This window comes from Ascidiella aspersa, chromosome 4 (assembly GCF_963924565.1).
Source record: "Ascidiella aspersa chromosome 4, kaAscAspe10.2, whole genome shotgun sequence".
Lineage (NCBI taxonomy): Eukaryota > Metazoa > Chordata > Ascidiacea > Phlebobranchia > Ascidiidae > Ascidiella > Ascidiella aspersa.
The window spans coordinates 19,650,950-19,723,038 of record NC_139450.1 but is presented as its reverse complement, the minus strand read 5'-3'; the positions used below and the strand labels follow the sequence as shown (position 1 = coordinate 19,723,038).

Genomic DNA, 72,089 nt, shown 5'->3' with positions numbered 1-72,089 from the left:
AGGGGCCTTTACTTGGGGGGCAAAAACCTGAAATATTGCATTTTAGCTCTTTGTAGCTAACGACTGCCATCTAGCAGCAGAAAAACTTTCATACAGAATTCGTTCATATTCACTTGCTTTGTCCAGTTTGTAAAGTGACGAAGCGACTCACCGCCTGCTGCGCTTTATTGTCCCGCGCGCGAGACTATCATTGTGCGAAGTGGCACGTCCAAAACTGGGCTAGTGCGGCTTGCATTTTAAAAAGAGGCTTCTCTTTAGTAAAATTACTTAATGGTCTTAAGAAACAACTTATTTTACCGCCGCAAATTTAAATGCGAAATCTGTTGGCAACTCCAATCCAACATATCAACACCAGGCCTACACAACTTAAAATTGTGTGTTGATATGTTGGATTGGAGTAACATACTATACAGGTGCAAATAGCAAATATTCTCCAAATACGATTTTTTCAAATATTCTTCAAATCGTATTTCATCGTATTGTCGCGGTAATACAAAAAGAGGTAAGGCCGTAAATAAACTTTCACTTACCGTACAATTAACGCAGGGAAGCATTTCGAGTAGGGATGTTCAAGGCAGAATATCGGCGACACATTTATAATGCTTGCTTTAAATGAGGCGTCAGCATTTTTTGGGGCGACCAATTACTTTGCGATAAGCTTCGCCTAATAATCAAGTGTCAATAGGTTGTATTTACCGCCGCAAATTTAAATGCGAAATCTTGAGGCAGTACACCCCTCTCTGTTAGCACATGTTGTGCATGTTGCTCCAAATAACATACCAACATCTGGCCTAAACAACTAGCAAATCTTACGATTTAATAGTTTGCGTATTAGGCACATAATAGTGTTTTTCATATTGTTTGAAACTACAGATTTAAAGCCTGTTTTAACAGTGATTGCTCGGACCTAGCAATGGTAAAAATTTACCGTAAAAGTTGCAAAAGTATAGCAAACCATAGGCGTTAAACCATTTTAAGTCTTTAAGAGAATGATAATATTTGCTTTTCAAACACGTAAGCTGGTCAAAATGTAATAACATGCTTGTTCGCATTTTCTACGTAAATTCTATTTATCAAATATATGTTTCATTTCCTAAAATCTACGCCATATTTGAACCCCTTTCGCATCAAAGGCATAAGTTAAGTGGTGAAGTTTTCGGCCCATATCTGTTTTTGCTTGCAGAAACAAGTTAAGGAAAAAGAAAAACAAAATATATAATATAAAATACACAATACAAAAAAATATAAAGTGAAAAGTAAAAAAAATGAAAAAATCAATAAAATATAAAAAAAAATAAAAAAATAAAAAAAATAAAAATAAAATCAATTGAAAAAATAATAAAAAATAAAAGTGAAAATAAACACTAAGCCCTGAAATATACAACAACCGCACCCCCGTCTAGTATTGATATATGCTTCACTATTACTTCAAGGTATTGTTGTAGTCTGATACAAATCCACACAGTTTTTGTTGGCTGGTGTTGAGCTAGCCAGCCAGAAGCCGGCAAGCAACACAACCGCTTACTGTATTAACTAGACAAGACTGGTTATATTGATATAAGCTTTCGCATATATAAGTTGAAAGTTTGCATAAAAGAGGAAAGGCAACACCAAAAAGCGGAAATGATTTATAACCCGGAGCCTTTTTGGCAGCCGGGAACTTTTACAATAACGCGTTCATACAGGTGAAATACTTTTATCTGTTACGGAAATATGTGTCACGATATAACATTTATCATGTGTGAAACAGCCGAATGCTCTGTTCTCAGAATAGCAGCGAGTGTTTGGTAAAAGGCGTGAAAATGTGACAAATCATAAATCGTAACATATTTGATAAATACACAATACAATAAATTCCAAACTATCCATTAATTATTACTTGTGACGCTACAAATGCATCCTATTGACACTTGATTATTAGGCGAAGCTTATCGCGATTAGTTGGTCGCCCGAAAAAACGCTGACGCCGCATTTAAAGCAAGCATTATAAATGAGTCGCCGATATTCTGCTTTGAACATCCCTACTCGCAATGCTTCCCTGCGTTAATTGTACGGTGGGTGAAAGTATATTCACGGCCTTACCTCTTTGTGTATTACGACAACAATACGATGAAATACGATTTGGAGAAAATATTTGAAAAAATCGTATTTGGAGAATATTTGCTATTTGCACCTGTTTCGTATGTTACTCCAATTCAACATATCAACACACAATTTTAAGTTGTGTAGGCCTCCAGATTCCGCATTTAAATTTGCGGCGGTAAAATATGTTTTTTCTTAAGAGCATTAAGTAATTTTACTAAAGAGAAGCCTCTTTAAAATGCAAGTCGCACGAGCCCAGTTTTGGACGAGTCACAATGAAAGTCTCACGCGCGGGACAATAAAGCGCAGCAGGCGGTAAGTCGCTTCGTCACTTCACAAGCTGGACAAAGCAAGCGTATATGAACGAAGCTGTATGAAAGTTTTTCTGCTGCTAGATGGCAGTCGTTAGCTACAGAGAGCTAAAACGCAATATTTCAGGTTTTTGCCCCCCAAGAACTTGGGTGTGCAGCCTCACAAACTTTTACAAAGCACCTGCATACCACTCTCCGCCATGTCTGGAAATTTGAAGGTTCTACGATGTATAATTTTTCTATAAAGCTTCGGACAAAAATCGGTCTGAAACATTTTCGGGCAAAAACAAGATATGTCCCGAAAGTAAATTTTCGGCCCATATAATTAAAATGCACTAAGTAGAAGCACAAGCGCGAGTGAAGGCGATACGAATAATGAAGTCTAACATCCCGAGGCACAGGCTCGCAAATACGTAACTGGAGGTCTGCGCTTCAAAGGACACTGGGTATAGCAAAGTGTGCTATGAGGCGTAATGTGACATAAAGCCCAAATCTCGATTAAGCCCAACATTGATGGCATCGAACTTTTTAATTATGCTTTTTTGAACTGTGAGCCTGTTGGGGGCTGTTCAATACTTTGGTGATGTATGGACACTTAAATTGCATTGAGGTGAACTCCACCTGGCAACAGAAAACCAGGAAGACCTAAAACGACATGGTGACGAACTGTCGCATCTGACCTGATCATGATGGTTCTAATATGGGTACAGCGCAAGATGCTGCTCAAAACCATGAATAATAGGAAATACTTGTTTGTACCTTGTGTCCTGTTCAGGGTAAAAAGTTTAATTGAATTGATTGGTTAACACATAAAATATATTCTGTTCCTGGTCAAAATAATTAGCATTCATATTTTGGTTTAACAGAAATTGAACTTATAGATATTAGGCCTATGACTGTAACAAGACCTATCGTAGGCACTGTGCATTTGGGCTTTAAACGAATAATCGGATATAAACTTAGCACAACTGACAAAACGCGGTTACATAGTAAAACTTATTCATCGTTTGTCCCAAGGGGTTCTCATCAAGACATGGCCCTAAAAATCACTCTTTTTACTAATTTAACCGCCTAAAGACTATTTAGAACTATCCAACTTATAGTTAGGGTAAACGCAAAGTTTGCCTTCCTGAGCTTCGAACAAACCTTTTACGTGATTTTGATGCAGATCGATCTGTTCAGATAAATAGTTCTAATAGTTTTATATGCCAATGCAGCGCTTCTCAACTGGTGTGCCGAGTCCGTCATGGAAGGCTGCCAGGTGCGCCGCGAGCAAAAGGAAAAAAAAACAACATATAAACATGTATTTTTTCGTTTCCTATTAAGCTTAGCTCATTGATTCCACAGTACTTTCAGGTAGAAAACACAATACGACCTACAAAGCAACAATATCTACATCAGATAATCTATAATACCATAGCACTAAGACCACCGACTTAATAACGCCAAATTCGCAGTAATGACCACGACAGACTAAGATCTAAAATAGTTTAGATAAGACCTAAACATGTCGAACTTAGCCCAAAATTCATCGGAATAAGACTTAAATGGACAAAATTACGCCCAAGACTGTAGGGAAAAGGGTATGAAAATTACGCCCAAGACTGTAGGGAAAAGGGTAAAGGGTATGGGATATGATTGGGCGACACCTGTTTGGCATTGGGGGTTTGCTGTCGACATTTGGGCGCCGCTGTTTCGTCCCTGGATTTTTTGCCGCTGTTTGTGCTTATGGGCGGGTAGTTGATGGTGTTAGTAACTGGGTTAGGGTTGAAAATATTTGGGGAGTTAGTGATAGTTATGGATGGTGTTTGGGGTTAAATAAAGGCATTTAGGTTTGATTCCGATTTCGTCATTATTACGACTATTAGGTAATAGTCCTATTTCCGCCTTATTCTTAACTGTATTTTATTCCGAAGTTAATGTTGTTCTTATTTTGGTCTCAAGGCTGGAGTCTTTTTAAAGATATGCAACATGAAGCCTATATAATAAAAAAATGCAAGCAATTTAAGAGAAATACAGGTAGACCTCAAAAATTTCGCGCTCACTTCGCTTGCAAAGTGCGCCGTCACGTTTTCAAATGCCTCTAGGTGCGCCCCCAAGTAAAAAAGGTTAACACACACTGTACCAATAATGTGTCATGTTTGTTTTTAAGGTTAAAGTTCCAACTAAAGGCAATAAATGCACCTTTTTCTCGCATCGCGCGTTTACCTTATATTATAGGTTTTATAGTTTCAACAGTTCGTTTGAGAACAACACGATTCCGAAGTTTACTGGAGATTTGACATCACTTGTGACGTGAAGTGACTAACAATAACCGACGTCGATAACGTTTACTTGCTTTAATCAACAAATTACAACATAGTCGCTGTAACAAAAAAAACGTTAAATAGATGATGAATATAAAATGTCCCAAATAGAGAACCGGAACCCAGTAAAGTCAGACCAAAACATAGATCAATGACACAAGTTCTATAGAAGGGAGGGAATGTCAGTAGGAGGAAGGACGCATAATGATACGTACGGAGAGACGCAATAATGAAAGGAGAAACGCATGAAACTAAATACCAATGAAATCAGGAATAAGATAGAAACATGAATCATTACAACTTCCCTTATAGATAAAAGAACCCTAATATTTTAGACAGTCCAGTCTCCGTAGCGCGCAGGGGACCGACGTTCACGACCAGATCGTCGGATGTCGGAGAGAGGAACTCCTGGTTCAGGAAGAGAGTGTGTGGATATTTTATTATTTGTTGCTATTATTACAATTAGGTTTTAAAACCAAAATATATGATGTAACCATAATACATTTGACTGTGTCTATAAAACAAGTGACACGTGTTATTACCCGTCAACACGCCTCTGCTAAATGATGCTATGGCCAGGCGATGTGTACAAAAGAATTGGCGATAAGCTAAAGGAACGAACATAATTTAATAGAAACTGGAACTGAACTGGAGAACCCATCCAACTAAAATTATGTAATGGACAGAAGTTGTTATGCTGGACTGTTATTATTGTACCATGGAGCTTAAGCTATTCCTGTCAATTGATTGCCGCTTTGATGTTAACAAAGTAAGGTTTAGTCCTGCAAGAGAAAGCGGGATCCAAGTTGGTTCTGCATCGGAAGGTGGAAAAGCATCATGAATCGACTCAGGAGAATCAGGACACAGAGCGAGGTCGGAAGAAGAAACGGTACTTTCGCGCCTATCAAAAACCAAACATGGACGTATGATGGATTCGCATCGAGCAGTGTGAGAGGGTCACACAGGGGGGCTCTATTTTGGTTCGAACAAACCTGCGTAAAAGAAACACTCCAAGATTAAGTAGCCACGAAATCATAGCAGTTCCGGTTAAAGCTTGTCGCAGGAAGCGGAGGAATCTTTCATGGGTGTTTCGTTTGTCACCGTGCAGAGAAGTGAACGAATAGCGTGAAAGAGCCTTTGGTAACACTTCCGACCAGCGGTTTTCGAACAGACCGCGACTGTGGAGGATGAGTTTAACAGTTCTCCGAACCGTTTGGTTTGTATTTTTACAATGACTATTATCGTCGATTTCCTGGTCGCAATGCCCCAAAACTTCCAAGTGTCCTTGCTGAGAAAGGAGGTGGTGTAACGCGAAATTTGGTCCGGGGCCAAAACTGATCCGGTCGGATCAATTTTGGCGTTGGAACAGCCGCTAAAACAGGTCCGGCTAGGCCAAAACTGGTCCGGCCTAACCCTAACCCTAACCCTAACCCTAACCCTAACGCTAACCCTAACCCTAGCCAGACCTGTTTTAGCGGCTGTTCCAACGGCAAAATCGATCCGACCGGACCAGTTTTGGCGCTTGATTACGATCAAAATCGATCCGGCCGGATCGATTTTGGCCGGACCAATTTTGGCGTGACAGTTCCACAATCGCTGTTAATATATTCAAAATAACTGAATAAACTAACCGAATAAATAAGAAGAGGACGGAGCGGGACGACATGTTTTCGCAAGGAAAAACTACCCGTAATAAAGCGTCGGGAAACACGAGTTGGACACCGGGGCGATAACGAATATCGTAAAAATATTCACCCAATTCGAGTCTCCGTGAAGTGATCTTGGCGTTTTTAATCGATTGATGCGGTCGAACATATATGACACAGATTTTTGATCGGTGACGAGAGTAAAACTCCGTCCCTTTAAGACAGTGGTTCCCAACCTGTGGGCCATGGCCCCCTAGAGCCTTTTTCAAGGGGGCCATGGAAAAATTTGAAAAATAATAGTTTTTTTAGTTTATTATCTCTAAGTCCACTCCACAATAACAAAAAAAAAATAAAATTTAATGAACTCTTAAAGCCGCAAGAAACGGCGGCAACCCAGTTCGCTTTGAGAAAGATGGTTTGACCACATTTTTTGCAAAACTAAACAATTTGTACCCTAAGTTTAATGAAATTGTCATGCCATTGCTGTTGCCTTTGCCATCAGTATATCGTTGTGGATGTGGGTTTTCAACAGTGGTGGGATTCAGCCGGTTCGCACCGGTTCTATAGAACCGTCCCACAAAATTTTATGAGATCAGCGAACCGGTTAGCAGCATTACTAGTTACTGTCAATGGATTTTTGCATCTCTTCTGATTTTTTTGAGATCCAAGTAGCTCACTGCTTACGTGTTTTTTCTTCATTATGTGCAACTGACAAGTTCTCACGTAACAGTCATCCATTGTGATGGTTTTAATAATTGTATAGTAATTTTATTTTTGTGAATTTTTTATGAAAATTGAATTGTTGTGCCATAAGTGCAACTAGTCATGAGAAGACGACTGCTGCTTTTTAGTGTGGCTGTTGGTAGTAATGGGATTCAGCCGGTTCGCAGTTCGCAACATTCGCTGGAACCTGGGGTTGCATCCTGTTCTTGCAAGTACTTTAATTATTTCCCGGAAAATATGACTTTTTGTCACAGAACCGGCTGAAAAAAGTTACTTTTGTGATAGAATCGGCTGACAAAAAATTTAAATACCACCGCTGGTTTTCAACAATGTTACTTTTGAAGACAAAGCAGCGCAGTGTCTAGGATATTCAATACGACATATAATCTTAATCTGAGATACAGTCCTGAGAAACGAAACTTCCTACTTATGCGAAGATCTAAAAACGTCAAGTGCTTCAACGTCGAACCACATCCACGAATCCCACATTGCGCCCTTTTCAGGGCGGACAATTGTCAAAGATGAGAGGATGTCGGTTCTTCAGTTGAATGTAGAGGGCCTCACCAACGCTAAGGTGGAAGTAATCGCAAAACTGGCCGAAGAACATGACGCAGCCTTGATTCTACTCCAAGAAACCCACTGCGACACAGACGCTAGGCTAAAGATCCACCAATATCGCCTCGCGGCTCATACCACTAGCCGGAAACATGGAATTGCCACATTCGTTAAAAATTGCTTTAACTACAACATCAAAGCAAGATGCCCTAAAGAAGGCGACATTGAATGGCATGCTGTTGAAATACAAGGAACCACTTACGTTAACGTCTACAAGCCGCCACCTGTAGCACTCGAGATAATTTCGCTGCCCATACTCCCCGCCCCTTGCCTGTATGTAGGTGACTTTAATTGTTACCACACGGACTGGGGGTACCAGACCAGCAATCGCGATGGAGAAACCCTTTTCAACTGGGCATCAACTAACAACCTGTCGCTCTTGTATGACCCAAAAGACCCCGATAGTTTTACTTCGGGACGCTGGAGCACTGGAAGCAATCCAGACCTTGCTTTTTCTAGAGTGCCTTCTGGACAAACCCATCCTGAACGACACGTCATCAGTCAGTTCCCTCGGTCACAGCACAGAGTTTCAATAATATCAATGGCCGGTCCTTTAAAACCCACCCAAGCAAACCTGTGAGACGGTGGAATTTCCGAAAGGCACGTTGGCTGCTGTACAACAAAGCAACTCACCACATGGCACAAACTTTGCCAAGCCCAGATTCGCAAGACCAAAATAAGGCCTATCACGCTTTCGCAGGAATGCTGACACGCGCGGCAAAACAGGCAATCCCGCGGGGATTCCGCAATAACTACGTCCCGTGCTGGGACCAGGACTGCCAGGACCTGTATAGAAAGTTTAAACGCTCCAGCAATATGGAAGAAACCAAATTAGCAGCCGATGAACTGGTAAACCACCTCGACCGAAAGCGCCAAGCTCGCTGAATTGCGACAGTAGAGTCCATCGACTCCACGCACTCTAGCAGAAAGGCGTGGCTCACCATTAATCGACTCACGGGTCGTGGCAAATCTTCTCCGGGCAAGTGTCCTGTCACAGCAAACGCTATAGCTTCGCGTCTGGTTAAAAATGGTCGCAATGCCAAAATCCATCGGCAATCCAAGACAAGTCTGGTAAAGAAACTATCAGAGTTTGGAAGTCACCGACTGCAGATGCAAACCTCTCTAGCGAGTTCACACCCGAAGAAGTCCGCAACTCCCTTCATAAGCTAAAGTCCGGTAAAGTACCAGGCCCCGATCGCCTCCATCCAGAATTCCTCATACACATGGGGGACTGTGCAATCCATTGGCTTGCAAAGTTTCTCTCGTCGTGCATGAACCGGCTAAAAATTCCAAGGATTTGGAGAAGAGCCCTAGTGATAGCCATACCCAAGCCAAACAAGCCACTCGACGATGCGATCTCTTTCAAGATCCTTGAGCGAATCATACACTCACGATTAGAACCTGTTGTTGATCCCCAATTACCACCAGAGCAAGCAGGCTTCAGGCGTGGTAGGTGCACATCAGACCAAGTCATCCTCCTGACGCAAGATATTGAAGATGGTTACCAAGCCAACACCAAAACAGGCGCTGTATTCTTAGACCTGACAGCTGCCTATGACACCATATGGCACCAGGGCCTAACCTACAAGCTCCTGAAAACCGTCCCTGACAAACGCATGGTACAGTTTATCATGGAACTGGTATCTAACAGGAGTTTCACTCTCCGTACCAGCGACGGCCAACAAAGTCGATTGAGGCGGTTAAGAAATGGGGTCCCACAGAGTTCTGTGCTTGCACCGATGCTCTTCAACATATACATGTATGACCTTCCCCAAATCACTGCCCGCAAATACTAATACGCAGATGACATCGCAATACTTACGTCAAGCCGGAGTTGGGAAACTGTCGAAAGTACTCTCAACAAGGATGTCGGTACACTCTCAACATACCTTGAAAAATGGAGACTGGTGCTGAGCGAAACAAAATCTGTCGCCTCCGCCTTCCACTTAAACAACAGGGAAGTCTCCAGGGAGATACGCATCAGATGTAACGGTTCCAACCTTCCCTTTGACCCGTGCCCCACCTACCTTGGAGTAACACTGAACCGTTCCCTCACGTTTCAAAAACACCTTGAGGGTTTGAGGAACAAGGTCTCATCCCGAGCTGCTCTAATTAGGAGACTCGCTGGCACAACGTGGGGTTCCAACACTAAAGTTTTGCGATCTACGGCAATACTGTGCGGCCGCATGGCTCAGGAGTACACACACCAAACTACTGGATGTGCCAATAAATAACTGCTTACGGACCATCACTGGCTGTCCAACAGCGACCCAAGTAAACAACCTCCCAGTGCTAGCAGGGATAGAGCCAACTAACATAAGGCGAGAGGGAGCAACCTTTGCTCAATCGCGCAAGGCACTCTTGTGCCCTGACCATCTACTGCACAGAAAAATTTCAGGCTGTGCGCAGGCAACGCGACTGAAGTCACGACACTCCTTTGTAACAGCAGCACAGTCATTCAAGAAAGCAATCCTTGATGGCAAAACTGCCTCATAATGGAAGGAGGAAACCTGGGAAGAAGAATGGTCAACAAACAAGACAAAGTTACATGCATCCATCTCTGCGGCTCGCTACCACGCCCCAGAGCTGCCGAGAACAAAGAATGTGAGACGCAACCGCTTATTAACAGGAGTCGGCCGTTTTGCCTCCTCTATGTTTCAATGGGGCCTTGTCTCTTCCCCACTATGTGAGTGCGGAGCCACACAAACGGCATACCACATCGTGGAAGAATGTCCGAAGTTTTACTGCCCCGGTGGTTGGGCAGCAATATTGGCCGTGAAATCCTCTACCACGCAGTGGCTCACAATCCACTTCCCAGATATCTAACCAACACAAAAGAAGAAGAAGAATACGACATATGCTGCTGGCTCTTTCCACCATTAAACCAGCAATTTAGACGTTGGTAGAGAGAAAACAGGCTCAACGATTACATTAACTGAATGTATAATAACTAATTAATGTACTATCATGTTTACTGTGTGTAGTATTTATATCATTTTATCATTCTAACTCAGACCTGGGCAACATACGGCCCGCGGGCCGGATCCGGCCCGCCAAGCAGTGCCCGCGGCTAATTTTTAATAAAATACATAGGCTAAGCGAAAGCCAGGGCAAGTTTGACAGATCTTGTCAAGACCCCGTCAAATTCGATTTTTAGCCTGTTCTAAATGCTAAAACGGAAATTCTTTTCGCGATTCGCGCGAATCTCTTCTGTGTTGCTCGTATGTTCCAAGCGATTTTTTGGCAACTTCACAGACAAAAAGCGTCTTCTGCTCAGTGGCACTCTCTTCAACGAAAATTTAACAAACTTAGCCTAATATTTAAAACTAGACGAAATACCCGGCGTTGCCCAGGTTACAAAGAATAGGGTAACACTAATTTACGGAATGATGAATGGTCGGAACGCTCACAGTAATATTATTAAAGATAATAACACTTGACCAACCTTCACCCAAACGCTAACACCCACCCTAACCCAAATATTGTGCGTTGGTTTAATAATTGTTTTAACGGAGTAACACTTAAATAAGTGAGCGTTCCGACCATTCCGACCATTCATCATTCCGTAAATTAGTGCTACCGGTACCCAAAAGAATATTTACCGGTTATTCGTAAGATCTTCGTAAATGACATAAATAATGCAAACATATTTTTTTAAGTGTCATAACAAATTTGCTTATGCCTAAACGTTTGAACTGAGTGTCACTACATTGAAATTTCAAATCATGTGATGCGAAGTCGGTTAACTATAGCGCACAACACTTGGCTAAGCATGCAATACATCTTATAAGTAACTGTAAAACCCGTGACGTTTGTCAATTGAGAATAACTCCCAAACGTAAAACTTTAGGTTGCAGCAGCAATTGCTTAGACTTGCTTGATAGCGTCATGTTTAAGCAAACACGTAATCCCGGTGCTAAACTGCGTCAAACGTGAGAAAAATCCTCATTGAAAAAACAAATGCTTACTGTTAACTGCTGCAATAAAGCTTTTTTCGCAAACTCTGCTAAGTATTGAGTGGGTAAACACATTGTAAGAAGTCATTAGGCTTTGGCCTCAATCACTATCGCTAACAAACGGCTTTAAAATAAAAATTCAATTCTTCGTAAATTTGCGAACCCTACCTAAACTTTACGCGGTAACAGGCATCAATAAGTTCCTAAACATAATAGTCTTAGTTGGAAACATTAAAATTTTACTTTTTTACTAAGGAAATATACTTACTTTTATTTTTTTTATTTCCCGACAGGTAATTGCGCTTGTAAAAAAGTTTTGGACGGATACGTTAAACTTGGACTATCTTTTACTTAAACTTTGCCTAACACAAAAACTTTTAAATATACCTATACTAAATTAACTAACGCTGGGGCCTGGGATACGTGCTTCAACACAATCTTGGTAAGAGACAAATCACATTGTAACATTTTGTAACAACATCTTGTAAATCGCATTGAGTGTGGAGTGTGACTAGTGTGACGTAACATTGTGATGCAACACATTGATGCAGATCGATCTGTTCAGATAAATAGTTCTAATATTTTTATGTGCCATTGTGTCATGTTTATTTCTAAGGTAAAAGTTTGCCAACTAAAAGCAATAAATGCATTTATTTCTCGCTTTGCGCATTTAACTTATATTCTAGGTTTCATAGTTTCACAACAGTTCGTTCGAGAACAGCACGCTTCCTAAGTTTACTGAAATTATGACATCACTTGTGACGCCATATGTGGACATTTTTCATATCCCTCAAATAGAAACCTGTTTTTTGATTTATATTACTATGCCTGGTAGCAACAGTTTATATAAAACAAGTTTGGCTCTGCACAATTAGTTGCCCCTCGTTATCGAGGCTGAGCTTTTATTTTATTAAAGATATTTGCTTAACAGGGCTTTAAATTGGCTCACGACCCTGCAGTTCGTTCGGCAACACATTTTAGGATCAAGAGTTGGGCCATATAAATTTCACACAAAGCGATATTTAACTGTACTTTATCTTTCCACATGTCGTGTCAAATTAAAGCAGAGCAAAATCGCTAACTGAGTGGTAGATGGGGTTCTGTTTGTCACTTTTAAACGTGAAGGGTCAAGGTGAAGGTCGCGGAAAGTTGAAATTAATTTAGAGCGGTCTCAGACTAAACAGTTTATGAAGCCCTGGTTTAGAATAATACCGCATGGAGTCGACCAAGAGAAACATGTCAATAAAGTAAAGCCAAGTGTATTTAAAAGTAGCAAAACTTAAATTTCAATGGGCGTTCATTTATGTAGGAAAGATTAAATAAACATGAAAAGGTTCATACATCAATTATTGCTAAGAATAAATAATTCAAGTATTTTTACATAAGAAACAGAACATGTTTGCCAAAAGTTGAATCAATTCCCCAACTTAAATTTAGCGGAAAGGAAGTCAAATATTAAAAAAGTGTTTACTTAAAATTCGTATTTGTTGAGGCCTATAGTTGTTTATAGTTTTAACATATTATTAAATCCGCTTATAACTTTTGATAATATTTATACTAGAAAATATTTCATATGTCCAGCTTCATACAGGTGTTAATAAAGAATATGAACTGAATTAAGCGTCATCGCCATTATGCTTTTAATTTATTTTGTTGGTTATCGCATTTTTATCCCCCATTTTTGTCGTTTAACTTTGCGTGGTGTTTTTTAACGTGGTGGAATGTTGCATTCCATGATGAGACACCCTGTATAATGTATAGGTAGCCGAAACGTTCTAGAAAATAGAAAATATAAAAAAAATGGCAGTTATTTATTTGTGGTACTATGTTGCGAAATTAAAATTATTAGTGGAGGCCAACGCCATATATTAGACCTAAAATGTTTTTCACCTAAACCTTTGATTTGATCTTGCATACCTATTCGTCCGTAACTCATCTTATGACACTTTATGGTTTTGACATGACAAACAGCTTTAATGTCCTATAGATCAGGGTCGTCCAACCTGCGTCCCGCGGCCTCCCCAAAGACTTAAAAGCGCGCCGCTAAACTTGTTACATTTGTACCCAATAAACGCCAGTTGACAGTAGTAAATTTTTATGTTGCTATGTATTTGTATGACTATTGCCTTATTAAACAGTGGTACAACAGTGGATTTATAGACGATATTAAACTGCTTGTTATTCTCATGTAATCGTACGGTGCGGGCTGTTAAACAATATATTATGTGCCGCTGTTACAATATGACGATTAAAGGCTATAATTTAAGAACTTTTTATCCAAGTCAATACGATATTTTGCTTTTATTTATAATTTACCACCACTGAATCGATCTATAGTCAATTTATGAGCAACAAATCAGTTCCACAGTTATAATTACGTTATAGGAAATAATTCGTGCATACAGGCCTATGCGTAAGAAAAGGAAAAATGCAACCTTAAAAAAGGGGCTTGGTTTGACAACATATTTTTACTAAGTTTTCCTATATTAGTTAGGCTATATTTTGACAGCATTAATCGCGAAAAGCCTCAAGCTACTTTGGTATGGCGATGAAGTATGAAAAAAAAAAAATATTTTGTTTTAAACAATGCATTGTACGTATGGAATTGGCATTAATAAGAGTCATGAATCAAAAGCTGAACATTTAATATTTTAATTAGTAACCTTTGATAAAAGCAACAAATACACTTCATAGTTATATATTTTGTGCGTGTAATAATCCTAAATAAATAGCTCTCATGGTCCCCTTAAAAGTCACCCCAAAAAACAGTGATTGATAATTTTGATAAAACTTTTTAGGCTGAACAACAAACGAAGCGTCATTTGCGTGCAATTTAGTTTCATCTGATTTAAAGGCTACGACTACGTCATAGACAGTTTTACGATGTTCTGTCAAATACCTCAAGACTTTGTAATCCAGTTTCGCATTGATGTATGAATTAAAAACTGATAACAAATTTTGTAAAAGAATAATATCGCCAAATTACTAAATTAAGGCTTGCGAACATTTGTGATACTTAAATTGACACTTTAAAAAAATGTTTGACGCCTATGATATAGATCAGGGGTTCTTAAACTGGGGTCCATGGACTCCTTGGGGGTCCCTAAACTAATTTTAGGGGGTCCATGAACGCCTAATTGAAATATTAAATATTAGTATATATTTAAGAAGTAATCAATTTATCAAAGAAAACAGTTAAATTAATAAAACGTTTTTGCACTGAATGTATTAAGACTCCATTTCACTTTACTTTCAATTTTTTGGACCGAAATCAGCAGATTTATACAGTCTATGTCTATTGCGACGTAAATTTATGACGCCATTTTTGATTTTTTTTTTGCCTACCGTGATCCACGCGAACCAAAAAAATTTTAGAGGTCCGCGGTAAAAAAAGTTTAAGAATCCTTGCTATAGATGCTGATTTACATAATTGCATTGTTAAGCTAACGTTTGGCTAAATAAGATCACAGATATCAAACAAATTTTGCATAAATCCACAGTTTAACATTTTAGTACACCGAAAAGCCATCGCAGACTCGCCGAATCTGTCGATCTATGATGCAAGCAGAGCAAGCCAGAAAAACAACTGGCCTGCAGTGAGGTTCGAACTCACGACCTCCGGTCAAGCCGGGACCGTCGCTCTACCAACTGAGCTATGCAGGCTCAGAGAGGAGCGAGTCGAGAAACAACCATGCGCCAATACTTGCACATTTTGTTAGTACAAGCAACTTCACACTGGGGGATCATCAGTCCGTATCAATCAATGAAAGACACACACAAACATATGTGTTTAATATTGATACGGAAGCCGTAATCGTTGGTCATAAAGCAACTTCCGAGGGGCTAGATCACAGATGTTATTAAACACATATGTTTGTGTGTGTCTTTCATTTAACATTTTACGCGCCTCTTTTCACCAAGCGAGGTTTATATTAAAATTATAACCAGTTGCGTAGTCGGCCTAAATTTTTTTTAGGGGGTGCAAAAAGTTTGAGCTTTTTTGTTTAGCTTTTACCATCGTACTAACTGCCGTAACGAACACAAATAACAATGCAGGCAAACCGTTTTGAGCAGCAACTGATTGAGTGTTAACGCAATATCAAAAAAAAACATTCAAAGAGCAAAAAACTGACTGAAAGTAGTAAAACTACATTAATGTATAGCAAAAGTAATATTAACTACATAATTTGTGACGTAACAGTGCATGACAACCCCCCCTCCCTTGGGTACGCCTATGTTTAAAGCACCGCCTGTGTATACAGCGCCTGTTTATTGCACATCATTTTACTAATACGTTAAAAGTAGAAGTGAAACACATGGGCCACGAAACATAATATTCAAAGAAGGGCGCGAGTTTCGATAAATTGTAATGAGGGGCGCGGCCTAAAAAGTTAATGATCCGCGAATTTTCTGCATCTGCTTTGGATAGTGCAGTGGTTCTTAGCCTTTTATGGCTTACGGCACCCCTAAAAGATTTTTCCGTAGGTAAATTAGAATGTCACAATAAACGGAACTGGAACAGCACACATCAACTCTGCACAACGTAGGAAGTTTTAATAAGATTTACTCCACTCTAATATTACACACAAAGTTGTAAGAGGGCAAAATTAGATTATTGTCAAATATCCCTCGATTGGCACCATTGGGCTAGAAATGGCACCCCAGGGTGCAGCGGCACCCCGGTTGAGAATCACTGGTATATAGTGTATTGTTACCCAACGACAGTTCCCGTAACTTTAATAAATTAAAACTCCTATCCTTCGGATTTGCAGTTTTACAGTAGTTTTGAACTAAAATACGTTGATATCTTTGAAAATTTTGGCGGTAATAAAACGAGTAGAATTCATACACTCTCACAATGTCACTGCCTTGCACCGAGCATGAGCATATGGATATGGTGTTTATGTTGTTTTGTTTTGGTTTTAAGATTGAAAAATATAAGTATTTAAATTTTACGCGCTAAACGTTTGGAAGTTGTGTTTGTTTTACATTTTTTTTAAGTTACGGCTTTTGTCAAATGTAAAAATGAGTTAGCTCAGTCATAATGTTTCACCTTGATTGTTATTGGTTAAAATTCCTTTTTTGTTGATGAATATATTGTTAGTTACACCGAATATTGACAACTCAACTATATGTTTCGAAAGTTCAACCAAAAAACTCCAAAATCATCGCCGAATACCTATGGTCTTGCGGTAGCCTATACCGGTTTGCTAAGCCCTGCGCTAGGTAGGCGCATTCTTTATTTTTCATCTCAGTTTACTTTAAGTTTCAAGACTTGTGGTTTTCCAATTTGCTGTATCGTAAAACCAGTTTGTTTTAGGTTTGTTTTCTGTTTGCTACTTACTCCAACTGGTGGTATATTTCGCCTCTATATTGGTCAAACATATTTTTTTACAAATAGTTTCCAAGGTAGAAAAAGTATTGGATAAGGTAAACCTCTTCAGCCGGTTACACCATAATAGGGCACAGATAAGGACATTCTACGATTACATAAATGTATTCGTTGGACTAAACTGCTCGTTTACTCAAATACATCAATTAATTAGTCCGGTAAATTGTTGCCATATTACCGAAAACTTTTATCGGGCTGTTACACGACTTTTCTTATTATTTAAGGTAATAAGCTTTTCCAAGGCTATTAATAATTTCCGCAAGTATACATGAACTACTTGCGAGGTGTGACATATTTCTTTACTATACATCAGTGGGTTGCAAACTGTGAGCCGCGGCCCAAATGTGGGCTGCAGAGCCATTTTTAGTGGGCCGCGAGTTACTTTTCAATAGTTTAGTGTTATTATGTAGTTGTGGGCCGCGTGATAGCCGTAAATTCATTGCACTGTATTATAAAAGTTGGTGTGTTTTATATTGTCTCAGCGGGTTCAGACCCGCTTGCCAAATGTGGCCCTGAGGGTGTCTGTCAAACTATATTTAGGCGAACTTTAACTATATGTAAACACAAATTTTTTTCGCGTATATGCTTTGTTTTATAGTATGTTTTACATTATGGTATGACAGTGTTTTCGGCATCAAGGCGCCGTTTAACATTTCACGTTTTCTTGGTGTAAACAGACTAACGCTGTGTGAACTTAGACTCCCTGCAAAATGCAATTTCTACCAGAATATATCTAGATAAATATAATTTTCTAATCAACATTGCAATATTGCTGCCGTATCATGAGTGACAATTATAAGTTTTAAACAAGATTAACGTAATGGATTTCTTGGCATTCAGCTTTGGAAATGACATAGTGTTAATCTTTCGTGCATGAAAAGTACACGTCTAGTAAGTAGTAAGCGATTCGTCAACTAAAACCATTTTGTTAGTTTCATAATACCACACCGGTCGGTTCGAGAACACCACGTTTCTTAAATTACTTTGAAATCTATTCATCCCAAAAACGATATTCTATAACTTAATTCTTGCGTCGTGTGACTCATAACTTGCAGTTCAATTTCTCTGTACAGTCCAATTTCTTTTAAATTATATATAGATTCCGGTATTTCGAGCATTATTCGTATCCTTTTATCTGCCATATGCGTCACAATTTAAAACTGATCCATCCATTTTTTATTACTTTTTTTATCCGCTTAGTTAAACTGGATTTTCGCTTCATATTTGCGCGCGAGTTCGTTCGACAAAAACAGATGTTTGTAACTTTGTGATGTCAGTCTAATGCCTCTAATTTAAAACATATACCTGTCCCTGCCACTGTTTTCGCAGTGGTTTTATGTAGTGGGCTTTCAATAGCTCCGAAAAGAGTTCTTTGGGCAGCGACGAAAAAAGTTTCCCCCCAACTGCTATTTATAATAATTAAGCCAACAATACTTAACAATTTTTATTTAACATTAAGGTATTATACCAAAATATGTTATTACATCGTGTGTGGCTTTTAAAGGTAACGTGGACCGCTTGTTGTGCAGGACTACTCCTGAACAATGTATCAATGTAACTGTAAGAGGTTCGTCAAGTCGTGATTCGTGATCCTGCTTTAAAAATGTAAATGATCATAAAACTTTAACCACTTATTTCAAACGATTTCTTTGAATTGGTTTATTCGGTATATTCTTTTCTGCAACTCGAAACATATACTCGTACATAAATCAACATGGAATGACATCTATTATTAAAAAGGTAGGCAGCGTTCCCAACATATAAACCTCAACTGACCCGAGCTATTTTCGTAACAGTTACGTTTCTAAATATACGACGCAAGTAGGCCGATATTTGCTGCCTCGAAACTGGTTTGGACCGCAAATTGTCAATATTCATTTTTGCGATACCATGATATTTAAGCAGACAAATACGAGCAAGAGGAAAACAAAACCACAAATTCTGTTTTATTCGAGCATTTTTTTTCCTTTTATCGCCGGTTACGCTAAAACAAAAAAGGCAACAATACTTCAAGTAAGCTATAAAAGGGCGATATTAGTTGTGAAGTCACCACACACCTTGAAGTGAAAAAGTGGTAACAGGAAATGCGATTTTAACCTGTATAGTTCATTAGGTATAAGTCAAAAGAAATTTTGAATCTTAATGAATTTGCAGTAGGCTTAGCATTTGATGACAACACGATATGTGTTGGTGTGCTTGGTAATAAATAATCTTCGTTATAGGTCATAAAGGGAAAGTTTGATCTATGAGTACTCGGATGATGTGTCGACTGTTTAATCTGATTGTGCATGTGCTGCGAAACGCACAAGCGTGTTTATTGATGTTCTGCAGGTCGCGTTAGAACTTATTCCCTGCAGGTATGTAGACATTATCCGAACGATTTATCAATGGCGCAATTATTTCCTGCGAAACCAGTCGCAAGCATGTGGGCGGTAACTTATATATTGTCAAGTTTCAATTCAAGTCGGCCCAATCGAGTCGACGTCCCTTCCAAGAGCAACAATAGGTCACCTCGTCCGGTAGGTACACCCTTCACTCCCTGGTAGTTAGATGACGGCCTTTGTAATTGCGGACAACCGACCAGAAAATTGTAGATGGCTTCTCAAAGACGCCCGAAGCTACTAAACGTTTCTTTCATGCCGACTCAGTACAGGTCCAAATAATATTGCCAAAAAAACCAGAAATTGTTAGGATGTAACAATTGAACAACATAGTAAATTAATATGAATTTTGTTCGATAAATGTGTACAGAGATTGATTACTGTTTTTCTAGATTCATATTTTAATTGTGGCATAAGAGAAAAATTCTGTCGTTAACATATATGCCCGAACAGTCTATTGTAGTTTCATTTTATTTTTGTAGCTGTTTTATTAAAGTTTAGAACAGAGTTACATTAAAATAACATAACATGTTTGCAACAAAATTATGTCCATATTATCGACGTTCAGTGAAAAGCAAGTACTTTTTTCGCGATGCAGCATCAGTCTGTAACTATTATCATTCGACTGCAGTGTGTTTGATGATTACCGTTTTGCTTTTGTCAACTTGGATTCCAAATTCTGAGGCAGTATTTTGTGACCCGAACCAATCAGACAGTTGCCGTTTCGGAAGCCAGTGTGTTCCTTTAAGATCTGTATCGCAAATCTCTATCAACGACATTTCGGAGGGAAAATATGTTTGCCAATGTCCCTCGTCGTCTTGTTACACAGAGGCAAAATATGAACCAATTTGCGGCGGAAATGACATGTAAGTTTGGTTTTAAACCTCGTATTTATTCTTGTCTTTCTATTTTGTTTACAATAAAAATCTTTTGTTTACAATAGAAGGCTCGAATCGCACAACACTAGGTTGCCTCAAACGTTTTCATTACCAAGAGAGCAGGCATAGACAAAACTTTACTACATCAGTGACGATTAATTAAATCTGACATGTAACGCTAGCGCGTTTGTAGAAAGAAACACAGAGTGGCATGCTTTAGGAACAAGTTCCAATTTGCTAAAAGTCTGCTTAGAAATGCTTCATCAAAGTTTTTACAACATCTATGCTACAAATACAACACAGGTAACTCTTTACAATTGTCTTTTACAGAACATATTACAATGAAGAGTGTCTTCAGCGAGATGAATGCAGCATGCAAAAACCAATTAAGAGAGTATGTAGCGGTACCTGCAAAGGCATCTGCGAAAGTATGTTTTATAGGAAAAGTAATTACTAAAAGTAAGCGTTTAATGTTATCAGTTTATGTAGCTGCGACATACATGCGCGATACACAATATCGCATGCCTTTAAATAGTGAGAATGTGTGTCCCAGTTGATCCTCGGCGTATCATGAAATTTGACACGTTTGTTGACAAAAGGTTATTAGATTTCTTTGAGTTGTCACGCATGTATCTAAATTTGTCTTCTTACAGGGCATCGGTGCAAAATTTGTTTTTATGTCAATCCCATAAGACGGAAATAATTTTGTACGACTAACTAAAAGTGTTTTTTGTAATGTGCTACCTATTCTCTGCACATTTTATTTCTTGACATAAGTGCTTTATGCGGCGCGTTGTTTCCATCTTTATAATGAAAACCGTATACAGAGATAAAAGAAAGCGGTGAAAGGTGTCGATCAAACGAAAGTAGTTTCTGTGAAAAACATGGACGATGCAAGATAGACCGAACAGTCGAGAATGCTCAACCATATTGCATGTGAGTTGGTTATTTATTGCGAATGCAGCAATAAACCTAACCCACTCACTTTTTTACTTATATTCTTTTAATCTTTCGTAGGTGTTACAAAGGATTTACCGGAAGCCGATGTCAAATTAGACTGGTAAGATCTTAGGTTTTTTGTTTAAAAAATATTTCTTCTATTTTATTAAAACAGTACTTAGTTTATTTGACTTAAATTTTACAATTTAGTTTATGACTTTGCTTTTAAGAGTTTGCTTATAGCTTGTAATGCAGCATATTACACGAAAGTAATGATCGAGAAAATCATTTAACACATTTGTCTTAATTGCATGCCTTTAATTGCTTAACAAACTTTATACTTGCAGCAGCTTGTGTAATGTTAGTAATAATAGAAATGTGCCCCTTCGGCAATAAACGGTAAATGGTCAACTTTGCATTGCATGGCACAATTTAGCATACAGGTTTCCAATATATAAATTTAAACCGTTCTGACCTTCGTCAACTAAAAGGCTCAACTGTATTGCTTGAATTAGCTAGAATGTAGAAACAGTTTCATTTTTTTTTATTTTGGGAATATTTTGTGTGCCGTAAGTAGCTGCTGTGGAATTTTTGCCATAGTGCGTGTTCAATCAAAGGATCATATGACATATCATAACGTTTCATTGCATGCGCTAAACTTACCATGCTAGCCAAAGTTACAACAAATTTCAACATCGTAGTTATACTTTGGATTCTTTGGTTTGCCACATGGCATTAAATGGTAATTTATATCCATTCGACTTAACCATGAATCAATGATTCCATGTACGTCAAAGGACCGGAACCGAATTTGAACTAACGAGCTTGTGGTAGCTTAGCCCATTAATCACAATACGCAATTAATTGCAAGTTAGCATGAGTACCCAACGAAGATTAATACCTAAACGCCCTCCTATGCCATTTAGTCGAGTGAGCTGCCAGTTACACATTTCCCTACCATGGAATCTTTTAACTTCAAACTAGCATTCCACTTTTCGACTGGACTACTTGGTCTTGTGATTCTTCTACAAATCGGGTTTTGTGTATTAAGGTTAGTAAGAAACAAAAAAAAATAAACAAAGCGACAAGATACTAACTTTAAACAATCTGTGTATAAAAACAGTCGTGCACTATACAATCCCCACAACATTACTCTACTAACAACGCTTAATCTACTTATTTCACAATGTACTTATTCCGATGAAACAATAAATTAAACTCAACATTGTCGCTGTGCAATGCAAAGACCGGCTTGAACCCTGCAAGTACAGTTGCGTTATAAACAAACAATTCCAAAAAAATCCAATTATGTTTTTCTATGAATTTTTAGACGCGGTTTTTTCCAAAATAATGAAGAATCTTGTAAAAGATGTGACCTCGATTCTATTGAGCAAGACGTACAAACGAAAGCTCCAGAAACAAATAATTGTGGAAAGAAATAGCGTACTTGAGCGCCAGAGCGGGTCGTGTGGTACATCGTTATTTGGACGAGTGTTACCAGGGCTTCAAAGCTTTAGCGTTGTGAGGTGATCTCACCATTCACTGTAAAATATTGCAACACATATTCTTTTTCTCTGCACTTTCATTGAGTGAAACTATTTCTTGCTACGCTCTATGGGGTGCTGATAATAATATATCTAGTTTTATGCTGCTTCTGTTTTAGTTTTGGGTATTACTGTGTGGACCTACATTTTATATCGTTTATAATGTCTATGCTTATCTTAAAACAAGTAACGCACAATATAAAATATTTTGAGTTAAAAATAATTAATTACTTCAACGAGGACATTATTAAATTACCCTCGCTTCTTCTGCTTGTGTTCTGTTGTCATTTTTCGGTGTGCTTTATGGCGTCTTCAAAATAACGATGTGGCCGTAACCAACCTTTTTGTTTTCCGACTATCACTCATAACATCGGCAATTCTTTGCTTGAAGTAAACCGTCGATCTTGGGCCAGCGATTTCTTCAAGCTCCGTTTTCTCATTGCAAGTTTCGGCTACCTCTGTTGTAGTACGTCACTAGGCGGGAGAGATGCAATAACGCTTTGACACTTAAGGAGAAAGATGGCGTAGTGGAAACTTACGCGGAATACTTAAACGACTTCAGTAGCCACAACCCGAACAGCGCGACCCTTCCAACAATTTTACAAAACACAAGTGATTTTCGAAGCAACCAATACCCAAGATCTGAGTAAACGAAATAGAAAAATATTTTTTGCTTTAGTCGACGCCTTAAATGCTTTTATTGCAAATTTTTATTTTACCATGAATGTTTTTTGTATTTATTTTACTTATTTATATATAGGCCTAGTAATTATTTATTTAAATTTTTGCCATATGCTTAAAAATTACTTCTTGCGTCTGACGATGTTTCGCACTGTTGTGCTTGTTTTGCATCTTACCATGTTTCAATACTTCATATCTTCGTTGTTGATGTTGTTGTTGTTGTTGTTGTAGCAAACATTTGTTTCCGAGTCAAATAAATATTTACTGCACCATCCATAAAAAATATCAATTAGGGTATTTTTGAAAGACAGGTTGTATTGAAGAACTTAGCATATCAGTGCGTTAACAATTTCAAACATAAACAAAAAGTCATTGAAGCGAAAAAAATAAAGAACGCGATAATAAATAGCCGACGTCAAAACTCGGAAAGCGCTATAAACGCGTAGAAGCCTTAACATGTTTGCCTTTAGCAAAACTTTTTTAAATTGCCATTAGGTCCACCGGTAGTACTATAACAAGTGTATTTGCTTAGGTAAAATAAGGCCAATCTGTCAATTTATTTTAATTGGTGAACTTTAATTTATAACGAATGGTTTGCAATCCTTTTTTTTCAAAAACCGAACATCTGATAAAATTTATTTGCAACCTCCGTAAATGCATTTCGTGCTGTCTCTCTATTTTATGAAGCCAATATTGCGTCGCTTCTGTTTATTCCAGGGTTCGGCAAATGTCGCGACCCAAAGTTAGGTCGCCTAACAATTCCTTTGGTCGCTTGTCAGATATAAAAGAGGCAATAAAAATACAGACAAAGTTGAAATTGAGTTACACGAACTGAAGGTGGCTTGATTGCGTTCCACACTGTATGTCAATCTATAACATAGGCATATTTTACATCCAACTTAAGTCGCTTTTTGCCTCCCATGCGTGCTTTTGCTTTTCGTAAATCCTACGCTAAACTATAACTAACAGTGCCGTAAATACTGGGTAAACCGTAATTTTTGTACCAACGCTACAATTGCGTGGATAGGTTTCGTGCGCAGTATTATTTTAGTAATGTTTTTATGTTATTGTTCTGCGTTTTTTAGTTGGTCTATAATTTTGATTCGTCTTTAAATCATACCAAAAGCAGAGGCGAGTGCAGGGGGTCTGTATTTTGCCTGTTTTAACTGAGTAGAAGCAAACAAATGTTCGGGCTTCACGTGAATCTTTTTTTGCTATTTGGATTATTACCCAATTCAGGAGAAATTTTTAGTTCAAAGGCGGCGTGAATAGGTGTGCTCTACCACTTTCTAATTAAAAACTCTTTAACTTTTAACAAGATTAACGCATCATATAATTTTTGCCCTTGTCGCAAATTTGTACGATGTTCATTTTGCAAAGCCGTGCAGCTGTAAGAGTAAATGGTTCGAACGCCCTGCCTTCTTGAATGTATATTTTTTTGCACATTTGCACACGAGTTCGACAGTAAACAAAATTTCTTACGGTTACTTGTTTTATGACGTAAATGTTTGAAGTTATCTCTTTTTTTTTTAACTTTAACAAAAAACCCTGCATCCGCTCCTCACCAGAAGAGGCTTGGGTCGCGAGATTTACCCAGTTTGACATTTTCTTGAAGTTAAGGTTGCCGTGGAAAAAGGTTGGGCCACTGACCTACAAGACCACCAGCAAAAAAAAAACAATGACCCATATATTTTGGCTAGATTAACAAACATATTTCGTATAGAGGTGCATACAAACGTTTTAGAAGCATTTATCAATACAAATGGTATAGAATGACATAGGTGCTAACTTTTAACCGCAGAAAATGCAACAATTCAGGAAAACGTTTAGAATGTAACAACTTTTAATTTTTGGATATATTTTGATTTTTAAACAAGAAATTTTTCTGTTTAAAAGGCAGCATATCCATACACCCATTTAACACAGTGTATGTAATATGTGCAGCAGGCGCAAGGCATTGGAAATACTACAAAGAGTCTGTAAAGAGCGACGCAGCCCGGAGGCCACAAATTTGACATACCGGTACCTGATTTGGACCGATATTCTCAATTTTAAATCGGCAAAGTTTATACCAAAGATTTAGGTTTCATTAGTTGACACTGTTGGCAGTTTATAGTATTATCTTAAAAAAATTCAAATTCGATTTTTGATGTGTTGATATTTTTCGGATTTTCGGTGTACTTATATAAAAATGCGACAGTTTCATTTGAACAGAACATGCAAAACAAAATGAGCACTTGCTCCTCCAAATTTTTGTTTTAAAAAGGTCTCGCGGGTCCACACTTAATGGTCTTGATAATCGTTTGCGACATGCGGGCCGCCAGTTTGACAACTTCGGTGTAAAACAAAAATAGCTATAGCCTTCTCTAGAATTTATACTTTTCCAAACGTTTTGGTTACTTTTGCAAGTCGCTTTTTTAGGGTAAATTAAAACTATCGTTCAATGCAATGCACGACAAAATCAAAGAAAAGGGTGGCTCTAGCCTCTTGTCATACCATCGTTTACCTGCTTTTTTTTCGTTTAATATGTCCAAACTTTCATTTTCGAGGGTGAGATTACTTAAACACAATGCACCTTCGATCCAAAACGATTTTTTTTAAATTATTTAGGAAATTATAAAAACACTATTGTTTTTTTTTACAGCGTTACGGAATTTAAATAGGCAAAAATACAGTTTGGATGGAGGCATGGCTTGGTGTCCACGATTTTGATTCGTCAAAATCGCTTTGATAGGTAATGCGCGCATCTTAATAAAGTTTTGTCAAGTAAATGCCGCTTTTTTGCGCTTCGCCGTGTTTTTCCTAAAGATAATTATATTTTTTTCAATTGCATAAAAATCCCTTATTGATAGTTACAGTTAGGGCGATTATTTTTGAAATAAATATATATTTTTAACGCATACTTGTATAAAGTACTGCGTAAGTGTCTTGGCCGTCGTCAGTCACTCTTTTTGGTTGTTTTGAAGACCGGTTAAAAACAAATCAGGTATTTTTTCGGGTTTATGCAAAACTCTTGAAAGTGCTTATAGTTGTTATTTTGGCATTTTAAAACGACAAACAACATTAGCGATGTTTTAGACTTTTAGTATTAGAGAATAGTTAAAGAAATTATTTAGTTAAAGTAATTATTTAGTTAAAATATTTGCAAAAATTTAGCAAAGACCTAGCATTATTAAAATAAGAAACAAGTTAATTGCAAATCACCACTGAAACAAAAACACAGCAAATACCGTACTATTATATTTGTCCAAATCAGAGAAACACAACTATCTGAAGCAAAAAACGTTCGAGCTGAACCTAATGCGATAAACCAGCAGGCCTGTGTGGTAAACTCTACCGGCCCGCCAAAACCGTATAGGGCGTATAGCTCTAATGAAGGTATAATACAGTTAAAACGTTGTTGAATATAATTTAAAACTAAATTTTGATACAATTTTAAACTTAATGACAGTTTCAAAAATTTTACATCTTTGATAATTTTTTAAACTTTTTTTTTTATTTTTAATGTTCGAAACTTGAGAAATTTAGAAATACCTAGAAATCTCAACCTTTTTACTCTCATGGACCCCTTTACCCCTATTTAAACTCAATCCCAACGAAGTGACAAAAACATTTGTAAATATACCTATAAATAATTAGTCAGTACAGAAGACAGTATGACTTCTTGAAAAGTCGAACTATTAAGCCGCTATATTATTAGTAGTAAATTATTAGTACAATAAACAACTTAAATTACGTTTTAATGAAAACAATACATGCTGCTAAGTACAGTAAATAACAGCGAGTACTCATACCGTATTATGACGCAATTATAATGAACTTGTACACTTCAGTCATAATTTTTGCTCGATGGCGTTAAAGACCTGAACAGTAAAAAAAATCGATTTCTTACACAGATTCCAAATTCTGAAAAATCCCACCCTTAAGGGCTAATTCGAAATCAAACCTTACACTGCTGTCTCAATGACGCCTAATCTACTTCAGAAATGACGTAACGCTGTTTTGCAACAAATGTTACACGAAACGATCTGAAGTCTACAAAGAGCTCACAGTTGGGTTATGCGTAATTTAATCACCGATGTGTTTGTTTTTATTTTCGGCAGACTGTCCCCTTTGCGTCTTTAGATCGAAATCTAAAGACCGTTGATAGCAATAATCAAATATTGCTCAATTTCACGGAAGAGGTGTGTCACTTAAACACTTGGAAGATTACGAAGTTTGTAGGCAAACCGGAACCATTGGACGTTTTGTTCGTTTGACTTTTGTGTGATAACAGTCTGATTTTTGGAGTCAAGTAGACCAAATGTTATTCTAGTTGGAACTCTGACGCAAATAAACTTGTTGTTTTTGGGTGATTTAACATAAACAACTGTACTAACAAAATTTTTGGTAATTGTCGCAACCTACTTCCGCATTGCGAAATAACCTTCCTGGCCATTTGGAAATGCTGTTTACGTGGTACAAATATAAGCAACAAAAATAAATATTATATACACTATAAATACTATATACACTACTTGCTATAATTAATTCACAACAAGTTAGGCGTCAGATAAATACAGGTTATCCTTACTGGACTTCAGCAATATTTTATTAGCTATAATTAAATTATTTCATTAAAGTCGCCTTAAACGGATTCTTTTAATCAAGTCATGTGTGACGACGCGAGACTGAAAGCAAAGATAAGAGTCTTATATCATCGGCACTTACGCTAATCTGGCGATTGCGGTTCGCATCTCCTTGACCTGCTCGACTCACGAAATGTTTATCAAATTCATAGAACTTCCGTTGTATGTCCCAAGAAAGGTGTCCACAAAAGTTCATTGCTTTTCGTGGGTGGCCATTTTTTATAATTTTATAAGCATGCCAACTATTTTTTATTTTTTGTTGTTGTTGAAGGGTCAATAAAACGCCAGGTAGATAGTTTCAACACATAGGAACGTTTGGAAGCTTGAAAATGGCAAAGAAAAATGGCTACGCGACAGATTGATTTCAAAAAAGATATAGCCTATATATCGGGGCTACTATTCTATATTTTTTCGTTTAAACTACCGGGGTATACCTTAACACATATTATTTATTATATGCGAAGACGTATAATGAGAAAACCGCGAAAAAGGTTGAATATAACTGGTCTAAAGTGTGGTAAATTAAGCTTTTACAAATATATAAACATGTTTGTTGTAAACAAAAACGGGATTTTTTGGTTTGCCTTTTCCTGATAAGCTAGTAAGCCATGCTTTAATCACACTGTGTTATTTTACAGTGGGAAATAAGATGATTAATACATGACAAAAAAGTCAAATTCATACGTTATATCAAAATCAAATACGATTTTAAACAGAACTTTAGTGGTGTTCAAGTTTATAGTTTATCGCGTTAGGTTCAGTTCGTGTTTCGTTGTAGCTTTAGATCAGGGGTCGGCAACCTTTTTTACACTGCGGACCGGTTTAAAACTGAAATTTTGTCGCGGACCGGCCTTAAAAAACAACAAATGCTCAGTAAACGAAATTTATTACAATTTTTTCAATGAACTAATTAAAATGCTTACGTTGTGTTTAAAAACTTTCCTGCCTAAACATAAAATAATAATTGTATTGTGGGACGTTGTTTGCATAATTTGACGGCTAGGGATAAAAAAAACATGATATTTTGGCCCTTTTTTCGATATATTGTACATACGAGGAGTTAGATTTTGCAATCAAAAAACGCATTTTAGGATGGTGTGAAAGTGCTCTATATGGCCACGGGACACTGGTTTGTTTTGCACCTCACGAGTGCTTGAAACTAATTGTGATTTTTTATATACCAATCAACCATGGAGTATATTTAAACGAAAGTTAATGTGATTTGGATAAAAAAATACTTCAATCGTTTTTGACTTTTTTTCTAGCTTTTTCCCGGCTTTTACGTACGGTTTGGGTTTCAATCAAAATTTTAATCTGGCAACCCTGCTACGGACCGGTAACGAACTCCTCGCGGACCGGCGGTTGCCGACCACTGCTTTAGATAATCATGTATTTTTATTTTTGACAAAATAGCTTATTGCTACATTTACCGTGTATTGTTTCGTTGGTGATTTGAAATTAGCCCTAGCCATTTTCTATTTAAATAGGTGCTAGATCTGCGATATTGTTTTGTCATTTTCTTCGGTATTCAAATAAACCGTTTATTTATCTTAGTTTTCTAGGATAGCCTGCTTCTTTGTTTTTTCTAAAAAATATTTTCAAGCTGTTTGTCATTTTAAAGAACGACAAAACCCAGATTTACACTTAAGAAAGTTTATAAGACCAAGTGATTTGCGTTTCATCGGTCGTTAGCATAACGCCAAAAATGCTCACAACAACAGAGACTGATTTCACCTAGACAGTGTAGAGTAGACAGTAACACAGTCCTCCATATACAACAATAAGAAGTTGTTTAAAACAACGTATTCTTAAGATGTCAACAACAAAAAACAGTTTTAGATTAAAATTTTTCAATTCTTAGGCCAATAAATAAAATAATTGTACTACTGATGAATATATAAATCGTTGTTCAATGAAACCCTTCACTGGACAAAAAATATCTTGGAGATACGCATATGTTATGGTCACCATAAACCGCCATTTTAGTGGACGACAACAGTTCTACGAACAAGTGGTAAAGTCCAGCAGCTAGCTGTTTTCTCGAAACCACAAGGCCCATTTTTGTACAAATTTACGGTATATACTTTTTACACACATGTGCTATTTTATTTACAACTTTTAATCGTTTTAGGCATATGAACAAACTAACCAAGAATATTGCACATTCATCCAGTACCCTCTTATACAAGCATGATTGACAGAAAATGTTTTTAGCTCACGAAGCAATTTCCACTTTAGGTTACCATCTGTTTTCGCCGAACAATGATTTTCTCCAAACAAACCTTTCTCTAAAACGATTGTTATACCTCCTCGCTTTTGTAGCATTATGAAAGGTTTTGTTTTCTGTTCGGGATATTTGTGCAAAGCAAAAAAATGCTCTATCGGGCTTAACAAAGCGAAAAATAACGGCTCAGATGGCAATAAAATTGTTCATTAAACAAAACTAATTTTGTGACCATGATCAGTCGTAGCCTACATACGCAAATTGTGTGTTCTCAATAACCATTTACGTTATATCTTGACACAAGTTGGTAACTTTCTGTATCACAAACACTGTCTTAATAGCAGCATATTTATTGTGTGCAAAAAGGGTTAAGTGCAAAATATATGCATATCGGTTAGCTTTTTCAACGTCGGGGGTTACACGCTACAAGCCAAAAAGGCGTATTCGCTTTAAACTTACGAGGTACTTATATCTAGCTAAAAATAGGCGAAACACAAACTAAAGCAGTAAAAATTAATTTAGCAACAAAACACAGCCAACAGTGTCAAGACGATTAAAGGAACTACGAGCGCTCCTCGTCACAGTAAATGCGTGAAATAGCTGCTGGTGACATTCGCATTTAGCAATAACAGAGAGAACAAAGGCACCGCAGATGTGATACCAAGGGAAGTTGGATGGGAGGGCGCTTATCACTGTAAAGCCAACTTTTAATTTGATTAGTATACCTGCAAATTTGAAAACCGCAAATCGAATCGAAGGTACTTTCCGCGATTAAAGGGTCACAGGGTCAGCGTTATAAACTTGGCTTAATATCGAACTGTATAACAACATTGGTAAGCCTTTTCTCACCGCTCTCAAAAATGTTTAGTTACACATCGGTGCATGGGACAAAGGATCACACCACAAACAATGTAGCCGCAAACATGTGCCTGTGCGACGCAAACAATGGCCTAGAGCGTTTAACTTGGTGCTCTTCGTTTGAAAGTTGACTCAACTTTTATGGCAGCGAGATCGCCAAGTGCCGCCAAAGGTAATGGACAAAAGTCTCGCCAGCCAATATTTTATTCGCCATAATGTAAGCAACAACTTGAGAAATCCGAAATCGCTGCAAAACTCGTACGTTGGCCGAATTTTAAATATAGTGACCAGGTGATGACGTTTCAAACCAAATCTGTCGATTTATTTAGAAAAAAATCAGTCATTTGCACTTCGGTGCCTTAAGATTACCGGTTTCTATTTTAAAAATAACCTACTATGAGTGGCGACAAATTTTAAGAGAAAATACGCTTAACACATATAAAGCTTGATTACACATCGAATACAACTTTACCGGTATCGTCATACTTTAGTCATCGCGGCGGTTTTGTAAATTTTATAAGGGCTGGCTTGACCGGTCTCGCCACTGGTAGGTACTTGTAAGAGAGATCCTGGTTGTCGGGAAAAATGTGCCAATTAAAAGCAGAAAGAAGTCGTTTGGTGACGTCATGGAGTATGTCATTAATAACTTTGCGTCCGATACAGCATCTTGAACCTGCCCCGAAGCAGAAGATAAGATCCTTGTCGTTTTCATTCCTTCGAAATATAGATTATAGGTTGTGTGTCAGCATTCAATGGAAAACATGTATGTAGGCCAGTGTATTTCAACCTTTTTCATTCCGTGAACCCCTTCAAACGATATTCAAACTAAATCTCTCTAAAAATATACCTCAATATAAAAGAGAGTATAACCTCTTTAAAAGTTCAAGCTTTTATATTAGTACTAAATTATTAGTAATTATAATCAACTAGTTGAATGGCATTTTAATGAAAACAAAAAAAAGTAGGTTCTGCTTATATCTTGCTACAATAAGCATACACACGCGAATTTCACCCCCAACTCAAATATGCTTTAAATGGTTTAAATTGGCATTATTGCAAATAATCTAGTTATGCCGATTGTTAACATGTTTTAGCCAACTTACAAATGTCAAGTGTGGGTTTAATAATTTCTACACCGTGTGACAATGAACGGAAACACATCGCTGTAATTAGAGATGTCTGATACTTCGTATAAACTTTCGATACTGTTACCCGATATATTGGGCTAAAAGTACTGCCATACCGATATCAGTTGACGTCATTACTACTGTTCCCTCAAACAGAATAAAACGCTGCATCACGCATATAAGTTTTACTGAAATAAAACATAACATATATCCTGGTAGGTCGAAATAACATGCTCATATTCGCAAAACTGTAATTTATACTTCCATTTCATGTATTTTTTTCTTTGATACATTGGTGATTGACCCAATAGTAATCTTACCAGGTGCTCCAACGGTCTGGAAGAAAAGTGCTTGCTTGGGGAAACACAGATTCGTCTCGCTGAGCAACTTGAGAAACGTATACCACAGCATAATCCTATATAAAAGTTATTAAATCTTTAGTGGAAATTTAGTAGGCCGTTTAAAAAAAATAATAAACAAACAAAAATGCAAACCTACACATTCCAAAATCACGTACGTTAGGCAAAGCTATCTCAACTAAATAAATCAATCTTGTTAATAATACAAAGGTTAACAAGCCGGCAAGTTATTTTTTTTCTGATTTTACTTCGTAAACAAAATTTAACAAATTCGTAAAGGCCGGTGACATAATAAAGAAATATCTTATAATATATTAGAAAGTTTGTCCGCCGTTCGACCTCACATGTTCGCCGCTCGGTCGCTGACATGCGATCTCAAAGACACAAACAGAGCAACGTCGCTCACACTGCCTCCTGTCAAGCGAGAAACCGAGTGACAGGGAAAATAGAAAGAAAGTCATGTGCTCCCAGACAAAAAAGGGTCTTTCTATGAAAGAAAGTCGCGCATCTCAAGCGAGCGCTTTAGCAAACCGGCCATGGGTAAGCAATTTATATTTTCAAAGGGTTTTTTGAGTATTTTGTCGTACCATTACGGAAAAATCACACAAGGCTGCGTCACAATATTTTTTAAACCATCGGCTGTAACATGCGGTTTCAGCAAACTTTTATATCACGCCAGTTGAGAAAGAATTTAATTACACCCTTTCAGACACAATTAGCGGTCAAATGTCTAGGGACAATCATCGCCTTTTCTGTTTTACAATATAGATTACATGTTATTCGATTACAGCGAAATAAAAAAACACACATAAAATGGTTACACGTGAATTGCCGATTATTTTTACGTTGGATGCAGTTTGGTAATGGTAGCACACGACATTGCTTTTTGTTTAGATACATTGAATTTGACTTTACAGTCACGCAGATTAAAGCGATAATAAGTTATACTACGCTAATCAATTCAATGTATAGCTTCCACACAGACCTTATCCTTATAAGCTGATATAGTCTTATTGTGGTAAAGGTAAAGAATTAAATTAACCCGTTTCAGACACAACCAGCGGCAAACAGACAAGGGAACAGCGCCTTCGGTTTCACAACAAAAAGCACATCACATGTTTTAAATTTATTGTTACCGAACGTGTGCAGCGTTCGAAGTATAGCGGTATGTTTAACCACGCCAAATTTAGAAAGAGTTCGCAAAATATCGCGTTTGTTGACGCAGTTTGAATAGTAAGCAATATTTCAAACAGGTTATGGGTTTGTCTGGCGTTGGACGCAGCTTAATATGCCGTTTAGTGCAGAGGTTTAGCAATTTTCACTATTAAACACGATACGGATTTTTGTTCGTTGTACGCCATTTGGTACCGGGATTACGAGTTTGCTTAAATATCACACAAGTCGAACAAATACGTCTACCACATGGGATGTATACTAAAACATAATTTGATTAAACACCAAAACCTACACGGATGTCGTAAAACAAACCTTCACAAAAAAATTGATGTGATTGTGCTTCGTTTAACTACGCAACATTTAAGCTGAGTTCGCAAAATATTGCGTTTATTGCAGCAGTTTAACAGTAAGAAATTTTTATTTTCACTGAGGGTTTTTTTTCACCCTTGCAGTTTAGCACCGGGATTACGGATTTGCTTAAGTTTCACGCTATTAAGAAAGTTCAAACAATTGCTGCTATAAACTAAAGCTTTGCGCGCGAGAGTTATTACAAATTGACAAATGTCACCAGTTTTGTTACTTGAAATATGTATGACATGCTTGGGTTGTGTGCTATAGTCGATTATTTAGTATTACCATTTAAAAAACATCACACAACATTGCACTTTGGTTGCATGTTAAATCCAAAGGGCGCGCGTGCGACTTCTCGCAAAACCTCTTAACGTTTAAAAGGGCAAAACGTTTCCAAACATTTATAGGGCAATAACCTGCGTGACGGTAAAAATCAAGTCAAGTACATGCCTTGGTGAAACTAAAAATTAAATGTGGCAAAGTTTAGACTTAAGTTTAATAGCCATCGCGTTTATTACAGCGGTTTGAACACTAAGCAATATACTTTTTAAACGGGATTTTTGTTTCGTTGGGCGCAGTGCCAGTATGGTACCTACCGGGATTACGTATTTCACGTTTGCAATAATTTTCTATTGATATATATGTCACAGTTTTTTGTTACGGAAAATATGCGAGACGTTTAGATAAAAACACACAACGTTTCAATTTGGTGTTAAATACTCCAATATTTTTTTTAAATCATTCTATTATATTATGGAGACCACGAATTTAGAGCCACGCAGATAAGTCACATAATTAAACACGCCATTTTCGTTAATGCCGCTTTCACTAAGGCTGTAAGCAGTGTAAGGTGTTACTGTGATTGTGGGGAAGCATTGGGTTAACCGACTTCAAACACACGATGCATAAAAACACATCACATGATTTGATTAAGTGACACGTTGTGTAAACGTTTAGGCTAAAGTAAAACGTTATGCCATTTAAAAACATATGTTGGCATTATGTATGCCTCTTACGAAGATCTCACGCCATCCGTAACATTACTTTTTGGGTATATGATGATTACCACATTTATCTTTCATAATCATGGGCTATAACAGGAGGTTGGCAGTTTAACATCTTACAACGTAATGTGCAATATTTGTTTAACCAGACAAAATTTAGGTAGACTTAGAATATCGTGTTTATTTAGGTGTAATTATACTTTTACCAAGTAGAATTAAACCGGTAAATACTGTATTTAACCTTGGCAACGCCGGGTATTTCATTTAGTTGTAAGACAAAATTCTTCGTTTAAACAATAAGAGTATTTTGATATCTCTTACGACTCCATGCGGAAATTGACAACGACAGCAGTTTAAATTGGGTTCAAACAAAAAGCTAAGTTTTATTAGCCTTTTGAAAAGGGTTGGTGTAGTTCCTATACAAATCTAAAAGCTGGAACAATAAATGCTTAGTTTAATATAAAAGTAAAAAAGGATATTTATGAATTTGATTTATGGTATGAGGCATGTGCCAAAACTATATTTTCAGCCTACTTCTAACCTAACTGCAATTCGCAATTCGCGCGAGTGTTGTCGATTTTATACTATGTTTTGGATTCCAGCCAAAAGACCGAGACAAGAACAACATCAACGTCGGAATAAAACACAGTTCGGAATAAGACCAAAATAGGACTAATACCTAATAGTCGTGTGACCGTCTAAATCGGAATAAGTCCGAAAATCATCGGAATATGACCTAAATGGTGATAATCAAGCCTAAACAACAATTTACCTAACCCCAAACCCAACGATAAGTACAACACTAACTCACTTAATAATTTCAACCCTAACCCATTACCAACCAATAACCAAAAACAGGAACAACAATCCGGTGCCAAAACAGCGGCGCTCTAACTAAACGTCGACACTAAAACGGCCGATGCCAGGCCGATGGCCCCCAATCGTTCCATACCTTGTTGCTTTTTAGGTCTTATTGTGTGTTCCCTATGTTTTAGCCAATTCAAGGGAATCTTTTCAGTCAAACAAATATATCAACAAGCTAGCGCTGTATGTAGTAAAACAGCACATCTCACCAAGTAAGCCAGTGAATTCTTTGGCGGGCTGGGCTGTTTTAGTTTTGGTTAAAACAAATAAAAGCTATAACCTGTTCGACCATACAATAAATGATATCTTCGTGTGAGTTGTGGAAATTGTGAGTTGTGCGCTCTCAAAGTTACACTCGTGGTCGTAGAAACGTTGTGCACAAAAATTTAGCTTTGGTAAACGGAACTCGACATGACATTCAAGTACCTTCCTTCTGACATTCAAGTATTTTTTGTGCGGGTGAAGACTGAGCCACGTAATATTTTAAATACTGAAAAGATTGTTAAAAAATGCGATAATTTAGGATTTTAGGGATTAGTTTCAAGTGAAGTAATAATTTTAATGCTTTATTGAAGCTCGATTGTTCATATCTAAGCTTGATCTCCCATAACATGATTTACAGTATTTGTTTTATATTTATTAAGTTATTTTAAAAATAAAATAACTTTGCCCATTGGTTATGATTGAATATGTATGCGTTTTATTAATTTTGATACGTGTTTCTATAAACCGATTGTAAGTTATTTATTAAAAATTAGTTGAATATACTGTTGCTGCCAGGCATTATATCAATTTCAAAGAGAGTTCTTCTGAAAAAAATGTATTCTGTGACGACGTTTCGATTACCTATTCAGGCAATCTTCTTCTGGGCAAATTAACTTGCAACCTTGCAGAAAGGTATATATATACAGTGAAGAAAAACGACGAAAAACCAAGGTGGCAAAACGACATGGGTAACAAGGCGCGAACAACGTGAGAATGCGATAACCGGCTGCAGCCTTCTAATGGCCGCTACTGCACAAAAATTGATAAGGTGCAAGAAATGCGTCTAGCTTAACGTTGGTGTTTTCATGATTGTGTATCACCCAGGATTCTAGGAAGACACGGCGGTGGTAATAATCTCCTTCTCGAGTTACAATAGAAGCACATTCAAAGTCCATGTCATGACGTTGCTTTCTCGCGTGACTGGTCAAAGCAGATTTCGACGCATCATGTTACCACACATCTCGTTAATGTTTGTTTCCTTCTCGTATTGAATGCTCGTCCCGTCTTCCCAGTGTACACTGCAAAACATTCTGCACAGGGAATACAATAAACCACACCCTGTGTGTCAAATATATCCACGGGGTCTTTGGGTCGGATATGGTGTTACCGCAACAAGCCAAAGTCGAGTAACATGCGCTGGACGACTTTTGTTAGATTTGGAATGTACGGTATCACAACCAATCCATCCGTTTGGCGTCGAGTCTCTGGTTGACGACGAGGTTCTTTAAGCATCCACTTGGGGTACCCATTACGGCTTAGAGCTGCGCGCACGTTCGATAATTCGTGGAAAAGGTCCGTCGGATCGCTTGTGAGGCGTCTGGCTCGATTCATCAAGGTATGCACGACCGCGCGTTTGTGACTAAGTGGGTGATGCGATGTAAAGTGCAAGACCCTGTCCGTGTTCGTCGGTTTACGGTACACCTGCGTTTTTACCTGCCCATTTGCCAAACACCCCACCAATATGTCTAGGAACGGTATGCAACCGTCCTTTTAGGGTTCCATGGTTGATGGTCTCGTGCAGGCAGACAGATCATACGGAAATGCGGATTTGCCTTCAGTTCGCTGCGCATTACGCAATCCCACCAGCGAATAAAAGAATGTACGTCAAGAGCAGAAGAGATATGGCAATTGGTTAGGGGGTCGGTAGCTTTGTCTCACGAATGTATGTACGAAACGATTAAAAGAGAACTGCGAGAAGCAATTGCTCACTATAAAATGGGGAGATCGACAAGTCAAAGTGGAAAAGCAAGCAGAAGCGTTTAAAGAGGTGCCTACCACAGGGATATGTGTCACAAAGAAAAAACACAGGCGCTTTGCATCCGTCGCTTGTCGCGAAAGATGTGATAGTTCGGGAAGCTTGGTTGACGAGAAAGTGGCCGAGAAGAGTTCAACTGAGGAAGGTCAGTTGTGCAGTGAGGCTTTGGAATCGTCAAACGAAAAGTGCTCTGAAGACGCTCGGTTGTATGGCAAGTCTTCGGAAGCGGAAAGCGAAAGGCGTTGTGATGACGCCCAGTTGTACAGCGAGGCTTTGGAAGCGGAAAACGAACGGTGGGTTGAAGACGTCCAGTTGGGCTTCGAATCATTGGAAGCGGTCGACAATTCGAAGGTATTGGAGTACGTGGAAGCAGATGATGGTCGAAAGGCAGAAATCGGGGTCACGCTTTGCACCTCTTACTCTGAGGATGACGTGAGCTGGAGGGCTTGTGCATTGCGGATGGTCTACGGGCGCTTTCGAAGGTGGTTCAAGTTGACAGCAAGGTCATTACGTCGAACAACCTCAACAGGATGTTTGACATGTCACCGGTTGCGCAATATGTGCGGCCCTCACCGGATAGAGACAAAATTGAGCGGCGCGCGTTTGAATGGGTCATGGCGATGACCAGAGTTGTTTAAAGTTAAAACGACCGTACACGTGCACGCGATGTTTCTCGTGTGTTGATTTTCATTTCGTGATCTCAAATTTGTGTTGTAAATTTATTGTGTGCCATCGCAAAGTTAACTTGGGGTAAAGTGTGGCTTGTAATTTGTTTTGACTTCGCTTTAAATTTGTGTTTTGTTAAATTCGCAAGGATTGTCTTTAAGAGGGGGTAAATGTCACAAATTTAATTATTGTAACGCTTTAAAGCAAGGGTCTCAAACACGCGGCCCGAGAACATTTTGTGCGGCCCGTGTAGAAATTTTGGATTTCCAAGTATTTAACCATATTTAAGAGCCACATATCTTTTTTAGTCAGATTTGAAAGTTAAAATTCACTCTAAAATTGCTTCAAAAAACTGAAACTATACTCACCAAACTTCACTGTCATATCACTTTCAAACGCTGTCATTTATGCGGTAAAAGATCTACTATTACGTCACATTGCCTATTCAACTCTGTACAGTTGTCACAATAACGCTGGAAAGTGCGTCAGTCAGGTGTTAGTGTAATTGGTCATCTCATAATGTATAAATTGATTGTCGAGTTGTAGGCTTTGATTGTTCTAGCCTAGTATTGAAATAAATTTCTATAGCTTAAAAAGCTAAATTACACTTGTCTTTTGCTTTAAAAATGAGAAAAATCACAGACGAAAGAAAAGTTTTTCAAGATAAGGGGGAGGAGTTATATTTTGTCACCGCGGTCAGAGGTACTATTTATTGCCTTATTTGCCGGCAGAAGATTGCTGTTATGAAGAAGTATAACAAGGGTTTGCACTTCGAAACAATGAACCGCGATAAATAATATGCTTACCAGGGCAAAGTAAAAAAATAAAAAGTTAAACCAGCATTTTGCAAAAAAAGTTTCTTTGCCAATATTAGGCAGTCCACATCTGCAAGCAACTCTAAGATTTGTTTCTGCTGACAATTTGAAGCCCAATATCGAGATCCTTGTCCTTGAAAAACGCTGCCAGTAAAGTAGCCAGAACAAATAACTGTAGCCTAAAATCAGCCTGCATGTGTTTATATTATATTGTGTTCTTATTTATTGTGAATTGCGGCCCTTGGGCATTTTACACGTCCTCATTTGGCCCTCAGCGCAATTTGAGTTTGAGACCCTTGCTTTAAAGCATAACTAATGTGTTAGGCCGCAGGAACTGCCGTTCGGGTCGGCTACCCGCCGCCACGGTTTCCCCTCTGGGATGGAACTTTGTGTGAGTTTCGTAGCCTCCCTTTTCTCAGCGCTGCGTGATATCTTGGTGTCGATTTCGTTTGCTATTGCGTGGTGCCGTTTTGATTATTCGTCGGGTGGATACCGAGAGAATCGGACGCATTTTGAGCACAGTTTGCAATCTCGTTGGTTAGAGACAAACTGTAGCCTTATGCGAGCACTTGGTGTGCATGGTTATTTGCCGTATACTGATTATCGTTCTGTTTAAAAAACGTCTTGCTCGAGAAAGTCATTCCTATCCTTAGCAGCTTAGCAACTTGAACGGTCGCTCAACAAATTTGTACATATTCTGCATAAGACGAGACGATGCGTATCCGATGCACATTTCCATTTATTGCACAGCACGGACGGCACTGGACCTCGTATCTACGGGTTACCGAAAATACACAAGGATGGTATACCACTACGACCCATTGTGTCATTTTTTGGCAGCCCAACTGCCATCTTGCCAAATACTTGGCTAGGATTATTTCACCACTGGTCGGCAACACGGACAGAACCGTCCGGAACTCCACCGAGTTTGTAGAAGCTATCACCAACGTTTCAATGTCGTCCGATGACAGACTGGTGTCATTCAATGTGGTGTCATTATTTACCAACGTCCCCATTAATTTGGCAATGGAGGTGGCATCCACTAGGCTGAAAAAATGACCACAGTCTTAAAGATAAATCGCAGTGGTTGCACCAGGACCTTATGACAGGATTAAAGCTGTGTCTGGAAGCGACACACCTCACCTTCCGAGGTGATTATTACCAACAGGTGTCCGGTACAGCAATGGGTTCACCGAAGTCGGTCGTGGTCGCCAACCTACTTATGGAGATTATCGAACAGCAGGCGCTTTCCACCTTTGCTCATCCTCCGAGCTTTTGGAAATGGTATGTGGACGATACATGTGTCGGCATGCTCAATAAGCAAGTACTACCCTTCCTAGAGCACTTGACGCCACGCACGAGTCCATCAAGATCACCATGGAACCCGAAAAGGACGGTTGCATACCGTTCCTCGACGTATTGGTGAGGCGTTTGGCAAAAGGGCGGGTGAAAACACAGGTGTACCGTAAACCGACGAACACGGGCAGGGTCTTGCACTTTACATCGCATCACCAACTTAGTCACAAACGCGCGGTCGTCATACCTTGATGAATCGAGCCAGACGCCTCACAAGCGATCCGACGGACCTTGCCCACGAATTATCGCATGTGCGCGCAGCTTTACGCCGTAATGGGTACCCCAAGTTGGATGCTTGATCATTCCCAGTCTGGCGCTCGTGGAGTGCGGAGCGAAAAATGGCAAGCAGAACAAGTTACGCTCAGGCAGTCAATAAAAATGCGGCCAGCTTTAAGAGGCCGAATTGCCTTAGTATGAGGACAGTTAATCATTTGAAAAGAGACGAAATTCTGAATCTTATAAAAAGCATGGATTATCCGCTGAAGAAATTGGTTGGGATTGCAGAAATGCGTGGCCAAAACGTCGACATAACTTGCACCAATAGACAAAATGTCTTGGAACTGTACATGAAGCTCTGCACAGCAGAATCAGTGAAATTTGTTAAACTATACGAAAATGACAAGATTAACATTGCAGTTGGCTGGGTACCAATTACTTTCCCCAGTGAACTTATAGCAGAGAAAATATCGGCAAAATATGGAAAAGTTGAAAAGGTGACACACAGGAAGGACAAGGTTGGGTTGCTAACCGGAATGAGAATCTTGACAAAGAATTCAACGGACGTCGAAGAAAACCCTTTATCAAGTTATATTAGGATGGCGGACTGTGAATTTTACGTGACATATCATGGGCAGGTGTTTACTTGCAAGTATTGTGGCGAGAAAGGTCACAAACAAGCAAACTGTCCCAAACGTCAAAACGATTTTCCTCGGCTAGTGAAAAGACAATAAGCGCCCAAGCAAGACAAAGTACACGGACAGACAAACGATAAGGCAGTTGCACCCCAATCTTGCGCTGGCGCTAACAACGCTGATAACGATCCACACTCCACAACAGCCGTAAGCAGCATTCGAAACGATGCTGATAAAAACTCGCCGGACTTCAACTCTGAATCCAACATCAAGTCAAGCACACCGAAGCTTATCAACAACTGGTCAAGGAAAAGGCTGCAACGAAGCCCGGACGAGCTAACAGCAAATCTATAAGCCTATGTGCGACCAGAATCTCGCTGATATGCCCTGGCTGCCAAGCCGAAGCTTTGGTTTCGGCTCAATGGAAAACTTTCGTTTGCTAGAGTTGTTCCAACAAGTATTCCGTAGCAATGAAGTGCTGCACGGACGAGTTATTTCTGGTAGAAGAGGGTAAAGAAACATGTCAATGTCCTTCATGCGAAGGGATATTGAGACGGATGCCGTGCTGCGAGGAGCTCCAGCCAGAATACAAGACAAAGGAAGATATGCTTGAGTGCATACAATGCCAGAGGTACTCTGTTGTCTGTAATTGTTTTACTGTTAACCCGCTACCTAAGGTAACGATGTGTAAAGCGTGCAGTAATACCCATTGCAAGTATAAGATAGTTAACTGTAGTTGCGGGAAGAAGCATTTGTGGGGCACGAGATTAGTTTAGTTGAAGCCTCTCGCTCCTCGGAAAAACAACAGTTATTAAGAGCCTCATGATCCCAATTTTAACCTTTAAAATCAGTGTTGTCCCGGTTAGTGTACCATCTCCAAAGTTAAACGAATCCTCTTTACTTTTTTATGGGGGTCCAAATGGGAGAGGGTGAAAAGAGAGACTTTGAGTGCGAGTATTGCAAATGGGGGGACAGGCATGATCAATATAGATAATTACTTGTTAGCCTTACATACAAAATGGATCTATACACTACTCGACGAAAACGCGGAAGCGGATTGGAAACAAATCGAAGGCCCCTTTATCCAAGGTAACAGATTGGAAGCGCTTCTTAATGGGAACATAGGTACAAACAATGCAATTACAAGGCGTATGCTCCCCATGCGAACATTACGTTGCGCAATAACGGCGTGCAAACAACTCCTGGAAATCATAGATACAAAGTCAAACAGCCGTCCGCTTTGGCTAAACAAAAAAGTAAAGTACCACTCAAATGTTTTTTTCATGCCATCACTTATAGATTCCAATATAATTTTTAACGGCCAAATACCTACAATATGACGCATTGGTAAATAAATTTAACTTTACTCCTAACAACACATATTTTGTCCAATTCATAAAATTCATATAATTAATATCGAGTCTCCCAGAAGACTGGGATTCGGGTAGCGCAAAAACGTCCCGGTCGTATAGAACCCAAACATTAAAAGTATTTATCCAGCAGTATAACTCCACCAAATCGGTTTACGAAAAAATACAAACAACAATCCTCTTTCCTCCAAAAGCTGAATTAGAATGGCACCGGACCTTAAGTTGTGGGAGTGTACGTCTGCCAAGGGAAAAAAATTACCCAACCTCTACAATTCAACAATCGAAAACAAACTAAGAAGCTTTCAGATAAAGTTTAATCTGGGTGCAATTGTTACAAATGACTCCCTTTATTCGTTTGGTAAAACGGAATCTAACCAATGTACTTTTCGCAAAAAGGCAACGGAAACCCTGTACCACTTGTTTTATTTGTGTCCTATTAAGTGTCTATACTGGGAAAAGGTGAGTGCGTGGTTAAGTACCAAACTACGAATATCGTGTGTTTTTTCCAGCGAACAATTACTCTTTGGAGTGCACAAAAATGAACCGTGCAAAACATTTGTGAATTGTGTCCTTTTATGCGCGCTATATGTTATTTATCAATGTAAATATGCCGAAGCTGTCCCGACTATGTTACGCTTTCTTATGATGTTATCTTCTGTGCGAACTTCCGAGCGATATTCGACTTTAAAAAGAGGAAGTATGACAAAACACAAAAGTAAATGGTCGTTAGCTGCTTGAGAGCTTCACTATTTTGATTTGTTTTTCTTGCTCGTTTTTTCGTTATTTATTTTATTAATAATAATAAAAAAAAAAGTTGAATGCTTGAAACGTCGAAATCTGCTTTGGCCAGTCACGCGACAAAGCAACGTCATGACATCGACTTTGAATGTGCTTCTATTGTAACTCCAGAAGGAGATTACCACCGCCGTGTCTTCCTAGAATCCTGGGCGATACATACAATCATGAAAGCACCATGAACGTTAAGCAAGACACATTTCTTGCACCTTCTTATCAATTTTTGTGCAGTAGCCATTAGAAGGCTGGAGCCGGTTATCGCGTTCTCACGTTATTCCAGCCTTGTTTTGCCACCTTGGTTTTTCGTCGTTTTTCTTCACTGTATACCTTTCTGCAAGGTTACAAGTTAATTTGCCCTGAAGAATATCATCAAAACGTGTAGAACGCGCAGTATTAGATGTAGGCCTCATCTCATATTTTTTGTGAGACTATTATCGAGTCTAATGTCGCACATCGAACACTTGTGCAACCATCATTGTTAAGCAAGATGTGTTTTTCTTATTGTGGTTTTAAGGAAATGTCAGCCCAAAGGTATCGTACCATGGCATGATACGGCACGTAAACTCAATTTTTTTTTAAGTTTTATGCTAAAAGGTTTGTCATCCCTGCCCTAATGCAATAAAATAGGAAAATTACCCCTAGTTTTTTTGGTTTGCGTTAATATGCGTTTTTAGAGATGACGTCATAATCCAAGTAGACTAAAGAAACCTGCTGTGTTCGGCGTACTTATGTGCAAATATTTAACTTGAATTGAGTCTAAAAAACTTAAAGACTGTTATTCATTTTTTAGGATAAAATTACTTTTGGTATCTTGAACTGTGCAAGAGAACAGTCTGTTTTTGCGATCCGGCGTCCACCAAATAAGGGAGGCCATAACCTCTGTACCTCCAGCAGAACATTATCAAGAAATGAATCATTCATCCTCGCTCGTTCTCTCATTTCCTTCTAAAAAAAAAAACTATTAATGAAATACCAAAAGCTACAAGTATTAATGAAATACCAAAAGCAAAATGGTCTATATTTGTGAGATTAAGATCTATTTTTTAAATTAAAACACTTATCTTCAGTAGTTAACTGTATCTAAATGTCTAAAAAACGTTTGTTGTATGATGAAAATAACGGCCCAAATAGACGTTAAAAGCGACATGCTTTATTTTCAAACGTTTCGGCAATTTCTAATGCCATTATCAGTGATATGAAGGCCACATCGGTGGCAGGTGGCTTTACACCTCGCTCCTCGTTTTTGCTGCGCACCTTTTTATCTATCTTTTTGCGACGCTTGTTTCGCACTTTTTATCATTCTTATCATTTCCTGGTGCGACCAAAGTGTGTATAAACGGGTGCAACCGATGTGGCCTTCATATCACTGATGATGGCATTAGAAATTGCCAAAACGTTTGAAAATAAAGCATGTCGCTTTTAACGTCTATTTGGGCCGTTATTTTCATCATTAAACTAATGAACAGATCCGTATATAATGGTCCAATCTGTTGTATTCAACATGTTTGAATTGCTCAATAACATGTTTGAAATTAAAAATCCCGCTTTACTTCTTTCTTGGAATGTGACGATAGGGTTGTTAAACATTTTTTTAAATTCAAAAACACAAAGAAAAAGTTGCTTTTTTCAAGAGCCAAACTGAAACATAACTGGCCACAAGCGGATGTTTTCGCAGTTATTTTATTCCAAAAACTTGAGTGGTTGCATAGGTCAAATGACATCAATGGTTCAAATGACATCAATGGTTTTATGAAAAGACGATAACAAACAAAACTAGACAGAGTTGCGTGAGGTATATATATATATATTGTCAAGGGGAATATTTTTAGGGTTAGTTTCCTATAGTTGGTATAGTTTCAAAAAAAGATCCGCGCGATGCACACCCTGCCTTATAGCATAGAAAGAAGGGGTTTTATTGGATAAAAAACATATTTATGTGCAAACAAGGTTTTCTTGATTAATTCACATACACAAAAACAGTACATACCCCTATTTATATATTACAGTACATACAACTATTCTTTCAATGATATACCTTTTCATCACCTGACATTGCAAGTAGAAAAGATGTGACAATAGATGCAAATGCCTTGGGAATCAGTGCCGAAAGAAACAGTAATATATGCTGTTCTAGGTCTTTATCATCTGGAAATTGGACTTTTATCATTTCTTGGAGTAGACTTTCCTGCCCTGATCAAAACATTAACCACACATAATCAAAAATAATTAGAACACTACAGTCATAATAGAAAATAAAATGCCATAAATTTATATTTTAAAGCAACTTGTTTTCTCAATATTAAAAAAATATCCTGGTAATGAAAAAATGCATGATTTTAAATGAGAAACTGTGATAAGTATGCTCCATTGCATGACTGCATATTGTTTTTACAGATCATCCTTGGCATGCAAACCTTATTTGGTAATACTAAAATTTGCAAAGTGGTTGAATAATTTTTTTGCTTTTAAGGACGATGCGTTCACGAGCAAACAGGTTTATAAAACTAAGCAAAATGCTTATTCAGCAAATAAATGCAATTTGATAAAAAATTTGGAAATATAGTTTAAATCTTAATTATAGAAGTTCAAAGAAGAATATCAGATCCTTAGATTAGATTTGAATCCAATTTTGCCATTTATAATGGGTAATATTAGCAACCAGGGCTGCAGAGTGACAGTCGAATCTAAACGGAATCGTTTTCATTGCTGTAGTCAGACTCATGACTCTAGTAAGACCATGTAAAGCTACCAAAGTCCGAGTTCAACTTGTGCATGCGCAGTAGTAATTTGAAATCCGATAAGGCTTTCGGACGAGGTATCCTAACCTGTGGTACACGTAGGTCTTCAAAATACAGGTCATGTGATGAGTTTTTGTGATCGGAAAACATCTAGCCTACCTAGTCTGTTTGGCTGCTCATTGTGTCTGGATGGGTAACTACATGCTCCCCCATAATAAGAAATACGACCTGTGACCTATGATGTTAAAAAAAGTTTTCTGTTGTTTAATCAAAGTATGTTTATGATACAACCTGTGTGGTAGTTTTTATGAAAATTGTGTGATATTCAAGTACACACATAATCCCAGGACAAATTGCATACAACATGAGAAAAATCCTATCGTGTTTTAAAATGCAAATTGCCAAACCCCTGCAATAAATGCCATATTTTGCAAACTTCCTAATCATAAATTAGGTGATTGCAACTGACATTCAACCAAATTATATTGCGAGTGATGTGAATATATTGCGAGTGATGTGAAAACACTGCTGGAGATTGTAACACTCTGCTTTTGTCAGTACTTCCATTCATTTCAAGACTAGGATTGCTTGACACGCAAAAATGTTGTGCTTCTTGTATTGCATTTTACCTTTAATTGCCTACAATTATTTAATAAAAAAATGATCAGACCTCTGCTGATCAACTTAAGTCTGGTTTAAAGTGTCACAGAGTCTGGCTGTGTCCAGTATTAGGGTTAATAATACAGTTGAAGAGGTTTAAATTGAATATGTAATCAGGAATCTAAAATAGGGGAGGGTCCTACCCAATCTTCCACTTTTCCACGGCAATTCCCCTATTTTCCGTCTAAAGATGTCATAAATACAAAAAAAATCAGAAAATGCCCATTAACCTTCAGCAAAAGCAAACCTTTAGACGCAAAACTAACCCGCGCAACGTTAACACTCCTACCAGGTGCAAGTTTTGAAACCGCTTATTGTACGATCTGAAACTTCAGGCCAACAAAACAAGACCGTGAAATATGTGGGATTCATTTTGGTAGCATCATAATTCAACTATCAGTTAAGCTCCATGTACAGGACTACGCGAAACTACAAGCTAGTCTTTTGCCACCTGCATGAAGTCACAGTTAGATCACCTTTGAAGAGCATCTGTTTCAGTTAAATTCCATTGTTACACCAACATCAGATACTAGCAAAGACAGCGAACAGCAAGAAATCTCAGCTGCGCCTAACTCCACGAATTTAGCAAGAAAAAAAGGAAGTAGGCTTGACTTAGTGTTGTCAATTGTTGAATACACACTTGCTAATCAGACAAGTTTATTGTTTACTTGTCCATGGCAAAGCGAGTTTTACCTAATATCCTTTAAAGGCTAAAATTACTGCATTTTAACGCTAACCATGGTTAGAAATACCAAGTCAGTTGGTATCAGACTGGCGCCAATACTACTCTGGATCAGAGGAATGCTGATACTACATCGGGTAAAGCTTCCGATCAAAATATATATCAGGCTTTTCATTTAGGCGCCTAAGAAAACTGCCCAACATGAATTTCCAGGGTGTTTTTTTGAAATTTTGCAGGGCGTTTTTTCGAAATCAGTACAAAATGCTTACTTGGTAGTAATCACAAAAGAAACATAACAGTACTCGGGAAACCAAGTTTTAGCTACTGTGTTTTATCTTTGAATCAATGTATTTTGTCTCTCAAAATCGATTACTTGGCAGAGCATCACAGCATGTTTATAGATTTGGGAATTATTATGTCATACGAAGCAGTGTGTAAAATGGCATATCAAAGTAGGAAAAAACAGGTCTGCAGTTCTGTCTATTTCACGCTCAGTTAATAGGTTGATGCAGATCTTACCAGAAGAAGAAGTTTCACTCTGGCAGAATTCTTATCAGCCTATAAGCATGACCCACATCAGAGTTCGGCAACCTTTTTGCAGATGCATGTCAATTCGAAACCTAAAATGTCTCGGTGGGCCCCGTATTAAATTTTAACTGACAATTTTTAGTTTACAATTGAAAATAAATTAAATTAAAATAAGACCAAGCTGTTAAATTCATTAAAATATTCGAAGTTGGTTAAATACAGAAAAAATATATGACGAATGCCTTGTGGCGAAATGGCCTTCTTGCCAGTTGTAAAAAGGTTGCAGGCTGTATGTTTTACATTGGCAGGCCGTATTTTGCGAGTTCAGCACATTGTGCAACTGGCATGGCATATCTTTATTACAGTTTTTCAAAGTGAAAATTGCACACTAATTGCATTTTCCTAATCCTCAGTCGCCAAATAAATAAAAATATGTTATGTCTAAATTGTTATGAAAATAGATGGCCTAAAAGCTGTGGTCTGCCGCTGCGCTTTAGCAGACTGAAAATAAAGGTTAGCAGAACAAAAGAAAGTGAAACGAAAAAGGTCGCCGATGAGCCCATTTTGGCACTATTACATTTGATAAATTGTGCACTTTGCACCTGATGCCCATGTGCAAAATTTTAGGCATATGGTAAAAATTAGAGAACAAAGTCAAGTATTATTTGAAATAATACCATATTGGTATCTAGATTATATTGTTTAAAAAAATTATATGAAATATAGAAAAAAAATGTTGACCTTTTTGAGTTTCTTCACTTTTTGATTTGGAAAGCGCTTCTCTTATAACCTGCAGCAACCTTTCTTTTGCATCAATTGCTTGGCTGAAGGAAGATTGTCGGGCCATTGGAATATTAAAGCTTAATGGTACTGATATTATACCTGTGATCAAATAGTTGTTATTATTTTAGGTGTTTGAGGGACTACACATACACCATTATCTTATAAGTTTTTATTCTTCCTATTTATGCCCAAATTTGAACTGTTTTATTCATATACTGTTATTGGTAAAATATACTTTTTTTTACTTACTAGGTCCAAATTTAGTTGTGACCAGTGTTCTTTTATTTTTTTTATCCGAACTATTTAGGACCAAAAAACTGCCTAAATTAGTTTTATTAGAGCTACGTATTGACAAAAAAGTGGCCAAATTAGTTTTATTTGAGCTACGTACGGACATTAAACTGCCCAAGTTAGTTTTATTCAAGCTACGTACGGATAAAAAAGTGGCCAAATGAGTTTTATATGAGCTACGTATGTACAACCAAAAAAGTAACGAATTAGTTTTATTTGAGCTAAATAGGACCAAACAAGTGCCCAAATTAGTTTTATTCGAGCTACGTACAGAACAAAAAGTGGCTAAATTAGTTTTATTTGAGCTACATGCGGAAAAAAAGTGCCCAAATTAGTTTTATTAGAGCTACGTATACTACGTATGTTTTATTAGAGCCAATACTTACAAATCTATACAATAGTTGTATACTAAACTCTAAGTTTCCAGATTGCCTGAAGAATTCACATATTACACCTATACCCAAAATTAATTGTCCAGTAACAGTTTATGATTATAGACCCATATCAGTAACATCAATTTTTGGAAAAATCTTTGAAAAAATTATAAACTATCAATTACAAAAATTCTTTAAAAAACATAAAACTATAACTAATTATCAACATGGATTTAGGAAGGGCCATTCAACTTCACTGGCAACGGCAGGATTATATGAAGATTTACTACAGATTTACTACAGAGTAAGGATAGACACAAACACAGCTGTATTGTTTTCCTGGACCTGGCTAAGGCCTTTGACACCATAGACACTTCCATTCTCTTACAAAAACTATATCATTATGGTGTCAGAGGCCCTCCTTTAAAACTTATAGAAACATTTCTAGTAGGTAGAAATCATTTCACAAAATTGGAAACACAATCTCTGGCCCAGCGATGCCTGTATGTGGTATCCCACAGGGATGTTTACTAGCGCCACTTCTCTTTCAAATTTATATAAACGACCTTCCGTCCAATATTGATGTGAATTGTAGACTATATGCAGATGACACCGTACTTTATGCCTCACATAGTAATATAGGTACCTTACAAGATATAATCCAAGCTAACCTAGAACATATAGATGAATGGTTTAGAGCAAATAAGTTATCCATAAATTATGCCAAAACGAATTTTATGATAATTAAGGCTAAACGTTTCCCAGAATATAAGGTAAGCCTAATGATACAACAAAACCACCTTAAACAAGTAGGTAAAACTAAATATTTAGGTCTTTATTTTGATGAAAATTTAACATGGCTACCTCATATTAAAATGATTGAACAAAAAGTTTCAAAAGCAATTGGTTTAATATCGAAAATGAAATATTACCTAGACAAACATGCATTGCATCTACTTTATTATAGCCTTGTTAACACACATTTACAATACTGTATTTTAAGCTGGGGTAGGGCATACCCATCAGCACTTAGACACTTAGAAGTGCTTCAAAATAGGGCAATAAAGATAATCAGTAACTCCCCTTTTAAAACAAGGTTACTACCCCTTTATGAACACCATACAATTCTAAAACTCAAAGATATTTACAAACTAGAGATTTTAAAAACAGTACATAGGTTTAAAAATAACAAATTACCTGAAATATTTGAAAACTATATGGCTCCACTAGAAAATATCCATTTATATGAAACAAGACTAAAGGCCCGTTTACACTACAGCTGCACTGAGCTGCGCTGGGCGTAATTTGCATTTAAATTCTATTGTGGCGAGCGTTTCACGCTTTGCTAAACTCAAGCCCCGTGCAGCTGGAAAAAAATACGCTTTGGAGTGATTTCCACGCTTTGCTAAACTCAAGCCCAGTGCAGCTATAGAAAAACATTACGTTTTGTCGCGATTTTTACGCCCAGCGCAGCTCACTGCAGCTGTAGTGAAAACAATTCCACGCCCAGTGCAGCTCAGCTCCGCTCAGTGCAGCTGTAGTGTAAACGGGGCTTAAAAGAAAATCAAAATTTTTACAGATTTTGCGCTCATACAAATTCTGGACAAAAAACCTTAGCGTATTTGGGATCAAAATACTGGGAAGATCTCAAATTAGAAACAAAAAAACTACCATTTAAGTTGTTTGTGAAAAAGGTCAAAGAAATATGTTTTCTAACATACCATGTGGGTTAAATTATAATTGTAAACAAACGGAATCAAAACAAACCCTGAGCAAATCAGCTGTACAGTGAGAAAAAAAGGTCACGGTTGGTTAAACAAATGGAAACAATTACTAAATTTTAAACGAGAGTCGGAATATACATAAATTTAAAACCATGTGAGGTGTTTAATACTACTATGTGCTAAGAAGTTATATAGTTTTTCGACTCATTCTAATTCGTCTTGTTTCATATATTTATACAGTGTAGTAAATATTTTGTCTTGCTTCATTTATTTATAGAATATACTTTGGCTAGTTATATTATTTTTGTGATGCTTTTTTACGTTAAATATTTTTAAACTTTGGTATGGGTGAATGCATTGTTGTTGTCTGTTTTTTTTGTTTTTTTTCACTGTGTTTCCGTTGTCTGCGGTGACAAAAAAATTGATGTTATTGGTGAGGCTTCCCCATTTAATATCGTCAAGCTTTTTGTAGTGTAAGGAATATTTATTTGATATGTAAGAATATTATTCTTATGTTTAAGTGTTCATATATCTCTGCATTTTCGTCATTGTATTAAAAATGCCATTTGGTTGTTATTGTGAAAGATTTTGCGTCAATTTTCTTGAATTTTTTCTTGAGTAATGTTATTATTGTTTTGCACTGCGTTTCGTCGCTTTTTTTCAGTTATTGTCAAAGTGTTTCCTGTCAATCTCTTCGAGCTTTTCTTATGTGTAAGAATATTATTCTTCTGTTAAACATTCGTATATCTCCGTGTTTTTTCCGTCATTTGTGTTTCCGCTATAAAATTGAGTTTTTGGCTGCTATTGTGAATGAGTTTTTGCCTTAATCTCCTTGAATTTGTGGTATGAGTAATTGTATTTTTGTGTTTTACTGCGTTTTCGTCGTTTTGTTGTTGTTATTGTTGATGTTTTTCTTTCATTCTCTTTTGTTATGTGTAAGAATATAAATCTTATGTTTAAATGCCCATATATCTCTGTGTTTCCCTTATTTGTGTTTCTAGGAAAAAAACGCCGTGTTTGCTGTTATTCTAAATGATTTTTGCGTCAATCTCAGTATTTGTAGTATTTTTTATTTAAGCTGTAAATATATCACTGTGTTAACGTCATTTCAGGCAGTAAACTTGCGTTGTCGTTAATGACTTTTCGTTGTTATCTTATATTTCTTGTGTTTCCAATGTATCACTAACTTGTGTGTTGGGTAAATGTTTTTTGTTTTTTCGAATGAACCTTTTGTACAAACAGGGTGCAGTTGACTCGATGTACCTTACAGTCTTTCGCTGCATCCTGGAACAAACAACTGTAATTTTTTTTTGGTAAATTTGTATTGCGTTCTAGTTGTTTCGGTTGCAAAAAAATAAAATCTATCTATCTATCTATGACCAAAAAAGTGCCCTAATTAGTTTTCTTTGAGCAATATGTGTTACACAAGCCGTGTTCTTTTCGTGTATGTGTTTATTTTTTATGAACATTTATAATATATATATATAAATTTTTTTTTTCTGGTCGTCCCTATGTTGTTTGCCGCAGATAATATAAGTAATACCTTATAACAGTGATTCTTAACCGGGGGAGGTGCTTACCCTAAATAAAGCGCCTGTCAATTCATAGGGCATAGCAAGTACTGTTACAATATTTTATATTTTGTGCTGTAATTTTTATGGTTACTGTTACGCTTGGTGTGATTTCTGCCTATATTCGGTGTCTTATGCTATACATTGAAATTACATATTGTGTTGTTTAGTAACTGCGAAATTTGGTTTGTGATTTTGTGATTAGCCAGTTTTTTAGCTAATAATTTTGAATAGTTTACGGTGTCTATCTGCTCATTTAACTCCTATTTGCATCTTTTACGGCTGACTTGGGCTTAGTTTGTCGGAACAAGGTGGAACAGTTGACGGGGATCTAATTTGTTGATAGAGGTTAGACACCAGGCCAGGGGCGTATCCAGAAATTCAAAAAGGGGGGGGTCCCAAATTTTCACCTAAGGGAATTCCCCGTTTTTTTCGGCTGACGTTAATGACGTCATAAAATAGTGACGGATATGACGTCATAAAAATAAAGATGGTAATGACGTCATAAATAAGAAAAAATAATCAGAAACAGCAAATTAACGTCCAGCAAATGAGACGACGCTAAGCGAACAAGTGCATTATCGACACTTGCCAGGCGCCAGCTGTGAAACTGCTTAGCGTGCAATCGTTAACTTTAGAAGAAAAATGAAAACAAGACCGTGAAATAAATGTGATTGATTTTGGTAGATCCATGTACGGGACTACGCTAAATTACAAGCACGTCTCTCGCCACCTGCAATACTAAACGAAGATCGTTTTCCCGGGTGTTTTTCGATTAGCGCGGCATATAAAACTACTTCAAAGAAACGCGATAAATTTAATAGTTAGTTAATCTAGTTCAGTGTTTCATAACCTTTTTAAGTGAGGGCACACCTGGCTAGCGAATCTAGCGCGTTTTTTTTTGGTATACCGACATTTCTTTTAAATTTTTTGCAAGTCTTTATTAGATTGCCGAAAATAAAAAATGTTAAAAAATATATATCCAATATTTTTAATACGTTTTCCGTTTGTTCGCGACACACTTGGTAATTTTTCGCATTTACGTGGTTAAAATAGTCAAAAAGTATTTGAATTAGACTCGTGTATAGTTTGTCAAAGAGGCGACGGGCCCTATGAATTACATCGGCCCTCAGCCCGTAGGTTGCCGACCCCAGTCTTACACCAACATCTAATATTAACGCGGACAACAAACAGCGAGAAACATCAGTCTAACTTGACGTTTTCAGAGAGAAAAAGCGGAAACTGCTTGATTTATTATTATTAATTGTCGAACACACACTTGCTGATCAGCCAACCCGAACGAATAACGAAAGAAGAGAAAACTATCTAGCGTTTACGGCCACCAAACAAAAGACGAAAAACGGCGTTTTGCGTTTGATTTTGGTTTCGTATTAGCTTAAGGCGCGTGACCCTATTACATTTAAAAACATGCAGCTTCGGACGGTGAGTTAAACCCTGACAAAAACGAACAAAAAACAATAATGTCACTTACGAAAGGAGAGGGGGAGGGGGGGGGGTCCGAACCCCCAAACTCCCCCCCCCCCCCTGGATACGCCACAGCACCTGGCCATGGTTCTCAGTAACTGGAATTTTTTGTGCTACACGTTTTTTTTTTGTCCTAATTTGGAGATATATTTTAGCCCAAAGTCTCTGTGTTTAGCTTTGTATGATTTTTGTTAAAGAAAAGTACTTGCTTTATATAAAAAAACTTTGCGTCATAATAGCTTCAAACTTTTTTAAACAAAATTATTGGAATTATCTGCGATAAGCATTTCTTTGAAAAAATACCCTTTTATGCTGTTTTTTAATGCTTAAAAAGTTGAAACTTTCTAAAAATTAAATTTTTAGACTCATTGTTTTGGTAAAACAGTATACAATGCAATAAGAAAAATCCGTAAACCGTTTAAAAGTTTAAATTGCTTACTTGCTAAAAGCGCTTTACTACAAGCGATAATTGATTGGCCATTGGGCAGTTACACTGCGCGCCACTTAAGTAAGGCTGCCACACCAACTACCAAATAAGTGCATTTTAAGCGAGCACAATTCTACAAAGAGATTCATTTTTATGTCTAGGAGAAATTAAATAAGATTATTGCGACACTTTTTGTGCCCTCCCGCACATATTGCTTGTTCTCTCCCTTACAATGAAAACATCCATTCGATGGACAAAGCAAGCCAAAAATAATTAGTTTATATTTAAGAGTTAATAAAAAACAAGTTCTAAATAATTATTATTTGTTTGCGTGTGGGAACAACGTTATAGGATTTGCAAGTTAAGGTTTTGCGCATATCCTATTTGGTCACTTTTTGGCACTTGCACTCTAATTTGACTTTTGCGCAATTGATAAAAAATTAGAGGGTACATTGGTTTGTGACTTTAGTTATGTAAGTACATCAGTAAAAATGTGGTAATATATTATTAGGGCTGTGATTAGGGGTACTTAAACCCAAAAACAACTAACTTTATTAAAAAAAGAATTTTTGGCCAATACAGTAAGAGCAAGGCAACACACAAACCTTTTTCAATTTTCACTAATGTTTTTTAATGATTTAAAAACAACTTGTGTGTAGGGATGTTTAAATAGAATCCTAAGATATTCTACAATAATAGGTATATTGATTTCTACAATATTTTTTGATAAAAAAGGCACTTAATGGGATCTCAGAGTTGCACCGAACTTTTGTGATATTAACAAATATAAGGGGGATGCGAAAGTACAACCTGCGGGTGCACAAGGCTGATTTTCTTACTCGACACTGTTCCATAGTTTAGATGTGTTTGAGCAAACTCATGTGCAAACATGCAGCTGAAAACCAGTTTAATTGTGCAAAGCGAAAATTAGTTTTAATTTAAAAGCAAACGTAATGCATTAGGTACTGGTACATAAAAGAGGTTGACATATTGTTCAAAATAACAACATTTGTAGTCTAATATAATGGAAATTGTTTGCCGAGGTCATAGGCACACAGCGTAGCATGCCATAGTATGCATATTTGGACTGAATAGATTTGCTAAACACAGAAACACTAACATAGTGTAACTGGTTTAAAGTTGAAATAAGCACAAAATTTTTTAGCATGAACATAGTTAAAACAGACAAAAATATAATTTAGGGAAAGGAATATGGCCTGGTAACCCCTTAATATGTCCCTGCCAATGCCAATGTCATACTTATCTTTTGTCTATTTTACTGGACTTGTGACTACCGAAAATTGCTTTTTGAAGTCAATATAGGAGTACTGAAGACCATTCAATGTGAACTGCAAACACACAACAACTCTATGATCAAAGTTGACTATGTTTTAAAATTAACTTTCAGAATTCCTGCCAATTGTAGTCCAGAATGTTCCTACCTATCTGTTTATGTGTGAAAACAAACAACCAGGAGCTTTTTTGTGAAATGGATCTTTAAAAAAAATTCAAAAAAAAAAATTCAAAAAGAAATAATTAATGTGACCCCACAATAGAATATTCCATGTACGAAATGGATCTTTAAAAAAAAAAAAATTAATGTGACCCCACAGTAGAATATTCCATGTACTACGGCATGGTAAAAACGCTAAAATCTACTGAATTTGGAAATGAGACTTACAAGCTAAAAGTTTGCCTACCTATGAAATAATCTCACTATACTATCATATCCTGGTCAATTTAACAAATGAATGCATGACTAAACTATTCACTATAGTAATTATGTGTGATCAACACAAAACTAAGTCCACACTTATTCAATTACAAATTATACACCAAAAAATGTTATTACATTGTGGAATGCTTGCAGGCCGTATTAAAAGGTTACCTGCTGGCATATATTGTACAGGCCTGGTTTATACGAACTGGAATAGAAAAAATAAAAAATTACCTCACAAAAATAATTGTTTATTACCATGCCAATGGGTTGTAGCCAATTCACTAATTGTCTGAAAAATGTCATCAGATGTAGTGGCATCTAATCCAAGGAATACCTCAATACTAAGTCTAGTCATCATGTGTTTAGTCTCTTCATAGACAGGCACTGCATCAGTTCTACAAAATCAAGTAATGTCAAAATCATGTAAAAAATAGCACAGTTAAAAACAATAGAGCTTTATTTTCTCAGATACCCAAATATTAAGACTAATACAGCAACGCTTTTGCTACTATGGATGTTTAAAGTAGAATCCCAGGGGATTCTAGAACTTTAGGTTTCAATTCTAGAATAACAAATCCAGAATATTGAATCCTGATATGTTTTTATTAAATTATTTAACCTCGATTTTGTTTGTGAAGATATTAATTTTAATGTAGACTACCTTAAAGGGCCCCCAGTCACAGTAATAAATCGCAAAACAATATTGTAATACCAAATAATAATTCAACAAATATTTAACCTATTTAACAACTGTTATTTGAAGCAGTTGTGTAAACTGTAATACATGCCCAGGTTGTAGCCCTTTTTTGCCGGCCAACATGCTTTACCATGGATTTTTACTTCTGCTAGTTTTTGCAGTTAAGGAAATTGCGGAACTCCGCACCTGGCATTACCTGTTAGTCGCTCGCCCCATAACACTTGATGGACACCTATTTATTAGGCGAAGGTTATCGGTTTATCAAATCGTGAGTAGCATAACATGTTCAATTAGCAGAAAACATTGGCAGTAAAACAAAAAATTATATCGGTTCCAACTACCCAAAATAAACGGTAGAAATGGATGCAAATCCCATTTGGATTCGAATACAAGGATTCAATATTCTACTTTAAACATCCCTATTAGCTACCCAACAATTTTTACTAAACTTACAGTGAACAAAACACAGATACGAAAACAGCATTAGTAAGTTCAAAATTTAGAGAAGTAAACCACCGGAGTCGGCAACCCAAACAAATTAAAATGCCATCGAATTTTGTTTTGTCATCCATAGGTAATGAAACACTTGGTAGTGCAAATGAGATTGCTTTTAAAATAAAGACTACTGGTTAGGGTGATATGTAAAACAGTATTGAATACTATGAAAAACAAAATATCCTCAGCATATAATTCTTACCAAAAATGTGGCATTAAAATTTTACCCAAAATTACACCTAAAAGGCAGTAAAACAACAACTCACCTAGCGTTGAGAGATTGAATAAATGGATCAAGAATCCTTAAATATAAAATAAACTAAGATTTTCATAGCAATTTAATACTAAACTGCAATTTATTTAAGTCCATTAAATGCAAAATTTGAATAAAGAAGTTTAAATATTAAGTATACATCACAAAAAATTACCTATTTATGGTGTCCTTATATACATTTTCGGATGAAAAAAATGGTTTGAGGCATTTGCGCAGGTACAATGCATGTGCATCAGATTCAAACAGGATATTATTGCCAAATATTCGTTGAAGAAACGCTTTATATCCAAAAGCAAATTTCAATGATTTTTCTGGATAAACAAAATTATAACTCATATATATACATTGTCAATGTTTTGCACATATTTTATACCTGAAGCAAGAAGTTCTTTGATGCAGTGAGGATCCGAAACAAAAACTGTAGGATTGTTCAAAAATCTAACCACAAAAAATTTACATCCATACTGCTGGTTTTTATTTACTATAAAGTTCACTGGATCCCTGTCAAAAAATCAAGATGTAAAAGGGAAAATGGCAGAATTGGACTATATGACCCGAAGAACTTCAGTTATTCCTATGGGCCATAGTTGCAATTTTAGATAAATAGAAAAAAACAAATAAGACATTGACACCGGACCCATGGGGCACCAAGTAATTTCCCTTCTCCTTAAAGACATTTAAAAAACAAACATGTCAGGTTTTTTTTCATAAATGAATTTTTTGCCAATTTACCCACATAAATGCTATTTTTTAGTACTTTCTACAATTTAACTGGTTTTGAGCTGCATATTTGCTAGGGATGTTCAAAGTAGAATATAAGATTTAGGATTTAAGTCCAGGCATATTTGTTTAGTTTTTCAGTATATAACAGGTTATTGGATGCAATACAATTTCTAATTTTTTTCACCTAAGGTTACGCTTAATTTTACATGCAGTTGAAATAAATGTAGCCATGCAATGCAGCGATAGTGTTTTTTGAGCAACCTAATACTTGTTGATAACCTTTGCCTAAAACAGTATAGACTTTCTTGTCTCATTCAAAATCAGTCACTATAGGATCTAGTTTATAAAAGAGAAATATATTTCATAATATATAAATGTAACACCAAATTAAGCTTCGGCAAAAGTTTATACTTTTATGTTGAATAGCTTTTTGCAGTTTGTTTAACCACAAAAAAGATAGCCAAAGTTCGCAAAATAGTGCAATTATTGCAGTAATTTCCCAAACATGTTTTCATGAGGCATTAAGACACTTACACAAACAACGTTCAGCAACCCTAACAGAGTATAAACTATGCAACAGTTGGAATGAGTTTGCAAAATATCGCGTTTAATGCAGCAAACAGCAAATACGTACCGGAATTATGTATTTGCTTGAATTTCACGAAATTTGAACAATTGCTGCTTCGACTTTACGTTTGTTAGTAATTTTAGATCAATATATATGTCACAGGTTTTCGTAATGACGTCATAAAGCATTCTAATCAGAAACAACTAACGTCCAGCAAAATAACACGTGCGTCGTCCACACTCCTGCCAGGCGAAAAACTAAACCAAGACCGTAAAATACGTGTGATAGTCGAATTTTTTACGTTAAGCAGCGCAGATTCTTAAGTTCCATGTACGTGACTAGCGCTAAATTACCGGCACGCTTTTGGCCACCTGCTTTTTGCCAATACTAAACGAAAATCGTTTTTTCCTGGTGTTATTATGCGACGATTAGCGCAACATCTGTGCTAGCTGTGTGCCAAGTGAGCTAAAATACAAGTTGCGGTTGAAGGAAAATATGTTGTGTCCACTGCACACTAAACACATGGTCTTAGAATACGCTTATAGAGAACAATTTTGCGTTAACTATCATTACATAAAAATGGCGACTTTAAAACGCGCATGATAATCATCATTATACCACCTTTTGAGAATCTGATTCAGTTCAAATTAATCCGTTGTTAACCAATATCTAATATTAGAGCAGACAGCGAACAGCAAGGAGCATTAGCTGCGCCTAACTTCGACTTTTTAGCGTAAGAAAAGAAAGAGGGTTTGACTTAGTGAACTGTTAATTGTCGAATTCACACTTGATAATTAATCAGCCAACCTCAACAATTATCGAAAGAGATAAATTATATATTGCGTTTACGGTCGACCAAAAAAGACAAAAACGGAGTTTTGCGTTAGATTTTGGTTACAATAGTTTTTCTTAAACCCCAGCCCCCTGGATACGCCACTGTGTCACATGATCAGTAACCCAAACCAACTAGGGGGCCTGGGGTATAGTGTAAACAAACTCCAGCAAGTACGGGCGAAGCCCGAAAAATTTTACGTTTCGTGTATTCTAGACGCTTAAAACGGCGATTGTTAGGAGCTTACGGCTGTTTAAAGTCGTCTGTTTGACGTTAGAAAAATTGCAACACCTCGTTGTCTTATTTACGTCCGATTGTCAAGTGATTTCAATTGTGCGTGAAACGATATGGATTTGCGGTGTCAGAACAGCCTGTGTGACGTAACAATCACAAACTGTTGCACTTCGTTGTCAGCAAACTTAACGATGTTTATTAAACAAGTTTAGTGATATTTGTAGTTTAATTTCGCCAATATTATGAAGCGTGGCTTCAAAATCGCCCTTTTAGAACCCTGTATAATTAGTAAATTACTCAGCTGAAACTGAGCAAAAAAAACACAAACACATGGCTTATTACTGAAGTTACGGTAAAACGGCCATTTATTATCAGTTTAGCGGAAAGCTATAGTTCGCTGACGTTTTAATTTATGTTTCAAAATGCGACGGCCAAGCGCTCTTTTTCGAGATTGAGGCTAATAAAAAACATTCAATAGAGCGACCTGCGGTGAAGACGTTTGCTGTACCTTACAAGCTTGTTTTCTACGTTGTTGAAAATGTTTGTCCCAACAATAAAATATATTTCCGTTATTAAGCTTGATTAAGACTACAGTACTTGAGTTGTAGACAGACGAAATGCTAAATGAAACAACGATAACAAGCGTTGATTAGGCGTTGGCGGCGATAAGCACCGACGTGTTTTCAACGCCAGGTGCAATGTTTGCAATGTCACATTGCAGGAATCACAGTTTTAGTTTTGTGATAATTGTTTACTGAGATTTCAAATTTCAACATACTCTTTGAATGGGCTACCAAATGGAAAATGAAGTTGAAAATAAATGCAAGGTGATATATTTATCAATAAACCCTTTGTCTTACCATATTACACAAATAGTATACAACTGGAAACAGTTACATCTGAGAGGGATCTTGGTGTTGATATCTCTCATGACTAAATCTTTAGCACACTTTACGAAAACCGTTGGAAAAGCTAATAAGTTGTTAGGTTGAATTAGAAGAACATTTGAAAACAAACTAAATCTAATATTCTGCCATACAAGATCTTAGTCAGGCCAATACTTGAATATGCTACTTAAGCATGGAGATTGGAGACTGTACCAACAATATGAAATTATTGCAATAGAAAAAGTCCAACGAAGAGCATGATAAGGAAATAAAAAAAACCTTACATCACTAGATTGCAGGAAACCCCACTGTTAAGCTTGCAAATGAGAAAATTACGGGCAGACCTTATAGAAGTTTGTAAAATTATGCATGGAAAAGAAGGTTTAAATAAAGAAGAGTTTTTTATACTTAGAAGCAACAAAACATGAGTCATTATTTTAAAATCTTAAAGCCTTTAGTAAAATCTAATTGTACAAAATTCTGCCTAACACAAAGAGTCATTTTTGAATGGAACGGTCTAGACAAAGAACTTGCACAAGCAGATAATTTAAACCAGTGGTTTTTAAACTTTTTTCAGTTGCATCCCCCTTTGGTAATTTTCCTATGCCTCGCGCTCCCCCCTACGAAAACCAGTTCGGCATTTTTCAAATCAATGCACTGAGACACCATAAAAACAGTGAATTGTATTGTTGGTCACGCGAAGCGCGAAAACAATTGAGTTTTATTTGGTTGATTTGGCTAAACTGTAATTTAGGAGACTTTTTTGAATTGGCACACTGCTTGTGCTACATTGATTTTTATCTAGCTGATTTTGACACACGTGTTGTGAAGGCATATACTCCACAGTTTTAAGCCTGTGGTGTCGAGCGGCGTGCCCTCCCAGCCCCTCCCCCTCGGGGCAAACAAACCTATGAAGAGAAATTGCATACATTGCACAAGAGAAAATATTTTAGAGGAACAGGAAAACTACTATTGATTGAAAAATGACCAAACGGGCATGTTGTTGACTTTATTTTCAGCTTTAAATTTAGACTTAATTTGCTTAACTTTATTGCAATTAAATTGAATAGTACCTCTTGAACCAAGATCAATGTACAATAATTTATGGATGCATGTGAAACTGAGCAATACAGGCAAGTAGTTATTTCCTTTAAAATGGCTAGTGGAAAGAAAAATTGATTAGTTAGTGCAGAACAACTTGTGATAAGCACCATTTAAACAAAATATTATGAATAATAATTATTATGAGACTGGCAAAATGGTGCACGCGAAGCAGAAAAAAAAAATTCATATTTGACAAAACTTTTAATATAGGTTATAAGCGTAGAATGTTTTTAAATAGATCAATTTGGCTGAAATGACATCATGAAACGGTCAGGGCGTTAGCCTTTAGTCATAGTGAAAACAATAATTTTCAGAAACGCGATATATTTTATTGTTTATTTACTTTAAAGTGGCCAAAATAGTAATTTATCTGGGGCTTTTTATGTTATGTTTATCTTGAAAAGACGTTAAACAAAGCGCAAATATAACTAAAAAATCGCAAATGTTTAATTATTAAGGTTTGCAAAACAGCCATTTTAGAAAGTTGCATATAGGACGTACTGCAACTTTCAAACTGGTCTAACACAAAAATTAGATGTTCTTGCCACCCCCTGGACACCAATTTGATGAGCAATAGTAAACTGGTTTATTTATTGGTGTAACCGGAAAAATGTGATCATAAGCAAACAATTGCAGTATGCTTGCTGATCGTTAGTCATTCTTGTTTCTTTGATTAAACCCTCAACTGCACGCATTACAATAATTCAACAGTACTTCGCGGGCCACTAACAATGCGGGCCTGGGTTTGGACCACCCTGGGCATGAACTATAGTGTTAAGCGAAATGTATTAAGCGAAGTGTTAAGCGAAATGGTTTTGTTTGTGGCAGGAAGCAACCTGCGGTGAAAATAATATAAAACAGGCAGGCCCTGGCTACTAAATTGTCAGTATTATTTTTTTCACTAAAAAAAATATTTCGTCTAAAAAACATTGTTTTAAGCGTAAACTGCTTTATGGGTCTTTAATTTGTTCATTCATGCATGTAATTAAATTACCAGACTTTTATAAAAATTAATGTTTACCTATAGAAACTATAAGACAGCTTAACAATAACCCAAGAAATAACCGCGCTAGGACAGAATTTTGCAGATGGCGTGCCAACAAATTTGGTGAGTGCTATTTTGTCTGGGCAAGTGCTAATTAATAGCTGCTTCCCGCTTGCTCACCTGGCGAGTCTAAGTTTTCGCTTAGAAACAAACCTAAAAAGGTTAAGATCTTGTTGTTAAACACCTTGATTGCACACCTGCAACAGCCAGTCTGCATTCTTTGGCAAGTGCAAACCAGATATTTTTACATTTTTATGCACGCCTGAATAACACAATGGCACACCTAAACTTTATAAGAAAGATTGAGTTGCGGTAAGATCTTGAACTTCATGTGTGCAAAAAACGTGATTGGTCATCTGTAAACCTTAAAATATGTCGCAGAACACCGTCTGCAAACCTTAAAATTTGTCACAAAAATGCATGTAATGCAAACTGGGGTGCTGGTTTAGAATCCTACCACAATTATTAAATCAACACACAATATTTGGATTAGGGTGCGAGTTAGCGTTTGGTTGTGGATAGGTCAAGTATTATTATATTCATTTTTTAATAATAATACTTCACCCACACTAACATAAAATGCTAACCCCGCACCCTAACCCAAACAATGTGAGTTGTGGTAAGATTCTAGGCCAGCGCACAGACTGGTGATGCAGATGCAAATCCCTAAGCATTTAGTTATGAAATAGTCAAACATGGTTGACATGAGTGATCAAACCAGTAAATATGCACCTGTAAAACTCCAAAGCTTTTTCTCCAATGATCGGATATCCAAAACTTCCAGGTACAACTTTCAGGCTTGACATGATGCTGATAACAACATCAGAGGGTTGGAGTGGGGTTGCTAGCGATTTTGCATATAGGCTATACGGGCGAATTTGTCTACCGGAAAATACTTTGACTAAATGTTAGGCAGGATAAGGTAGGACGTAATGCTTACTGCAGCTATTTATATGGTTAGGGTGGGCTAAGTAATATTATATTTATTCGTCTGCGTCATGAGATTAAAACATACATAATTAAGCGATTATGAGCTGTAGATTGGGAAGACGCTGTAAAGTTTCTTACAGAGGAGTTGAGTTTTTAATGTTTCTTGACACCCTGTCAGTGTCACTAAATCGATAACACCTGTCACCACTGATCTCTATGAAACCTGGATAGCGCAACTAGTGGTTGAAAATTGAAGCCAATTCGAAGGTTTCTACGCCATCTTGAAAGGTTCCAAAAGTGCGTAAATTTTGCATTACGGCTTATGGGAGAGGTATCTTAAAATTGTCTTTATGCCAATATTTGGTGATTATTTTACCGAATTTTAAGGGATTAGTGATGTATTGGTATACTAGGTACTATACACAATACTAATAAAGCAGAATAACTTAATTTTAGCTCCTGCTCATAGAAATATACTTCGTTTTTACTGGCATCGAAAAATATTTTTTTATTGCAACAAGGCAGCGTCAAGTTAGGTAAAATCAACTTACATGATATACAAATCTTTGGAATGGCCTTTTTGATCAGTCTAGTTAATGTATTTATTATGTACATTTAACCAATACATATACATATAAGCCTTGATTTAACCATGCTGGTTGGTAACGCTGTTCTGACAACAACATTTCTTAGCATTAACAGCAGCAGATAGTAGTAAGGTTTAATTGAAGCTATATGCATAAGTAGAATCAGGTATTTTATTTAATTGCTTTTAATATCTCATGGATGTCTGTTGCGCTCCCGCCGCGACCTGTGCACTGGGGCCTGGCCCCTGACCCCATACAGTTGCCCGGCGGGTCGCAACCGCGTGAGTTCTTGTTGTTTGCAAAGGTTTCTGGTCAGATATGCTACCTGTCATAACCACAACTAAAATTCCAATCAAAAGTATATTGTTACAACGAATTAAAACGTTATCAAATAGCATTAGTGAACGTTATTTTCAAGTTAATGTGAGACAGACAGCCACCGCCTATTGCAGCGACTGTCGGCCAAGACTTCGCAAAAACTTCTCTAGAGAACAGCCCAAAGCCGCTAAGAAACGACATGTATATAGCCAATACGTAGGAAGAAAAAGAACACGAAAGTTACGTCATATTTGGCCAATAAGACTGGCCGGCACTCTGAAAACATGGCTAGGCATTACAGCGGCCATTCTAAGGCCAAATTGCAGCGGGAGTAAGAGGCCAGCAAAACAAGTGGCTTGTTGTGCAGAACGTGAGAACATCGCCCACAAGACTGACTGTTATAGATTACGAGATTAAAGGTTACATGTCAAGTTTGAAACGAGGCGAACCAAAGCAGAAAAACTTAGGAATTTTACACACAACAATACGGAAAATTTTACATCATCAAATATGTTATTTTGTAACTGAAGAACATATTTGGCAAACGAAAGCTGAAACGCGTAATCTAAAGCCCTATTTAAAAATTCGTAAGATAACTTAATGAACTCTAAGATTTGGCTTATGGCAATTAATTAATTTGGGTGTTTAAGTGTTGATAAACACGTTTAATATCTCATGGATGTCCTGAATTAGTTGCTGTGTTTTATATGGTGTTTGTCTTTGTCATCCACTAACAAACAATGGCCACCAGATGCCCAATCCAACACTAACTGGTGTTCAAATGGCAAAATGTAGGACCACAAGTTTATTTAAACAGGAGTTGCGGTGCAAGGTGACTATGAATTGGCCCTTTTTTGTCATTTTTTCTTTTTGGGAGGTGTCTGGCTGCTGATTTTGGTGGCTTTTTATGGTTTAGTTTATTACTGATGAAAGACAAAGCCAAATCCGGTTTAGGGCGCTGGTCTAGAATCCTACTACAGTTATAAAATCAACACACAAAATTTGAGTTAGGGTGCGAGTTTGGGTGTGGGTGGGTCAAGTATTATTATATTCTTTATTTAATAAGAATACTTGACCAACCCTAACCCAAATAATGTTTCGTTGTGGAAGGATTCTAGACCAGCACCGGTTTAGTCCGCACTGTGACTGTTAATAGGTTTAGTCAAATAATTTTGATTGCAGGAACACACCTAGAATCTTTGAACTGGAATTCATCACTAAACCATTTACAACAAAACTATCAAAGTAAAGCCTGCAAGTAATTCCACTTCAACTGGATGAGTATAGTTATTTTTAAATAAATATCAGAATATCAACAATGCATGAATTTATGACAAATAATAATATTGATGAATAACAGTGCAAGTTTCTTTTTTGTATGTAACTAGTTTGATATTAAACTAACAATATAATTGTTGTTGCTGATTTGAGTATCACAGATTACTTAGATTTTGTAGTATTTACTGGCAGGGTACGTGACACACAGCGACGTATTAGAATACAAGTAATGAATAACAGAAGTACTGCAAGAGTGGCGCTTATATACAGGCACAGCAATACGTCATAAAGGTCGCACTCAACAATCCTATACAACACAGTATTATACAACAACTCTACATCTCCCTTTCTAGAATGTTGAACGTTAAACTTATAAGTTAAGCCGCTCGGGAGGCTTTACCAAACGACCAGAACGAGTATATACAGGTTCAACAGGGATAGGAATTACATCGCGTCTATTTCTGCGTAGCATTCTAGCACCATCATCAACAACATACGAACGTGGTACATTATCACATTGTGAGGCAACAGTACACTCTTTACATGCGTTATCGTGATTTATCCAAGCATAAGTGCCTGGAGATAGAGACGGCAAATCTCGACTGCGATGACGTTTATCGAAGTCTCGCTTTTGACGACGTTTTACTTGCTCGTCCGCGCTGCGAAACGAGTCTAGATAAGGCCATTGTGGCACCAGATGTTGTGGGAGTCCTGGCACCGTTGATCTCACTCTTCTCCCCATCGACAGCTCCGCTGGTGACCAACCACATTGCAACGGTGTTGCCCGGTATGCCAGCAACGCTATATAAGGGTCGCCCGATTTATGTAACAAGTTTTTCACCGTTTGAACTGCTCTCTCCGCCTCTCCGTTGCTCTGCGGAAAATGTGGACTACTCGTCACATGGCGAAATCCAAAACTGTCCGCAAACTTTGCGAATGTCATCGATGAAAACTGAGGGCCGTTGTCGGACATAACCTCTTCTGGATTCCCATGTCTTGCGAAAATGGACTTTAAATGAATAATAAGGTTGTCCGACCCGATGTCTTTGTTTAGTAAACCTATTTCAATAAAACGGGAAAAGTAATCTACGACAACCAAGTAATGTTTATTGTTAAAGTAAAATAAGTCACAGCCCACTTTCTGCCATGGATAATCTGGGAGTTTCGTTGGTATCATCATTTCCGGACTGCGGCTGCGTAACTGAGTACATATATGACACCTACTCACGAAAGATTCCACATCGGAGTTTAACCCCGGCCACCAAACGGCTGATTTGGCACGATTACGACATTTTGTAATCCCCTGGTGACCCTCGTGAATGCTGGAAAGTACACTACCTCGTAGATCCTCCGGTACCACCAACCGATCTCCCTTCATCAAGAGTCCTCTGTGGTAGGCAAGGTCGGAAGAAACCCTTTTATAAGGAACAAGGTCATTAATAACTATATCTGACCACTTACTTTGACAGTACTCGATAATTTTCAGGCATGTTGAATCGGTTTGAATGGCTCTACGAATTTCCTCGAGTCTCTTGTCAGTGGCTGGCAAAAACTTTATAACAGCATCGACTTGAGCTTCCACCAAATTCATAAACTGCAACTCGTCTTCATTCTGGCAAGAAACAGGTGATCGGGACAACGTATCCGGAGTTAATAGATTTTTACCTGCGACAAAAGTAATGGTAAAATCATACCACGCCAATCTCATTCGAAAACGCTGAATTCTCGGAGACAATTCGTCAAGATTTTTCTTCATAAATAAACTGATTAGAGGTTTATGGTCGGTTTCAATGCAGAATCGTAAGCCTATTAGGAAATCTCTAAACTTTTCACATGCCCACGTTACCGCCAAAGCTTCTTTTTCTATCTGAGCATACCGTTGCTCAGTTGGATTTAGTGATCGCGAGGCATATGCTACAGGCTTCAAGTCGCCATCAACTTCTTGTCGAAGTACTGCACCCAGGCCGTAAGATGAAGCATCTGCAGATACAACAATTTTTAAACTTGGATTATAATGCACTAATGTCGGTGTGGTAGTAAGCATATTCTTGATCTCGATGAAGGCATCTTCATGTATTTTCTCCCATCTCCACTTCTGATCCTTTGTTAACAGGTCTCTAAGTGGTTTCGTTACCTGCGACAATCGCGGAATAAACTTTGAGAGTTGAGTGGCCATACCAAGAAATTCTCTGACATTGGTTGTATTAGCCGGACGTGACATTTCTGTTATTGCTTTCACTTTATCGGGGTCACTTCGAATCCCTATTTTGTCAATTATGTGACCTAAAAACTTAATTTCGGTTTTTGAAAATTCACATTTATCGTTAAGTGTTACCCCACAATTACTTAACCTTTGTAAAACTTCGCGAAGACGTCTATCGTGTTCTTCTTGGCAACTTCCGAATACCAACACATCATCCATTTTGCACAGCACCCCATCCAAACCCTCAAGAATGGAAGTCATTTGTCGTTGAAAATGTTCTGGGGCAGAACAAATCCCAAATGGAAGTCTGTTGAAGCAATAACGGCCACTATCGGCTATAAAAGTAGTTAATAATCTTGACTCTTTAGAAAGAGGAATTTGCCAAAACCCCGAATTTGCATCCAGTTTGCTAAATACCGCTGCGTTAGCCAGTCTTGCTAATGTTGCATCCACAGTTGGCAACCTATAATTTTCTCGACATACGCTTTGATTCAACTTTGTGTAATCCACGCATATACGCACCTTTCCGTTATTTTTCCTCACAACAACCATTCCCGAACACCAGTCCGTTGGTTCCGTTACTTTAGAAATTACTCCCGTCTTGAGCATTTCAATCAATTCAGCTTCGACCGCATCTTTCAGCGGAATAGGAACCCTGCGGGGACTGGACAAACAAAAGGGTTTCGCATTCGGTTTAAGTTTCACCCGATATTGCTCACCTAGTTGACCCAGCCCCGTAAATAACGATGGGAATAAATTGCGATACCTCTGCGTTGCATCAATCGCGTTTAAACATGACGTTAATCCCATTCTTTTAATAGCCGGCCATCCTAATAAAGGCTGGTTTAAATTACGAAAAACATAGATTTCTTCCGTAACAGAAACATCACTATGACATAAGGTGGCAATGAATCTACCTTCACTCGGTAAATCTTCTTTTTGAGGACCACGCAGCGTCTGGTTCGGCGGAAGAAGTTTTATCTGTGGAATTCTCCTAAAATCTGCGTAGGAAATTACTGACTCATCTGCGCCAGAGTCCAATCTACAATGTAATCGTAACCCATTAAAAGAAATCCAAGCCATTGGACTGGCGCAGTTTTCCCCAGATAAATGGCCAATGAAGGAATCTTTAGGTTTCAAACAACTAAAAAGAGCGTTTACCTGCGAACCCTTACATGCCCGCTTGTAGTGGCCGCGCCTTCCGCATTGAAAACAAAATGCATTTCTAGCGAGACACACGTGGTGAGCGCTTCTGTAATAATTAGCGCACGACGCACACTTTCTGCCTTTGGGGTCCCCGCTGGCGCGAGGCGTATACCTTTGCATCGTGTCGATCTCCACCTGCTTTACCTGATGATCGTTGGACTGCAAGATTTTTTGTTGTTTCTTAACAAAATTTACGTTTCGAACCAGATTTACTGCCTTAGTTAACGTTAGTTCTGCGTCAAGTTGTAGTCTTTCGGAAAGAGTTTTATCGCAAATACCCACTACTATGCGATCACGAATCATTTCATCTTTGAGAACCCCGTAGTTGCATTTATCGACTTGTGAATACAATGAAGTTATAAAATCATCAACAGTCTGTCCGGTTTCTTGGCAAATGCGATTGAAAGTGGCCCGTTCATAAATAACGTTAACTCGAACATTAAAGTACTCTTTAAACTTATTAATAACCACATCATAAGTCGAAGATTCATCTTCAGACAACGAAAACGAGGACAATACGTCATCTCCCGTGTTTCCCAGTAAATAAAGAAACAAGTTCACCTGCTTTTTCTCCGATTCACTACATAGATCCGACGCTTGTCGATACCTTTCGAAGCGTCGCAGCCAATTGTCCCATCCTTCCGGTTGGTTAAAATTAAAAGCTTCCGGTGGTGCAATCTGGCTGTTGAACGACATGTTATGCAGCTGAATCCACTTCTGACACCATGTAGTATTTACTGGCAGGGTACGTGACACACAGCGACGTATTAGAACACAAGTAATGAATAACAGAAGTACTGCAAGAGTGGCGCTTATATACAGGCACAGCAATACGTCATAAAGGTCGCACTCAACAATCCTATACAACACAGTATTATACAACAACTCTACAGATTTAATAATATAGATGTATGTTGACCTGTAAATATTTCCTGAAGACTTTTGTACTGTGAAAAATAAAAACAAACATGGAACAACAGCGAAGTGGTATATTCTTATCGGAATGATTCAAAGAGCAAGAATCAATGCAAGCAACAAAATAATACATACATTCTGGACAACTTTTGTCTCCTGGAATATGTGATGTGTAATGAGAACTAATAAGAAAAAACATAAATTTTACCAAAAACATGAGAATTTGTTAAGATTTTTTACATTTTTTAAATCAATATTGTCACCCAACAACTGGCTAAAACTAATATAAAAAACTAATATACCGAAGGTGCTTTCGTTTGACATATAATGAATTACTCATTAAACATAGATAGCGTTTTGTTAACATTATTATTAAATCTTTATTTATTTTCATTCAAACATTCAATAAGGGTACTTTATAGAAAATGTAACATAAAACATTTACCAATTTACCTTTCATTTTCTTGTTTAATTACAAGTGTCATTTGACTTTGTTTTCCTTAGTTATGGTTGTTTTTCTATTTGTAATACAACAGAGTTGCTGCTGTGTGGAAAATAGTAATTATTTGCAGAGATTTTGTATTATGGATAAGTTATTTATGCACGAATATGTTTTCCTAACAGAGTAACGACAATAAACAAAAAAATGCACTGGAATGTGATAATATCCTACATTTTGCCATTTGAACACCAGTTAGTGATGGATTGGGAATCTGGTGGCCAATGTTTGTTAATGGATTACACAGACGAACACCATATAAAACACAGCAACTAATTCAGGACATCCATGAGATATTAAAAGCAATTAAATAAAATACCTGATTCTACTTATGCATATAGCTTCAATTAAACCTTACTACTACCTGCTGCTGTTACTATTATACGAAAATAA

At 37.4% G+C, this 72,089-nt stretch overlaps 2 protein-coding genes across 4 annotated transcripts; one reads left to right on the top strand and one right to left on the bottom strand.

Moving 5' to 3' along the window:
• The first annotated feature begins 19,141 nt into the window (after nt 1-19,141).
• LOC146148584 (agrin-like) lies at nt 19,142-23,726 on the top strand. Of its 2 annotated transcripts, XM_083387182.1 has the most exons (6): nt 19,142-20,278; nt 20,621-20,718; nt 21,118-21,226; nt 21,308-21,350; nt 22,156-22,280; nt 22,560-23,416. In XM_083387182.1, exons 1-6 carry the CDS (start codon nt 19,941-19,943, stop codon nt 22,669-22,671), a joined length of 825 nt encoding a protein of 274 aa, XP_083243308.1. In that variant the 5' UTR covers nt 19,142-19,940; the 3' UTR covers nt 22,672-23,416. The 2 variants fall into 2 exon arrangements, with proteins under 2 accessions (XP_083243308.1, XP_083243309.1); XM_083387183.1 differs by lacking the exon at nt 22,156-22,280 and having other exon boundaries at nt 23,286-23,726.
• A 6,772-nt stretch (nt 23,727-30,498) lies between these two features.
• Nucleotides 30,499-64,814, bottom strand: LOC146148583 (cytochrome P450 26B1-like). 2 transcript variants are annotated; one of them, XM_083386526.1, is made up of 10 exons: nt 64,493-64,814; nt 58,741-58,868; nt 58,522-58,678; nt 58,360-58,395; nt 57,157-57,296; nt 49,268-49,408; nt 45,954-46,108; nt 44,720-44,863; nt 32,612-32,706; nt 30,499-31,878 (listed from the first exon to the last, which is right to left on the bottom strand). In XM_083386526.1, the coding sequence occupies exons 1-10, from the start codon at nt 64,564-64,566 to the stop codon at nt 31,656-31,658; spliced, it is 1,293 nt and encodes a 430-aa protein (XP_083242652.1). In that variant the 5' UTR covers nt 64,567-64,814; the 3' UTR covers nt 30,499-31,655. The 2 variants fall into 2 exon arrangements, with proteins under 2 accessions (XP_083242652.1, XP_083242653.1); XM_083386527.1 differs by having other exon boundaries at nt 44,720-44,860.
• Nucleotides 64,815-72,089: the final 7,275 nt, after the last annotated feature.

Excerpts from the sequence above, each read along its gene's own strand:
- LOC146148584 (XM_083387182.1), top strand. The coding sequence starts at position 19,941 with ATGTTTGCAACAAAATTATGTCCATATTATCGACGTTCAGTGAAAAGC. Across the intron at positions 21,351-22,155 it reads GCCGATGTCAAATTAGACTG|TCGAGTGAGCTGCCAGTTAC; the intron begins GTAAGATCTTAG and ends TATGCCATTTAG. Across the intron at positions 22,281-22,559 it reads ATCGGGTTTTGTGTATTAAG|ACGCGGTTTTTTCCAAAATA; the intron begins GTTAGTAAGAAA and ends ATGAATTTTTAG.
- LOC146148583 (XM_083386526.1), bottom strand. The coding sequence starts at position 64,566 with ATGTCAAGCCTGAAAGTTGTACCTGGAAGTTTTGGATATCCGATCATT. Across the intron at positions 58,396-58,521 it reads TATAAGGACACCATAAATAG|GATTCTTGATCCATTTATTC; the intron begins GTAATTTTTTGT and ends TTTATATTTAAG. Across the intron at positions 31,879-32,611 it reads CCAGACCGTTGGAGCACCTG|GAATGAAAACGACAAGGATC; the intron begins GTAAGATTACTA and ends TATATTTCGAAG.